At 47.3% G+C, this 71,848-nt stretch overlaps 2 protein-coding genes across 4 annotated transcripts; both read left to right on the top strand.

The window, feature by feature from the left end:
- The first annotated feature begins 22,897 nt into the window (after positions 1-22,897).
- LOC125525802 (protein ROS1C-like) lies at positions 22,898-37,133 on the top strand. Of its 3 annotated transcripts, XR_007291429.1 has the most exons (21): positions 22,898-23,155; positions 23,268-23,490; positions 23,602-25,599; positions 26,132-26,222; positions 26,337-27,345; positions 27,607-27,686; positions 28,329-28,413; positions 28,488-28,579; positions 28,662-28,730; positions 28,865-28,901; positions 29,002-29,084; positions 29,405-29,836; positions 29,993-30,029; positions 30,104-30,167; positions 30,260-30,399; positions 31,010-31,075; positions 31,180-31,294; positions 31,368-31,406; positions 34,226-34,477; positions 35,060-35,180; positions 37,036-37,133. XR_007291429.1 is itself a non-coding variant. In XM_048690811.1 (19 exons), the coding sequence occupies exons 2-19, from the start codon at positions 23,298-23,300 to the stop codon at positions 34,384-34,386; spliced, it is 4,791 nt and encodes a 1,596-aa protein (XP_048546768.1). In that variant the 5' UTR covers positions 22,898-23,155; positions 23,268-23,297; the 3' UTR covers positions 34,387-34,554. The 3 variants fall into 3 exon arrangements, 1 of the variants encoding a protein (XP_048546768.1); XR_007291428.1 differs by lacking the exon at positions 37,036-37,133 and having other exon boundaries at positions 35,060-35,539; XM_048690811.1 differs by lacking the exons at positions 35,060-35,180; positions 37,036-37,133 and having other exon boundaries at positions 34,226-34,554.
- A 10,664-nt stretch (positions 37,134-47,797) lies between these two features.
- On the top strand, positions 47,798-49,236 carry LOC125537552. Its single transcript, XM_048700873.1, has 2 exons — positions 47,798-47,905; positions 48,443-49,236. The coding sequence occupies exons 1-2, from the start codon at positions 47,813-47,815 to the stop codon at positions 48,800-48,802; spliced, it is 453 nt and encodes a 150-aa protein (XP_048556830.1). The 5' UTR covers positions 47,798-47,812; the 3' UTR covers positions 48,803-49,236.
- The last annotated feature ends 22,612 nt before the right edge of the window (positions 49,237-71,848 follow it).

The following is a 71,848-nucleotide window of genomic DNA, read 5'->3' as shown; positions in this document are numbered from 1 at the left end:
AGCTCCTGGAAAAGAAAACCATTAGAACACTTTAATTTGCGATATTTATTTGGTTAACATTTTCTTTTTCTTTGTAGACCATAGATAGTTATATTTTTTTATGAAATTTTATAAGCGCAAATGTTTAGGAACCCGAGCTCCAGTGAGCCATTTTTTCAACTTTTTTAGGTTCATATTTATAAGTGCAAAAGGTAGAAAAAAACTCCACAAGTATATATAGATGTGTTCTACATATGTGCAAATTTTTATTATGCTAAAATTTTGGGGGTTCAATATTATCATTGTATTTGTATATTTTTTTTTCAAAAAAAACCTGGATCTATTATAAAGGTCCAGAAGTACAAAGCATCCATACATAATAAGAATTACATCGAGGCCCTGGACCAACAACCATGAAGTCTTCATGCACGTACCCGACCATCACATCAGAGATGCAGTCCTCGCCATTGAACCCTTGAGGGTGTAAAGCACATCCACCATTATACTTGAAAAGATAAAAACACTAGCTATTTTACCCTTGAAAATTTTGGTGCAATGAGTAAAGCCGCAACTACTAGTCATACCATCAAATATACCTTTGTCCTCTTTATATGCTAGAGATGTGCGTGGTGAGTGGTGACATGACCCACATAAACAAATATGCAGACTATCACTCTGTTTGCCCAAGCTTCATATCTTGATGTGAAGAAAAACCTTGTTGCAGTTGCTGTTTTGACATGACCATGCCTTAGGTATGAGCGGCACCGGGAAAAACAATTCAACTTCCATGACTTGTTCACCGTAAGTGTCTACCATGTTACCAGGATATGCTACACGCCTTGGTGCATGCTAGCACTAACCAGTTTGACTGGTGATGGAATGCCACAACAGTCCTCAATCAACGATGAATTGTCCGGAGATGCACAGTAGGAAACACCATCCTGGATTTCTTAAAAGGATTCATATGTAGGAACGGTGATCGACCTGAGGTTAGTCCGAGAGTCGAAAAACATCTCACTAGAAACGCCACTGGAAAGCTAAGAAAACATGTAGTATTAGATAATAGTGGCATAGAAAAATAGCATGATAGCTCATTATATTTGTACTCAAATGATATATTTTTTGTTACATGGCTCAAATAGAGTAGGGCATTTTGGAGACCGAGCTCCATGGAGCCCTTTATTTAAAAAAAAATCAAAATTACATAAATTTCAATTTCAAAAAATTCTGAAAATAAATGCGCATGTATGCAAGGATGTAAAGTGTATGTGTGAAAATTTTCAGGATGAAATACCTTAAACTGCAAGCTGCACAAAAAAACACAAAATCATGGACTTTAAAGATGAATAGGGCATATGCTAAAAAGCCTCAGATTTGTCTTTTTTGTGCAGCTCACATTATAATGTATTTCGACATGAAAATTTGCACACATGTACATTATGTATCTAGGTATATGTGTATTTATTTGCAGTTTTTTCGAAACTGAAAAGTTTGAATTTTAAAGTTTTCAAATAAAGGCCTCCATGGAGCTCGGTCTCCGTTTGGCATTTTCGGCTCAAATATTATTAGTCTAATTGCTTGCTAACTTCGATTTCTTAGATCCTTGGGTGACATATATTTTTCAACAAGAATGAAAGTCGGGCCGATCGTGTGTCTTCATTCAAGCGAGGGTACAGAGGAAGAATGAAACGAAGTGAGAGGCCGGGGAGGGGGGGGGGGGGGGGGGGGGGGGGGGGGGGGAGGGAAAAGAGTCGAGTCGATCGACCGGGAGAAGCAAAACGAAATCCGGATTTGACCAAAAAAGATGCAACGTTATGGGTACCATGACCGATCACCATCAAGAAAGAAGAATTTTTATAAATCACTTCGGGTGAGCGGAGCCTTCAAGCGGCCTCAATACGCGAGCCTCTACTTGCCTCCTAAGAGGTAAGAGGATAATTCAATCTCAATTCTCGGCCTGTCAAGGATAAACTGGGGTATACAAATATAGTATGTATGACAAGATTAAAAGTAAATAGTTGTGATAGATCTAATGCTCTCTTATAAATACCTCCATATATACTGCATGTCCGGACAAAATAAAATATTACCCTACACGTATTTTATTTATTTAGAAATGGAGGAGGACCCCGGCCTCTGCATCTGGACGATGCATGCAACAACTTTATTAATTATTCACACAAGACCTTACAAAGGCATACAATAGTAAGACTGAAGCCACCGTCTAGGCAACAAAAGTGTCGTTACTCCTATCCAATTGATGAAGGGATGCTGATAGTCTGGGCCTAATACCAAACAGACCTCGCAGCCAAACCTAACATCTAAGACCTGAGGTCTCAACCAGGACGCCTGCCGGGTATGGGCACCCACCAGTCTGGCGTGCTCCTCAACCAGGACGCCTGCCAGGTATGAGGCCGCCGCAGCCACCTGCCACCAATCCATCTTAGAGTTGTACTGCTGCATGAACGTTGCCCGGTCTAGCTGCCGCCGACGCCACCACGACGCCAAACAGCGACGACCTCCTGCGCGAGTCCATCATCGCACATCAGACGCCTAATCTCCAGAGCGCCATGCCATCGAGATCCGACACCATCAATGTGTGTGATGAAGCTCCGCTCCTCCTCTTGTCACTTGTCTCACAAGCCTGCTCAAGCATAGGAAGTCATATGCAACCTGTACACAAGTCTGTGGATCTAATAAGCTGCAACGTAGCCGCCGTCGACTAGGAGTTGTCTTTCAGTGTAGCCGCCGTCGACGAGGAGTCCGCCCAGCCAGCAACACCAGTGGTGAGGTCTTCCAGCACGGCCATTGACAAGAAGCCGCCACTGGTTCATCTCGTGCGGATGCCGGTGACGAGATCATTCGACGCGGCAACGGACGACAAGTCGTTAATGCGTCATTCTGAGCGGCCGCCAGCGACGAGGTTGGCTTGGCCGTCATGAACGTACGAGAGCGAACAACCAAATCCTAAATCTTTGTGTATCGTACATGTTCAAGCATACGTAGGAATTGCAACCGGGAATAACAGTCCGGAATGAAAATTAATGGACGAACTCGGAGTAGCTGCTTTGAGATTGTGAAATGCCACATGTCATCCATTAAAGCGGGTCTCACGTGATGGCTTGTGAGACCTGGTCTCATATAATTTTTTTCCCAAACACGGAACAACTTTGAACCACTCATTTTTCTCCTTCGTCCTTATCTGTTTCTCCCCTTGTTGTCCTGCTCCAGCCACCCGACACCACAGCTACACCAGCGAAACACCGGCGATGGCCGCCAACACCACCTGGGCGGCAGAGAACCCTCCTCCTTGTGCTTTTCTCCATGGCTGGAAAATCCGCAACGGCGAGAGGTCGGGGAGCTGCGTAGTCAAGGCAAGGGGGCAGGGGGTGCTTTGCATCGAGTCATGACGGCCGGTGCTGTGACAGGAGGCCACCTCCCTGGCCATGGATATTTGTTGATGGACGAGATGCTGGATCCTGCCTCGACAGGAGCTGCAATTTGGCGAGATTTCTTGCTACAACGAGTTTGTTGTTTTGCTGGAATCAAAATCATTTTTGCTACGATCCTACAATTGGGGTACTTTTTTGTTGGATCCAGTCTAAATGTTTGCTACCACTGTCTCTTGTTTTTGCTACCAGCGTCCTTCTGATTTTTTGCACCACCTGCCCTTGAATTTTTTGTTGGAATCACTACAAATGTTTGCTACAACCATCTTCGTTGTTGCTACTGTCCCCGTCTTTGAATTTTTTTTTTGCTTCGATCCATCTTTTTGTTGGAACCACTCAAAAATTTGTTACCAATGTCTTTGATTTTTGTTACCACCCACGTCTTTTGATTTTTTTGCTGGATCCATATTTTTGCTGGAACCAGCCACGACATTGGTGGAGAGCGGCTGCTCTGTTGCCGCCGTTTTTGCTGGAAGGGGCAGCACAAAAGGTTTCAACCGGCAAGTAGAATTGCTGGAATCAGCATCTAGAGAAGCTGGAACCTGTGATTTTTTTGCTACATCTAAGGGAGTGATGCTGGACGACGTGTTGGCGCTTGTTTTTTTTTTGCTACATCGGGGATTTTGAAAAGCTACAAACGCCGGGCAGTTTTGCTACAATGGCGGCATGTAGAATTGGGTTACCCAGGGAAGAAGACGCCGGCGGTGCCTGCAACATGCACCCTGCAGCGAGCTCGAGGGCCAGGATGGAGGGGGGTGGCACACCAAGTGCTGCAACCACGGGGGCAAGGGGCTTCAACTGCTGCTGACGGCGGCTCTGTGTGGGACATGGCCAAGTTTGGTGGGGAGCTGACCATGATGGATCTCCGAACGAGTGAGATGGTTGGCAGGCACAGCAACGCAAGGCGGGGGACCAGCCAAGCTGGGGCGTTGGTGCTCTCTGCTACAGCCGTGCGAGGGATCCAACTAGCTCGAGGGCGGTGCTCCGGCTGCAGCGCTCGGAGGGGGGGGGGGGTCCTGTGTGCCTTAGAGAAGAAAGGGGACGAGATCAGACGGTTCGCAGCGCTCGAATCTGAGGGCTGTCACGTGACCGGCCGAACTATTGGGCCGACACGCCGGTGTATAGTGCTTGCCAAAAGTTAGCCGGTCGTCCGGCTGCAAGCCGGTTTGAACAAAACGTCTATCTCTTCTGTTCTTTGATGGCTCTGTGTGCAGACGATCGTTAGTACCTCAAGTTAGAGCATCTACAGCCAGACTCAAATCCGGCCTTTCAAACGTCACGCCTCATATTTGGTGCTACGCCTCGGAATGAAATGTCTTGCTCTTCTGTTCGATGACTCGACGTTGCACAGCCAATCGTTGGTATGTTCTGTTTGGATCCGGCAACCGGCTGGCCGGGCTCGCTTGTTGTCCATCCCTGCTCAATCGACCTGCATGCACATGTTAGTGAACTTGTGATCGATCGCAGATCTTGGATATGCTCTACGCCCACTAGCATATGCTGAAGAAAGCAACTCCCAAATTAAGGCTGATGCATGTGACGGGCAGTCTGAATTTGCCGGTGGGTGTTGAGTTTTACCCTCCCTCCCTGGTATGAGCGGTATGCATGCCAACCACATCAATGGCTATTGTACGTCTGATAATGATTTTGTAAAGCCGACACCTCTACTAGCCCACCATCATATATGTCGTTGCCCTCTTTACATGCTAGACTAGAGATGTGAAGGGTGACCTGACCAATACACCCGAGCAAACAAATAAACAGACTATCCCAGTCGCTATTTTTGCATGACCTTTGACATAGGGATGAGCGGCACCGGGAAAAATGATTCAACTGTGCGGAAAGATGAGATTGCTTCCGGGTTTACCTACATCCCCTATCTACGCCATTGATTCCCATAGAGATACGTGCAAGATACCAACAGGGACACATTCCTTATCTGACGTAGGGATGAGTGGCAGTATGAAAAATGATGATTTAACTGAGCGGAAGGATTAGGCTGCTTCCGGGCTTACCCACACCCCCTATCTGCGTCATTGACTCCCATCGAGATACGTGCAAGATACTGCCAGGCCACATTGCATCTGCAAGATGGGTCCTCTCAAATCGGGTACTTGTCTCTCACGAATTACTTGGGGCCTAGTACACGGTATTTCCTACACTACCCTTTTTAACTAAGGGGTAGGTTCTGTCCTAGAAATTGTAGATTTTTCAAAGGGGTGTCTAGTGAAGCACAACTTCAGAATTTAACTAGCTAGAGGGACACTTCAGATAACAATGCAAAGCAGTTGAAACAAGGTCCAGAGAACATTGTGAAGCTTGAGTCTACGACTTGATATAAAACCTGGACGTCTCAAATACAAGATTTCCAAATAAAACCGATGTCAAACTATGAAAAGATTAATATAGATCTCATTTGCTAGCAAATTCCATCTTCATCTACAAGGACAAACCTGGCTGATCCATGCACCAAGAGCTATGTACCCGGTGTTGGTCCTGCAAAGCTTTGCCCCCTTTATGCCTGTGTTTCAGTCAGGAAAAGCTACCTCGATTCCTCAAAACAGGGATAACTGCCAGCTACATGGGTTTGATTGCATAGAGATTATCCAATTGAGTGTACCATCTCGGACCGTTGGAAAGAACATTTGCGTTTGTGGCTTGCCAAGAGAATAGCATAAATCAGTTTATTCTCTTGATCCATGTGGAATGCCACGGTGAGTAGTTCGACAACAACAACTCAGTTAAAAAACCAGTTACGTAGGTCGCCAATCAAAGAAGAAAATCTCTTGATATCTAGCATCGAATGCGTTGACGTTTTGCTGCCGCACCAGCAAAAGGTACTCGCACTGGAGATCGGCAAGGCAAGGTTTTGAGCAATTTTTTTTTCCGAAAAGGGGGTCATCCCCCGGCCTCTGCATCAGAACGATGCATACGGTCATATTATTTATAAGCAAAGGGTCCAACAAAAGTCTTCAGGTCTAAAAAAAATAAAGAGGCTCACAAAGAGCAAAAACAAAATACCAGGATAGCCACAACCGGGAGGCAAAAAGATAAGATGGGAAGCTAAACACCTATCCTATTACATGACCGCCATCCAAACCGGTTGAAGATATCCCGTGCTACCGTCTCTCATCGGATAGATCCAGTAACCAAACGCTCCCTGGCCTCCGTCGGAGTGAGTAGCGACCACATATGGATCAGTGTAGTGGCCCGGAAGATAACCCGTAAGAAATGAATATTTGTTGTTCTGAGCAATGAGAAGGAAAATTATTCCTGGCGCACATTCCAAAGGAAGAACCATGGAGAGACCACTGGCAAGGAAAGCAGCTCTTTCTCTAGAATAGTTGATCATTCTTGGCGCATATGCCACCTGAAGATCCATATCCGAGGCCAACCCCGCGGTACATAACTGAGGCCGAGGCACAGCGACAAGCGCAAGAACTTCAGAACATCTAGCATGCCTTAGCAAATACAATATTTGAAAAAAGGCAAAGAGCTTTGTTTAGCAAGGCATGACAAGTTTGACCGATCGTGTGTGAATCACAGGGCGCTTCTCCCTTGGCACGGTGGCATGCATGTACATATGATGGTGGTAGCCTGGTGAGCGTGCGGTGCAGCTTGCTAGCAAGCCGTGCGTGCCAAAGGAGAATTGCCCTGCCATTTGCCTCAGCTGCTCTCTCAATTCCGATCCAAATAGGTGAGCTATATATCTGTCCATACTAAACGTAGGATGCGTCTCACAGTCACAGGGAAGCCCCTGATATGCAAGTGCGTTCATATGTTTCTGAGACTAATCATGCTTACATTTGATGATTAACTGATGTACTCTACATAGATCAATGTTGTGTAGCATGATGATAACAGCGCCTTCCAGGTGTAGGTGATTGCTCCGTGTTCGATCTGGACACGGTAACTACGTAGGGTTTATTTCCAACAGCAGGTGCGTCTTGCATCTTAGCTCTACGCATCCAACCCAATCAATGGCCCAGTGGTTCAGCAGTGGAACTACTCACGCGAATTTATTTATATATTTTCAAATTTTGCCTATTTTCCTATGCCATATATATAGGATACCGGGAAATTTCAGGGTGGTCCAAGGAACACCTATGCGTAGAAAATGTTGGGTGGCATGTATGTGGCTCCGGAAAGATCAAATCGGCATTCTTCGTAGCAAAAAAGCTAGATATGCGAAGATCTCCCATGAAATATTTGCAGGCTTTGAACAACTTGTCTCTTTGGATCTTGTGCGCCGATGACTGCACAGCCTGTAATCGCTTCGGTAAGTTACATACCTAACCTCGGGAACTCAGGATTCGCTGACCGGCCGGCCGTAGTCGCTCGATGATTGGCTTTATCAACGTTCCTTTTTTTGACACAGAATTCTTCAGGCAACATCGGCAGCGCGCAACTGGTCACTGATGATTCTCATGAGGGGGCGCTCTCTCGGCGATGCCGAGGTGACGGTTCACGGCGCGCTGCGAGTCGACGATGATGGGCATGCAATCGTGGAGGCAGAACATTTTCCTTCCTTCGCGTACGTGTTCTACACCGGCGTGGTCTCTGTCATGCTTGCTTTCCACACTAGTGTCACTCTCAACTTCTCAAGTGCTTTGGCCTGTACTATTTATAGTTTCTTGAGGTGAGTTATTACTTTGGGTTCTTGATCATAGATACCATAGATTTTGTGTATCCTTTTATATGGCTCTTGCATGTTTTATTTCTGTTTTTGGTACTGAGTTCTAGAATTCATGTTCTTGCAGGTATCTGGGGATCAATCTGTTGAGTACCTCGTCTTCCAGAAAAATTCATTTGGGATGAAAAAATTCCATAGAAGATGAACCAGATATAATATTTTTTTTGCGGGGAGATGAACCAGATATTTGTGGTGAACGAAATGAACTCGTTTAACGTTGAACCATTCTATTTAGTACATAATTGCATTTATTATGAATGAATACTTTATATCAACTTTAAATGTTGTATCTTTTAATTTTCTCATGTACTACCTCTTATAAAAGTTTATACAGTGAGTAACTTTTATGTTTCACATTGCTATATACTCCCTCCGTTCCTAAATATAAGTCTTTTTAGAGATTTCAATATAGAATACATACAAAGCAAAATGAGTAAATCTGCATTCTAAAATATATCTATATACATTTATATGTAGTCCATATTGAAATCCCTAAAAAAAACTATATTTAGAAACAGAGAAAGTATTTTGTAGAATCACCTACCATTTTATCAATAAAATAGGCAAGCAAGGCAACGCGTGTCCATCATGATCTAGTAAGAATCTAATATGAATCCAACAACAACACGTGCTATATGTAATTGATGCACGCCAAGGGCATCTCCAACGTCGACTCTCAAACTGGACACTGCATCTGTCCGAATATGGGGGACTAGTCTACAGACACTGATGCGGGAGCCGACACGGCTATCCAAAGCTATTCGCATATGTCTAGTTACATTTTAGAAATAATTTAACAAAAGTGAACAAATTTGATGTATATTTAAACAAACCAGGCGTTATTCATTCATACTTGGATAATTTTATATAAACCGGATGCTTTTTATCTAAACGGAGCAAACTAATTACATTTTGACATATTTCAACTAAATTATACTCTAAACTTAGTCTAAATGCCTGCCGGCACCCGTTCCACATGTCTGAGCGACCATGAGCTCCGTAAAATGAAGCTCCTCCTCCGCAACCTGTAAGCGACAAATCAACCGACGATCATGAGCCCGCCAAGCTTGGCTTCAGCGGGAGCAAAAGAGTGGTGGCCTTCCTGGGACCCGAGCGCCGGTGACCTCCCATGCTCTACTCATCCTCGTTGTCAGTGCTGCCCGTGGACGGGCCGACTTCATGGTCGTGGTGCCAGGCACGACCATGGTGGAGCTGGCGACGTCCTCCTCCTCCTCCTCGCTCTTGTCTGTAATGCCCCGAGCCCGATGTGCCAGATGTCCGCCAGTTTTTCGCTATTGTTGCCTTGTCATTGCTTGCGTGTCATGCATCTCATATCATGTCATCATGTGCATTTCTTTTGCATACATGTTCGTCTCATGCATCCGAACATTTTCCCCGTTGTCCGTTTTGCAATGCGGCGCTCCTATGTCACCCGGTGTCCCTTTCTACCTCTTTTCATGTGCGGGTATTAAACATTTTCGGATTGGACCGAGACTTGTCATGCGGCCTTGGTTTACTACCGGTAGACCGCCTGTCAAGTTTCGTGCCATTGCGACTTCGTTTGATACTCCAACGGTTAACCGAGGAACCGAAAAGGGCTCGTGTGTGTTGCAGCCCAACACCCCTCCAAAGTGGCCCGAAACCCACCTAACCCCCTCCATCATTTAGAGCGTTCGATCACGATCGCGTGGCCGCAAACCGCACCTCATTTGGAGCTTCCTAGCTCCCTCTACCTATAAATATGTGTCCCTCCCGAAATTTTCGCGCAGATGAACCCTAACCTCCTCCTCCGCGCGCCGCCAGACATTTCGTCCCGCGCCGCCGGACATGTCCACATCGCCTTCCACCTCACTCCGCCCAATGAGGGCTTGCCACGTCATCTCCGCCGCCGCTCCAGACCAACCGACGCCCGCCACCTGGCCTCCCCGCGTCCTTCCACCGCACGGCCCGGCGGAGCCCATCGCGGGCCCGCCCGGCCCAAACCGCCGCCGCCCCGCGCCTGTGCGTTCCGCCGCCCGAGCACCCTAGATCTCCGCCGCCTAGCGCCGCCCGTCCGCGCCCGCCGGCCGCCGCCTCCGCCCAGCTCCGCCACTGCGCCGCCATCGCCGGCGAGCTGCCGAGCTCCGGCGACCACGCCCGCCTTGGCGCCCGAGCCCACGCCGCTCGTCCCCGCACTGCTGGCCGCCGGATCTGGCGATCCCCGCTCCGGATCCGGCCAGATCCAGGTCGTCCTGGCCTCCGGCGTCGAGTTCGCCGCCGACGTCCTCGGCCCGCCACGGCACCGCGTCGTCCCGGAGTTGCCTCGACCCTCGATCCAAATGCCACCCCCCAGATCTGCACCGCGCCGTCCCGTACCACGAGATCCCGTTGACTTTCTCCGGAGGTTGAATTTCGTCTAAGTCCCAGTAATTTTGTGCATTTTTCATCGCATCATAACTTCATCACCGTGGCTTCAATTCGTGCGTGTAGCATATCAAAATGTTCGTCTCGACGAGTACATCATTTTATCTTACTGCATCATTTTCATTTAAGCTTATCTTGATGCCCGAAATGCTGGTGGAAGAGGGCTATATGATGATAGTTTCAGATCTGTTTCAGCAAATGCACTTGTCATTTTGCCATGATTAATGTGTGCATGCTATGATCCTGAGCTCTACATGTGTTTTGAAGAATGTCATGCCATCTTTACAGGGGTGTATGCCATGTATTTTTGTGATCTATGTGATGACTAGCACAAGCATGCAAAGTAGCTTACTCAATGATGCTGATTTCAGGGACTTAGAATTTCACAGTCCTTGCCCTGTCTTTATTTTTATGCCATATGTTCATGTTGTTTCCTAGTGATCCGTGCCTCTTTTGAGCATGATCAGTAAGGATGTTTTGTAGATAATGTTGTGCTCTATCCATCCATGTCTTTGTTTGCATTTATGGAGCACCCTAGCTTGAGTCAATCGAGCTCTACTTTTGCTATAAAATGTTCCTGGCAGATTGTTAACATGTTTAGCGATTTTGCCGAGCTTGTTGTTGTTGATCCGTGCATGCTATGTTGTTGTTCTTGCCATGTCTAGCTTCTGTGCCATGTCTATTTGTTGGGTGTATGCTTAGTTTGTCATGCAATGCCTCGTAGTGAGTGCATCGAGCTCGTAAACATGCCTACTCGTTATCTGTTTTGCATGCTCCAGTTTTTCACTAAGTCTGAATCTGTTTATGTTTTTGCTATGTTCACATGCTTGCAATTGTATTTTCCGATCCCTTTTGGCTCATGGTCACTAAGGGACTTTTGTTATGTGCTTTGAGTAGCCTCATGCCATGCCTTGATTTGCCATGATATATTCCTGTAGCATGTAGTTATCGTGCTCTAAACATTGCTTCCTGATGATAAATTCCTGACATGCTGTTAATTTCATCAAGTCTGAAACCTGTTATCTTTTGCACTTTTGCTATGCTTGTTTGAACCTGTTAATGAGCGAATTAGTCGTAGCTCAGTGTTCATATTTTGTCAAGCATCATAAGTGGATCCCTACCATGTATTTTGTTGCCATGTTTGAGTGCAGTAGCTTATTTATGTTGATGCATTTAGAAGGTTACTTGCTGTTTATCGCAGACCGGTGCCCTATTTGTTTTGCTTGCCATTTCCAAACCGTGCATCCGATTCCGGTGATCTTTATATCGATTTCAACCGAAATCAACTCACCTTTCCAGTGGCACTCTTGGTTTTCCAAGTTGAGTCCAGGTTCAATCATTCCTTTCCAAATCTTGCATGTGCATCGCATACCGCATCCCGCATATCATACCATGTTTGCATCATGTTGTTTGAGCATTGCACATGGTTGATTGTGTTCCTTTTGCGTGTTGTTCTTGTTTGGGTAGAGCCGGGAGACGAGTACGTGAACGAGGAGCCCGTTGAGTTCGCTTACGAGGATCAAGGCAACTCTCAGAACTTTGCAGGCAAGATGACCATACCCTCGAAATCACTTCTATCTTTGCTTGCTAGTTGCTCGCTCTTTTGCTATGCCTATGCTGCGATACCTACCACTTGCTTATCATGCCTCCCATATTGTTAAGCCAAGCCTCTAACCCACCTTGTCCTAGCAAACCGTTGTTTGGCTATGTTACCGCTTTGCTCAGCCCCTCTTATAGCGTTGTTAGTTGCAGGTGAAGATTGGAGTTTGTTCCTTGTTGGAACATGGATTTTTTGTTGGGATATCACAATATCTCTTATTTAAATGAATGCATCTATATACTTGGTAAAGGGTGGAAGGCTCGGCCTTATGCCTGGTGTTTTGTTCCACTCTTGCCGCCCTAATTTCCGTCATATCGGTGTTATGTTCCCGGATTTTGCGTTCCTTACACGGTTGGGTTATAATGGGAACCCCTTGACAGTTCACCTTGAATAAAACTCCTCCAGCAATGCCCAACATTGGTTTTACCATTCGCCACCTAGCCTCTTTTTCCCTTGGGTTCCGCGGACTCAAGGGTCATCTTTATTTAAACCCCCGGGCCAATGCTCCTCTGGGTGTTGATCCACCTTGTCAGCCGTCGGTGGCCACCAGGGGCAACTCTGGGCTGGCCTACCGGAAGTTTGGACAATCTGAGTGTGCCCTGAGAACGAGATATGTGCAGCTCCTATCGGGATTTGTCGGCACATTCGGGCGGTGTTGCTGGACTTGTTTTACCATTGTCGAGAATGTCTTGTAACCGGGATGCCGAGTCTGATCGGATTGTCTTGGGAGAAAGAATATCCTTCATTGACCGTGAGAGCTTATCATGGGCTAAGTTGGGACTCCCCTGCAGGGATTTGAACTTTCGAAAGCCGTGCCCGCGGTTATGGGCAGATGGGAATTTGTTAATGTCCGGTTGTAGATAACCTCAAACTTAACTTAATTAAAATGCACCAACCGTGTGTGTAACCGTGATGGTCTCTTCTCAGCGGAGTCCGGGAAGTGAACACGGTGTTGGAGTAATTCTTGACGTAGGTTGTTCTAGGATCACTTCTTGATCATAGTTTGTCGCTCGTGCCTTTGCCTCCTCTTCTCGCTCTCTTTTGCGAATATGTTAGCCACCATATATGCTAGTCGCTTGCTGCAGCTCCACATCATACCTTTACCTTTCCTAAGCTTAAATAGTCTTGATCGCGAGGGTGTGAGATTGTTGAGTCCCCATGACTCACAGATACTTCCAAAACCAGCTTGCAGGTGCCGATGATATCGTGCAGGTGACGCAACCAAGCTCAAGGAGGAGCTCGTTGAAGATCTTGTCCTTTGTGTTGTTTCGTTCTAGTTGATCAGTAGTGGAGCCCAGTTGGGGTCGATCGGGGATCTGTGTAGCATTTGGGGTAGTCTTCTTTTATTTTGGTTCCGTAGTCGGACCTTGATTGTATCTGGATGATGTAATGCTTTATTCATGTAATTGTGTGAAGTGGCGATTGTAAGCCAACTATGTATCTCTTTCCCTTATGTATTACATGGGTTGTGTGAAGATTACCTCACTTGCGACATTGCTTTCAATGCGGTTATGCCTCTAAGTCGTGCTTTGACACGTGGGAGATATAGCCGCATCGAGGGTGTTACATTGTCGTAGACTTCATATGTCACCCCGTTAATCTTCTAGAAGGCGGCTTTTAACTCCACCTGGAGGAGGCGGTACCACCAGCGGTTGCGGCGGATGTCATGGGTGGAGCAATAGGAGTTGAGCAGTATCTCCTGCTCGGCCACGTCCGCGTCCGGTGCAATAGCGGTGCCTAAGGTGAGTTACTCCTCTGCGCGCTGGTGCTCATCGAGGAGGCGGAGGTTGTACTCCTAGTCGGTCTGCGCCGGCCGGAACGCGGTCTCCCGCTCGGCCAACACCATCTCGGTGTAGTGAGCACGGGCTTCGCCCATGGTGATGCCGGCATGGACCGGCGAGGAGGGTGGCTTCAACTCGTTGTCGGCCGCCTCCTTCATTGGGGCGTCCGCAGTGCTGGCCTCTGTCTGCCTGTCGATCAGCCTACCAACTGGTAGCAATGGCGGCGATCTCTCTCTTCTGCTCAAATGAGAGGTTGTCCAAAATGGATTTGGATCTCGAGGAGGCCATGCTGGCAGGCATGGTGCGGAGAGGAGAATGGAAGCGGATGGCAAGGCAAGCAGCGGGGTGTTTAATGGTTGGCGGCAGGCGGACGGATGGCGCCGAAGTAGGTTCCTCGGCAACCACACATGTTCAATGTAGGGATGCAGAACGACGGGCTGTCGTTTGAACACAGAGCAGTCATGTACATCGGGAAGCGGCGCTCCCGGTGCTCTCGACCGACGCACCGCTTCAATGTCGAAGCAACATAAGAGATCGCGTCCGCTCTGGGCGAGGCATGAATGCGGTACTGACGCTCTGGGGTAGGGCTAGCTGCTTCGAGCAGGAAAGGGTGCATGTAACACCCCGGATGTGATTTACCCAATATGTACTCCAACTCTTGCCGTTTCCGGCTAAAGTTATTTTATTTTCTCGGGTTCGGGTTTTTGTCTCCGTGTGTTGTTATTGTTGTCATGCATCTCATATCATGTCATCATGTGCATTGCATTTGCATACGTGTTCATCTCATGCATTCGAGCATTTTCCCCGTTGTCCGTTTTGCATTCCTGCGCTTCGTTCTCCTCCGGTGGTCATTTCTACCTTTCTTTCATGTGTGGGGATTAAACATTTCCGGATTAGACCGAGACTTGCCAAGCGGCCTTGGTTTACTACCGGTAGACCGCCTGTCAAGTTTCGTACCATTTGGACTTCGTTTGATGCTCCAACGGTTAACCGAGGGACCGAAAAGGCCTCGTGTGTGTTGCAGCCCAACACCCTTCCAATTTGGCCCAAAACCCACCAAAACCCTCTCCATCATCTAGAGCGTTCGATCACGATCGCGTGGCCGAAAACCGCACCTCATTTGGACTCTCCTAACTCCCTCTATGCCTATAAATAGAACCCCATTTCCAATTCCCGGATCTTCTCCTTCCCTAACCCTAAAAATCCGCTCCGCCGCTGGCCGGACAAGTCCGTCGTCCGCCCGACGAACCCCGCCGTCGCTCCGCACCAATAGGAGGGCGCCAAGTGTCCCCGCCGGCCCTCTCTCTCCTCCGGCCCAGAGAGCCCGGATCGGGCCCTCCCGGCCCGCGCGCCTCGCACGCCCGGCTGCTGCTTCCCCGCCGCCTACGTTCGCCGCGCCGCCGCCTGCCTTCCTCGCCGGCGGGCGCCGCCACCTCGCCGCCGCGGTCTGCCGCTCCACCGCTCCACCGCGCCGGCCGAGCTCCGGCGCCGCGCCTCCGCCGCCCGGCCACACCGGCCGCCTCCACCGCCCTGCCCTACCTCGTCGTCGGCGCGCCCTCAAGCTCCAAGTCCGGCGACCCGAGCCCTCCGGTGAACAGTACTTCCGGCCGTCCTCGGGAAGCGTGCCGCCGGATCTCAGATCTAGAAATTGCTCGGTTGACTTTTGCCCCGAAACCCTAATAATTTGCTCCTGTTCATCGTGCTATAACTCCGCATCCGTAGCTCCGTTTTGGACATATAGCATATCAAAATGTCCATCTCAGAGAGTACATCATTTCATCTCATTGCATCATTTTCATTTGAGTGCATCTTGATGTCCGAAATGCTGTTAGAAGAATGCTATTTGAGATAATTGTCAGATCTGCTGCTCCATTTAGCTATTTGTCATTTTTGCCATGATTATTGTGTGCATGATATGCCCCTGAGCTCTACATATGTTTTGTTAAGGGTTTTGCCATCTTTCCAGAGGTGCAACCCATTTATTTTTGTGATGTGTGTGGTGACTAGCACAAGCTTGCAAAGTGGTGCATTCATTAATGCTGATTTCAGGGACTTAGCATTTCCACTAAGTCCTTGATCTGTTCATCTCATATTGCCATATGTTCATGTTGTTTCCTAGTGATCCGTGCCTCTTTTGAGGATGTTCAGTAAGGATATTTTGTTAATCTTGTAGTGCTCTATCCATCCATGTCTTTGTTTGCAATTATGGAGCACCCTAGCTTGAGTCAATCGAGCTCTACTTTTGTCATTTCGTGAATCTGGGCAGATTGTCTACTTGTTAGCGATTTTGCCGATGATGTTGTAGTTGATCCGTGCATGCTATGCTATTGTTCTTGCCATGTCCAGCTTGCATTTTGTGTATTCTTGATGGCTGTATGCTTAGATTGCCATGACTTGCTCTGTAGTGAGTGCATCGAGCTCGTAAACATGCCTACTTGATATCTGTTTCAGCATGCTCCAGTTTTTACTAAGTCTGTGATCTGATTATGTTTTTGCCATGTTCACATGCTTGCAAATGTATTTTCTGATCCCTTTTGGCTCAAGGTCACTAAGGGACTTTTGTTAAGCTCTTTGAGTAGCTCCATGCCATGCTTTACTTTGCCATGTTCAGGTCCTGTAGCATATTGTTTTCATGCTCCAAAAAGTGCTATCTGATCTGAAATTCCAGACAAGTGTTAATTTCACTAAGTCTGAGATCTGTTTACCAAATGCATTTTTGCCATGCTTGTTTGAACATGTTAATGGATGAATTGGCCATAGCTCAGTGCTAGACTTTTGTTAAGATTCATGAATGGATCCCTGCCATGTATTTTGATGCCATGTTTGGGTGCTGTAGCATGTTCATCTTGTGGCATTTAGATGGCTACTTGCTGTAAATCGCAGAACATGGCCATATTTGAATTGTTTGCCACTTCCAAACCGTAACTCCGATTCCGGCGTTCTTTATATTGTTTTCAAGCGATTTCATCTCTTCTTTCCAGTGGCACACTTGGATTTCCAAGTTGAGGCTAGGTTCATTCATACCTTGCCAAATCTTGCATATGCATCCCGCATCGCATCCCGCATCGCATACCATCTTTGCATCATATTGTTTGAGCTTTGCACGTGGTTGATTGTGTTCCGTTTGCTTGTTTGTCTTGTTTGGGTAGAGCCGGGAGACGAGTTCGCTAACGAGGAGCCCATTGAGTTTGCTTTCGAGGATCTAGTCAACTCTGACAACTTTGCAGGCAAGATGATCATACCCTCGAAATCACTACTATCTTTGCTTTGCTAGATTGCTCGCTCTTTTGCTATGCCTATGCTACGATGCCTACCACTTGCTTTCAAGCCTCCCAAATTGCCATGTCGAACCTCTAACCCACCATGTCCTAGCAAACCGTTGATTGGCTACGTTACCGTTTTGCTCAGCCCCTCTTATAGCGTTGCTAGTTGCAGGTGAAGATTGGAGACCGTTCCTTGTTGGAACATTTATTTACTTGTTGGGATACCATTATATTGCCATGTCATATTAATGCATCTATATATTTGGTAAAGGGTGGAAGGCTCGGCCTCTCGCCTAGTGTTTTGTTCCACTCTTGCCGCCCTAGTTTTCCGTCATATCGGTGTTATGTTCCCGGATTTTGCGTTCCTTACGCGGTTGGGTTATAATGGGAACCCCTTGATAGTTCGCCTTGATTAAAGCTTTTCTAGCAATGCCCAACCTTGGTTTTACCATTTGCCACCTAGCCTCTTTTCCCTTGGGTTTCCGGAGCCCGAGGGTCATCTTATTTTAAACCCCCCCGGGCCAGTGCTCCTCTGAGTGTTGATCCACCTCGTCAGCCGCCGGTGGCCACCAGGGGCAACTCTGGGCTGGCCTACCGGAAGTTTGGACAATCTGAGTGTGCCCTGAGAACGAGATATGTGCAGCTCCTATCGGGATTTGTCGGCACATTCGGGCGGTGTTGCTGGATTTGTTTTAACCTGTCGAAGTGTCTTGAAGAACCGAGATACCGAGTCTGATCAAAACGTCTCGGGAGGAGGTTTATTTCTTCGTTGACCGTGAGAGCTTATCATGGGCTAAGTTGGGACTCCCCTGCAGGGATTTGAACTTTCGAAAGCCGTGCCCGCGGTTATGGGCAGATGGGAATTTGTTAATGTCCGGTTGTAGATAACTTGAACCTTAATTTAATTAAAATGAATCAACAGTGTGAGTTACCGTGATGGTCTCTTCTCGGCGGAGTCCGGGAAGTGAACACGGTGTTGGAGTAATGTTTGTCGCAGGTTGCCCCCTAGTTATTCGACCGTGCTTTGCCTTCTCTTCTCGCTCTCTTTTGCGAATAGGTTAGCCACCATATATGCTAGTCGCTTGCTGTAGCTCCACATATTTTACCCTGTCCTACCGATAAGCTTAAATAGTCTTGATCGCGAGGGTGCGAGATTGCTGAGTCCCTATGGCTCACAGATTACTTCCAAACCAGATGCAGGGCCTGATGATTCCGCTCCAGGTGACGCGCTTGAACTCAAGTGGGAGTTCGACGAGGACTCTCAACGATACTACGTGTCTTTCCTTGATGATCAGTAGTGGTGCCCAGTTGGGGGTGATCGGGACCGTGTCGCATGTTGGGTTATCTTTTATTTTGGCGCCGTAGTCGGGTCATGAGTGTTTGAATGTTGTAATGCTATTTATGTACTTTGTGTGACGTGGCGAGTGTAAGCCAACTATGTATCTCCTCTTTTATTATCTATATTACATGGGATGTTGTGATGATTGCCTAACTTGCGACATTGCTTTCAATGCGGTTATGCCTCTAAGTCGTGACTCGACACGTGGGAGATATAGCCGCATCGAGGGCGTTACAGTGCAGGCGAAGGAGAGGGTTTTGGGTGGGTTAGGGTTGTCGGACGTTTGCGTGAAAGTGCTGCAGATGCCCCGCAAAGCCCTCCCCCCGGTTTGTTTCCGGAATGCAGGAAAAAACACATCTAGACTAGTCGGCAGACCGATACAAGACCATGTTGGATGGCAAAACAGGTTCGAACCACGCGGTCTAGAAGGTTGCTGGTGGTTTGAGCGTCTGCGTCGAAGATGCCCTAAGGATACCATTTTTCTTTATTTGGAGATCGTGTTGAAATGCATCTTCAACACAAGAATGGGAGATGCATTTTTCATATTGAAATGCATCTTAAGGGCATCTCCAACACGGGTCACCAAACAGATGACATCAAATGTCCATAGACATGTTGAAATGTGTGTGCAGGCAGAGTGCAGCCCCGGCCATCCAATCAGAGTCAGCCAAATAAAGCAGACACCATGTAATTTTTATTATGTTTGACGTGTTTTGTACTTTCGTTGAATCTTTATAAAGCTTTGATACTTTTCGTAAAAAAACATACACTGAATTTTTGTTGATTTTCAAAATAATTTGACATAGAAAAAGAACACTAAAAGAACAAAAAAAATTCCACTCTACCGCTCTCCGTCAAAAGTGAGGCTGACAGGCCTGGCGCCGGACAGTCCAGTCTCGTCGTCGCTCGTGGCCGGCGCGAACTAGGCGGGGCCGATGATAGAGGCCTCATTCGCATCATTGTCATGTTGTGTCAGTGCCCTCTACCACCAATCCCTCCAAGTGCCGTCTATGCTTCGCCTCGTTGACGCGGACCTACCAACGCTCACGGCAGATGGTGTGGGTGTTGTCCACAGAAGCTAACCACCCGGTTAGCCTGCTAGTGCACACAACTTAGTTATAGCACTTTCAAAGTAAAAGTATCAATTCCACAGGAAACACAAAAAATAATCTTGGTTTCTTGTGGAGAATTATTAAGATTTGCATGCAAGTTAATGATGGTCCAAAGCAAAGCGAATACAGAGTTTAAAATATTGCAGGTGAAAAGCAACTGAAAATAGAAGTGCAAGAATAAATTAAAAGAGAAAGAGAGTAATGAAGATTTTTGGAATAGTTAGAGTGAAGGCGTTCCAGGGTGTCTGTATTCTCCACTAGTATGTATCTAATGTAACGTATGCTAAAACTTATCTAGGTTATGATCTCTAATCCACTTTGTATGCTTCTACAATTGGGTGGAGCCAATTACATACGCGTGCATATATGCAGCAGCCATGTATCACATATGCGACTACCATTCCTCCTCACATTCCGTTTTCAACAACGGTGATTAATGGTCTCCTCATGAATGTAGCTAAAAGCAGTCTTCGTTAATCCCGTATCGAATGGTCAAGAAAGGAGGAAGATAAGTTCTGTCACCAGAGTACCTCCGCAGACCCACCATCAAACTGTTAGTAATAACCTTTCATCCATGAACGCAAATGTTGAATGGTCAACTTCACTCAACATCGAGAAGATTATTATCATAAACATACGAAGAGAATGTAACATCCTATCGATGTTTAACTCCTAAGCGTACTAGGGACATGAGTGATACTCTGCAACCAAGTCCCTCGATCCAAATGACTCTGTATCATGGCAACTCATATTTCTGTAACGTAACGTATGCTAAAGCATACTTCTCGGGGGTTTTGCATGTATTATTTGGAGGTGGAGGATTTTTGTGCAACACTCCTGATCTCGCCGGACTCAAGCGATACCCCGCAACCATGTTCGTCCGTCCAAATAACCTTGGATCATGGTAACTAGCATTTGTTCCATAGACAACCACGATCGCGACACCGCCAGGATATACTTAGCGTCCCGAAGAACCTTATTCTTAATCAATCAATCGTTTTTTTATCATCGGCAACTCTTGTCAACAATGGTTTATGATAACCGGGGTATGCGGCAGTGATCACGGACGAGGAGGGATATGCGCCATCTCGCACCCTCTCACGGTCGATTTCGTGAAATCCCTTGCCACCAGCGAGATTTCACGCCTAAGAGACATGCTCGAGGTGTGGGGCGGTGCAAGTTTCATTCTTAGGCGGCCAGTGGATGTGGTGGTAACCTGCGGGGGCGGAGGCAGAAGGAGGAATCGCCGTTCATGGGATTGGAGAAGCAAAATTTATGTCAAAAAAATGAGAGAGCTGGGTTGGACCTTTGATTTGACTTCCTATAATTTCGTTCTTCCAAACGTTGAGGGTTCGATTAGGAGTCGTTAGAGCATCTCCACTCCCCCCCCAACCCCCAACAGGCCCCAAGGTCCTTTTTTATCGCCGGCGCTAAAAACGGCACAGTCGCGTCCTCAGAAACTCATTTTTTGCCGGTTAGTCCCGAATTTAGCGCCGGCGGCCCCGGGGGAAGCGTTTTGGCGCGAAAGCCTGGTGAGGCCGCCGAGTCAGCGACCAGCCTCGTCTCGTCTTCCTCATCGCCTTGGTTTCATGCGGGGAATCAATGCCAAGGCTGTCGCCGGTCAGCCTTCCATTGATTCCTCACGGGAGGCACAGTGCGGCGATGCGCCCCCTCCCGCCACGCGTACACACGTTTGCCGTCCGCCGGCCGCTATAAAAGCCGCCCCCTCCCTCATCGGTGGACGCACTCTCCCGCAGCCCCTCTCTCGTTGCCGACGCCCCCCATCCTGTCTCCCTCTCTCCCGGTCTAAAGCCACCACATGTACGCCCCACCGATGGGAGAGCGGTTCCCCGACGATGGAAGAGACATGCACGAGTGGGAAGCCCACCTCCTCCACGAGGCGAACTACCCGGCGCCGCCTGACATGCATGTGCCGGGGCGGTGGAGGCTCAGCGCCGGAGGCGTCCCGCCTCCCCGCAGCCGATCGAGGCCAGCCCCTTCCACGCGCGAGATCGAGCGTGTTCGGGCCTCTCTGCAGGAGGAGGAGCGGGACCTCCCAGAGTACGCCACCAGCAACCACGCACACTGGGCGGCGTACTTTCAACGCCGCCACGAGGAGCAGCTCGCATCCACCAACAACGCGCTAGTGATAAGGGGTCGCAACAACAGTGACGGGCGCCGCCTGTGGTGGGGCGGCCCCGGCCGCACGCTACACACCGTCCTCGAGTACCTCGAGGGTGGCAATGACCCACCGTTCGAGTACCCGGCGGCCCCGGCCCCAGCCCCCCCGCCGGAGTGGCGGCCCGTGGCTGCCAAGGCGCATGGTGGGCAGGTCCTCCTCCTCCTCCTCCTCCTCCCGTTTCTCCTCCCACTCCTCTGGGTCGTTGGCGCTCGTCAGCGTCAAGGCCGAGCCCGTGGAGATGCCGTTCGGCCAGTGCACCCGTGGCGCCGCCCCCGTCATCAGCGAGGCGGCCGTGCCTCCTCTGCTCCTACCTCCTGCCTCGTCAAGCCGAAGACGGAGCCGGGGCTCATCGCCGTGAAGAGCGAGCACGATGACAAGGCCGCCGCCGACGAGGCCACCATCAAGTGGGCACGTGAGGACTGGGCCCGGCTGGAGATGGAGCGCCAGCGCCGCACCCTAGAGGAGATCGCCACTCGGCGCCGTGGCTGCGACGAGGGAGGCGTCATCGTCCTTGAGGACAGCAACGACGAGGCGCCGCCGCCAGCCAAACCCGTCCGCCAGTGCGACCCCGGGCAGAGGTCCAGCAGGGACGGCCGTAGTGTGAAGGAGGAGGAGGACAATGACGACGGCGGCTACTACGACGCCTTCAGCAAGCTCTTCGGCCCGTAGGCGTGCGCAGGCGGCAGCGGCGCGGCAGCAGTAGTCTTTTCTCTTTTAGATTAAATTTTCAATATGTAAAAAGATGGTGGAATGTCTAAATATCGCCGAATCTATGTCGTGTTTGGCCAAATTTTGACCGAGTATGTTTTTAAAAACCTTTAGAAAACGTTGTCTAGAGGCGGCGGCTGGGAACCTAATCACCCCACGCCGAAATTATCGCCGGTTTACTTTTAGGGCGACGCTATTTCTAGTTCTGAGGGGCCGAACGGCTGAAGACGCTCTTATAACTCCTAAAGATAAGAAGTTTAGGGCTCGACTAGTTGCCGTTAACTTCTTGAGATAATAAGAAGTTAAAAGAAGGCTCGACTAGGTGCCGTTAACTCCTCAAGATAAGAAAGAAGTTAAAATCTTGTAGGATCGGTTATAGATGCTTTAATTAAGTAGAGAGATCGCAAGAGACACATCCTTCTCCCTTTACCTCTGGCCGCCGCCGCTCTCGTTCATCAACAAACTCGCCGCCGCTTTGCTCCGCGCCTCCGCCGCTCCGCCCCTCCCTCCCCTCCTGCAGCTCTGCCTCTTCCGCATCCTGTTCTGGCGCCCTCCCCTCTCTCAGCCGGATCAATCTTTCTCCGGCAGATTGGACGGCACGGCGCCACCCCCAAATCCGCCGCTCCGTTTCCAGGGGTTTGCGGAGGTTTCTCTCTTTTTCGCCTCTTGCTATTTGGTCCTTTTTTTATCAGATTCGATCATCCACTTGCTATTCAGTCCTTTTTTTACCAGATTCGATTATCCACTTCTCTGCTCAGGTTGCGGAGAAGAAGCAGTCAAATCCTGCAATGAACCAAGAGAACGTTCCTGGTAACACGTGGCAAAATCTTGCTGCCACAGCCGTAGCGATGAGCGGCGCCGCCGAGCAAGGCAGTGGCAACTCCGTCTGGCCGCCCCATAACCTGCCTGCACCAATGCTGACCGGAAGGCCACTACCTCATACGCCCACTCTAGTTCCTGCCCTGCCCGGCATCGCAGGAGGTGAGCATTTTCTCTTCACGGCAACATTGCATCTTCAGTTTTATGATATAGCTTCGTCCAAGCTTAATTTGGGCTGAAAAAAAAAAGAATCATTCTGTTTTTCCTCTGCAGATTCTGAAGATGATGTTTCTATTGAGCTTGCTCCAAGGGATTTCTTGTCACTTGGAAGGGACTCGGATGTTGCTGCCAATGACAGGGCCATAGATCCTTCGACAGTACTAGCAGTTTCAGTTAATTGCAGTTCTGAACATACACCAATACATCTTCAGCCAAATGGTTTAGATGCAGAAGCACTATTCCAAGTACATGATAGCCAACAATCATCATCATCAGCAGCAGATCTCTCTGATAGGCACAGTAAATTACAATCAGCTATTCCTTCAAATACTAATAATGAATTGGCTTCACTGCTTGCTGAAGGTGTAACTGATCAGAACATGCAAACGTATCAGCAGACACGAGAAAAGCTCAAGACCCAAAGCCAACTGAACGATCACACACCTCTGTCAGCAGCAGCAGCTGCTGCATTCAAGGAAAATGAGGAGGCCCCTGCAGGAAAACTGAAGCCCCGGAGGAAGAAACATAGAGCCAAGGTAATACGCGAAGACAAGCAAATCAAGAAGCAAAAGCCTGCTGTTACAACACCAGAAGGAAAACCACCAAATCAGAAAGCCAAGAGAAGTTATGTTCGGAAGAAAAGGAATCTCAGCTCTCTGGAGAATTGCTCGGGACCTGTTAGCGACCAATCAGTCTCTAGGGAAGCAGAAGATGCTGCTAGAAGCAGAGCTGCATCAGTCCGAAGAAGGTTGCAGTCCGAACTTTGTGAACAGGGAGTGCTGAGAGGCAAATCATTAGCTGGCAACTCATGCCACCACGTTGAGGAAATACTCATTCATGCTAAAAGCTCTTTCTGTTCAACCGCCACTGTATCAACTGCGCAGGGTGCACATGGACTGCATCTGGACATGGAAAATTCACCAGGAGGATTAGCTTTTGGCATGATTTGCGAGATGAACAAATTGTTAGATGAGTACATACATTTGCCAGAGATGGCAATAAACTGTACACAAGAAGTTTCACCTGCAACTTCTGGATGTTTTAGCAGAGAGCCACCAAGAAAACAAGACAGTGTAGGAAGCACTCATAGTCTTGATGCCACAAGGATTGGGGTTACCATACTGGAAGGGAACAACAAGGACTTGGAGGTGAACGACTCTAACAAAGCTGGTTTTTCTATGCGTCGCTCAGCTACGTCTGTACGTGAAACAACATCCACAGAATTTCAGATGACTAAGGTGTCGAGAGTGGAGAAAAAGAAGGATCAACAACGTAGAGAGAGCAAGTCCTCTCTAGCCGGCTCACGGGACTCGATCATCTTAAGGACTGCCGCTCAGATGCTAGGATTTTGTCAAGCTGGTGGGATAAAAAAGAAGCGAACGGTCCGAGTCCGCAGGATTTCGTATGTTCCTATAATGAATGTTGAGATGAATAGGGCAAAAGTATCGCCACGATTATCATCTCAGTCATGCCTGGAGGCCCTGTATGGAAGACCCAGTTTTAAACCTTTTACCAAGAAACGTTCACGAAGGGTACGATGTCATTACCGCAGATCAGAGGGAAATTTTCAGCCTCCGAATAATAAAAATTTCTACCATGATATTTATTATGAAGCAACAGGAAAAAGGTCACACAACTCACGATATACATCAACTACATATATGGATTTCCTTCAAGGAGTTGCATCAGGGCTGAATTATCTTGATTTGAACACCGAGCCTGTACATACAAATGAGATGTATCCATCCCTGACCACATCCGCTGTTGTCCCTTATGGAGAAACAGGTAGTCTATCAAATTCTCTTGTACCATTTGATAGTCAGATGATCTTCCCATATGAGTGGCCGTTGGATTTAGTCAAGAAGCAGCGCCCTCGAGCTAAAGTTGACTTGGATTTTGAGACAACTAGAGTTTGGAACCTCTTGATGGGGAAAGCAACTGATGAGCCTGTAGATGGGAATGATGTTGAGAAAGAGAGATGGTGGCAACAAGAAAGAAAAGTTTTTCAAGGCCGTGCTAATTCATTTGTAGAACGCATGCGACTAGTTCAAGGTACTTTGTTGGAGGTGTAAATTCATTAAGATTTCAAATCAATTTTAACATCCATGATATGCTGAATTCAATTTTCCTTGAACATTCTTCATAGCCCTTTCTACCACATGACACCTATCTCAAAGGTTTGCCAACCAAAGAGACTTGGTTGATATAGTTGTTGAAATATCCACATTAACAACTATCAGACATCCTAGTTTGAAAATCTTTAACGCTGAAGTAACCCCACTGCTCAATGTGGTGGATGATGTTGTCATAATGAACTTTTGGGAAGCTGGCATTTTGCTTCCAAACCTGGATTTTGGCTTAATTTCATAAAGGGTAAATGTGGAAACCTTCATGTTCCATTAACACCGGTGGTAGAATATTATAGTAATCTTTAGACTCGTAGTATATGATTTCTGAATACAGCAAATTGCAGTATACGTGAAAGATAGGTGTGAAAGTGTTATATTGTTTTTAAATTTAAATTCAAATTTCCATGAGCCGATGGTTGAGATATATAGCTTATGTTGACTTGCATGTTTATTAGGCGACAGGCACTTTTCTCCATGGAAAGGATCAGTAGTTGACTCCGTAGTAGGGGTTTTCCTCACTCAGAATGTGTCTGACCATCTTTCCAGGTATGATAGTCACATCCAATACTCTGATACTCTCTGTTCTTTAAAACAAATGAATAATTATTCTTGTTTACAAACTCTGGTTATGGTTGCTATTTCTTTCTCTTCAAAATACAGCTCTGCGTATATGTCACTTGCTGCAAATTTTCCTCCAAGGACAGTTAATAGAAATTGTAAGGATGATATTATCAGTCAAGACGATGAGGAAATAGTTAGCACGGTTGCAGTAGGAGGGGTAAGAATCTTTGACTTTTTTGACAACGGTGCAAGACCAGATCTACGAGAGAACTTTGAGGAGCTGTCAATAACCAATGAGAAGATACATGTAGAAACAAAGAACAATGCTAGTGCTTATGAGTTGACTAAAGGTGAAAATTATTCCTTCAACTCCAAAGAAGCAAATGCAGATTTATGCGACCACCAAGAGGCAGAAGTTGACCCCAAAGCACAACAATTTCCAGATTTCTCCATCGAATTAATAACATCAGAAAAAAGCTCACGAGCGATACAGTTCCAGAAGGATATGTCATCTTCTAAAAGTGTTATAATTTCGGAAACTATTCTTCAGTCAGAATTATCGAGTTCTGGGGATAATCCTTCACATAACAGTTCTGTTGGTAGTGTCGGTGGTGCAGCTTCTCAGCAGCTGGGAAGCAATTTCGATTCATTAGCAGGAAATGATGCCTCAACCAAGGAACTTGAATGCCAAAGAATCAAAACAACAACAGTAAATGATGATGGTGCAAGTCAGCATGGAATTCCCTCTACTTTTGAAGCATCAGATTTCCAGGAGCATGAATCACTCTCTATCACTGGTGGAACGATAGCAGAAACAGCAAACACGGTGGATGAATCTACTGTCAAATCTGGTTTTCCTTTCTATAATGGAGGACCAGATAAAGAAGCAAGACCAAAGAAAACAAGAACCACAAGGAAAGAAAAAACTGAAAACTTCGATTGGGATAAACTTCGAAGACAGGCTTGTGCTGATGGCCACATGAAAGAAAGAAAGTCTGAAAGAAGAGACTCTGTTGATTGGGAAGCAGTACGGTGTGCAGATGTACGAGCAATTTCTAGCGCCATCCGGGGACGAGGAATAAACAATGTTTTGGCAGAGCGAATCCAGGTACAAACTGAACAGTAGGATTTAATAAGTTATGTTTGGACTGGTTGATGCTTTGTTGATAGTTATATGGCTATTCTCTTTCTTAGAATTAAGGCCACAGTAACCTTAGGGTTTAATTGTAAGCACTAACTAGGACTAGGAGACAATGATTTACTAGTTCTGTATGCAGTATTTGATGTTTTGTTGAAATAGCAAGCACAGGACTGAATTCTTTTGTAGGACTGAGATATCAGTTATGCTCACAAAAATTATTGTTTTCAGGAGTTCCTGAATCGAATGGTCAGAGATCATGGAACCATTGATCTGGAGTGGTTAAGAGATACCCCCCCTGACTCAGCAAAGTAAGATAATGAGTATATCTCTTTACTTTCTGTGGGTGACACTTTCTAGTGCTTGAAATACTATAACCTAGTGTGAAAGAATGAGATGGAGCAAGAAGTACAACAAGTTGGATGTTGCATTTAATATCTAAAACTGAGCACTATGTGCTAAACTGCTAATGTAGAAGTTGCGTGAATAGAACAAAAGTTTGTCAAATGTGGTGCAGTTGACTAAAGTAGTGAAAGATTTGTTCAGTTTTAGCATGGAAAACAAGCACCGAGTACCGACTTGACCAGAGCAAGTGCTTGTTTTCCATGCTGCCTTGCTTGTTCCCTGGATGCTCTGGAAGCACAGGAACGCCTGCGTCTTCGACAATGCGACACCCTCGATTGATGTCCTAGTGGATAGGATTAAAGAAGAGGCCCGCTGCTGGGTTAGAGCCGGTGCCCAGGGGCTTAGGGTTGTTCTGCCCACATCCTGGGATGTACACTAACTGGCCAATGCTGTTGTAAACTCACCTCCTAGGAGGCTTTTTTCACCCCCCCCCCTTTCAATGAAATGAAACGCAAAAGCCCTTTGCGTTTTCTCAAAAAAGCATGGAAAACAAGCTCCATCCAGCATGACAAGATTTCCTATTAAAAACGATTTGGTGCACTTTTCAGGGATTATTTGCTTAGCATACGTGGACTGGGGCTCAAAAGTGTTGAATGTGTTCGTCTACTGACATTACATCAACTCGCATTCCCTGTAAGTTATTTCTAAACTTTTAAATCACCTTCAATCACTTTCATATTTACACAACAATGCTTTGGCCACTGAAGGTTGACACCAATGTTGGCCGCATATGTGTAAGACTGGGATGGGTTCCTATTCAACCCCTTCCTGAATCTCTACAACTACATCTCCTCGAGCTGTAAGCGTCCTCCATTGTCTAAGGATTTATTTCATCTTGTATATTCAATTAAAATTTGCTCATATTGATTTTCTTGTCAAAGATATCCTGTCTTGGAGACTGTACAAAAGTACCTTTGGCCTCGTCTATGTAAACTTGATCAAAAAACACTGTGAGTATAGTAATATTAGCTTAAATTCTGCACTTGTTTTTTTTACTGGCACATTATATGTTATTCTTTCCATGTAAATTTCAATCTCTGTAAATAATAACTAAAGTAGTTAACAGAGTCAACATTTTTCACAGGTACGAGCTACATTATCATATGATCACTTTTGGAAAGGTACTTTATTAGGATCTAGAGATGAATTGGTTCTCCTTCCGAAGTACTAGATAAATATTCCCTAAAAAGGTAAATAAATATTTTCACACAATCAATGCAGGTGTTCTGTACTAAAACAAAGCCAAATTGCAATGCTTGTCCAATGAGAGGTGATTGTAGGCATTTCGCAAGTGCCTTCGCGAGGTATTATCACATTTTATCCTCTTTCAGAAATAGTAACTTATATTCGATCCTTGTACCAAATTGCCTTCTGTTGGTTGAGATTTGTGAGACACATATTAGTTTCCACTCAGAATATAACCTGTTTCTGAACAGATGCTTCTGTTAGTTTCGATACATGCATCATGCATCATTTTTCTTTTCTTTTGTGCAACCAAAAGTTATGTGGCACTTATCTTGGATTCTTGGTCTTAACTGGGAGCTCTTTTGTGTACTTATTATTGATTTGTGAATTTCTTGTCCTTCTGAATCTTCTTATGTTTTCCTGATTCCTTTTAATGAAGTGCACGGCTTGCACTTCCTGCACCTCAGGAGAAAAGCTTGGTGAATCCGAGCAATCAATTCAGTTTTCAGAGCGGTAGCATGCCTACTCCGAACTCAACTGTGCTTCCTCAGCTTGAGGAAAGTACCCGTGGAAAGGTTTTTCACACTAACAATTCAGAGCCGATTATTGAGGAGCCAACAAGTCCAGCACGGGAAGAACTTCCAGAAACTTGGGAAAATGACATTGAAGATTATGATCCAGATGAAATCCCACTAATTAAGCTTAACATGGAAGCTTTTGCTCACAACTTGGAAAATTGTATTAAAGAAAGCAATATGGATCTCCAGTCTGATGATATCGAGAAAGCACTTGTTGCTATTAGCACTGAAGCAGCTTCAATTCCTGTCCCTAAACTAAAGAACGTGAGCAGGCTTCGGACAGAACACTATGTGTAAGCACTAAGCAGTGAACTGATTTTGCTTTGGCTTAAACTTGCATTACTTTACACTTACTATATAGCTATTATTTTCCCATGCAAATTATTTTATTTATCTAGAAAATGCTCAGTTCTGTAACTTTCATTACTGAAGTAAGATTTTGCCTGCAGTTACGAGATTCCAGATTCACACTCCCTTGTGCAACAGGTTTTGATTCTGCCACTTTCATTTAAGCATTTCAAAACATTGTTCCTGTTCCTGATCTAGAAACTGATTTACAGCTTGGACTCCATCAACGGGAAGACGGCGATCCAAGCCCTTACCTATTGACCATATGGATGCAAGGCAAGTATATTTTATTTGAGAATGCATGCCCGCACATGTAATTTGACTGCACTTGTAAGTTGATCTTTATTGGATATTCTGGCTCAATGCAGATGACATAAATGCAATGATCAAGGCCCCCAAACCATGTTCTGACTTTCGAAGGGAAGATGGATTTTGTAATAATGAGAAGTGTCAGCACTGTGTGCTTGAGCGGGAAAACCAATCTAGATATGTCAAAGCCACGATTCTGGTAAAGCAATAAATTACCTGGCAATCATGAACACTGATTTAGAGTAGATATGTTAGTTTGCCATCCTAAAAGCAGAAGGCTACATCTAAATTACTGAATTGACAAAATAAATAAATAAAACAGAGTTGTTTTTCAACCTCTTAACTCATAAAGCATTTTTAATCTATAGTGTTTGCTCAAACACACATTTGTGTTGGCCTGTGTTTGTTGCATGATCATAATCTATAATCTTTGCTCCAAAGAAGAACATCTATGTATCTTTTGGCCTTTTGGGCCAATTCAGACATACTAAAAATATATTGGTAAGCTACATAATACCTACTCTACTAACATTTTAAGAAATATGAATAACTGATTGCTGTTCGATCAAATGCACTTGTGTTCTTTATGTAACTTGTATTTATCGTATGAGAATAATCTATAGTACTGGCCCTGAAAAAGGGTTGCATAAATTTGAGTTTCTTAGCTATTACATCTATGCAAAAGAATATTGTTAGTGAGGTACTTTAAATACTAAAGCTTTAGTAATAATATTAACAACTCACTGTTGTCTAAAAAATTGCATGCGCTTCTCCAGTCTACTAATGACGAGTTACTGGAACATGAACAGGTTCCATGTCGAACAGGTACGAAGGGTACTTTCCCACTGAACGGCACTTATTTTCAAGTTAATGAGGTATGTCGCAGACTCAGATATTTCTTTTTCCTCAAGAATAGGGTAGATATTTCTACAGAGTCGACTTACAAAGTTACAATGCTTTTGTGAATTTATTGACGCAGGTATTTGCTGACCATAAATCTAGCTATGATCCCATATACGTTGTAAGGAAGGACTTATGGCCCTTGGAAAGACGTATGGTCTACTTTGGGACTTCGGTGTCTTCTATATTCAAAGGTTGTGACCAACATACATCACCAATTCGGACAAATCTATCTGTTTACCAACAGCTCTTATTTTACTTCTGTAGGTCTAACAACTGAAGAAATACAGCAGTGCTTCTGGAAAGGTAAGAACAATATATTTCAGTAGGTTGCCAAATGTATTTTACCGTGGGGGAAGATCTTGCTGCCTCTTCTCATCAAAGAACAATTTATGAGTATAGGGTATAAATTAATGGTTGAACACACATCCCGTCCCATGCACCCATGTACACTGATAACTTCTAGATGTCCAACTAAAAAAAAAGAACTGCTAGATCATCAGTATGAAATGGAGCACTGAACTAACTATAGTGGAATTTATCTTCAAAATGCACTGTGGAGCAAATTAATTTCCAGGTTCCAAATTAAAAATAGTAGCCTTCTTAGATTTAAAAGGTGGAAGGCTCTTGTTCTCCCCAAACAATTTAGCAGAGACTCCTGCATGCGATCGTTGGTAAAACAGAAAAACTCTTGCAATCCACCGTCACCTATCCTCCCCTCTACCCCCATCCTTCTGCTGGCTACAAGTCGGTGAGGATCCCATTCTATACAGCTACTAAATACTCTTAAGGCCTGGCTTACTTTTTTAGTTTAGATCTCAGGAGTGACTCCGTTCTCCTCTGTTTTTCACTCTTGTGGTTGAAGAACGTTTGCCGCAATTATTGGACCTTCTGATCTCTAGTTGGTAGTGTCCGTTTCCTTCGGGTTCCTTACGATTGGTGGTTTGTATGTGGTATCCACGCCCTCCCTCCTTATATGTTGATAGCTTGTGGAGCTAGTCAGAGGACATGCTTTTCTGGGAGAATTGTGCCCTCAAGAAACATGCAACAACTCAATCACACGATGCTTAAAAAAAAGCAACTCAATCACACGGAAGTATGGACACCGTCAATAAATTACAACTTAAATACATTACCAAGCTTTTCTTCAAGGCCAGCATCATCGATCTCCAAGGGAAGCATCCGGATCTGGAACAGGAGCTGAAGCCCAAACCACTGCCCTCGAAGAGAATCACAGATTGAAGCGCCTCCCATGTCTCTCCCGTGGGCAACACAGCTGTGCTTCCCATGCCTCTTCCGTTTGCTGCAATTGGAGGGGCAACTAAATTCTTGCTGACACCAATCTATCTTCTTCCTCTCCTACCGCTCACATGGTCAGGTCTTTGTATGTCCGCTCCTGGTGGAGCGGGACCTTTTGGATAGTGGTGGCGATGGGACTACTTTCGGCACGTCCATTTTGGTCAGCCATCGAGTCCTCTAAATTAGACCAAAAAGGACCAGTGCAAGGGTGGTGCGTCGGTGTCACGCCCAGCCAGCCGGTGTGCTCCTGTTGCCAGGTCAGGCGTTTGTGGTGGCAAAGCATACGCCAGCGGCATGGCTTCTCTATGGCTCTTTTTTTTGCTCGCCAAGTGGTAATGGAACACAATGACTTGATCTCGGACATAGGGATTACAACCGACCGCAGCCTCCCTATATAGGCATTTCCCTCTTGGTGCGACGGGGATTCGCTTATGGTGACAGGAGAGAAACCAACAATATGACATCCTCCCGGCCTCCTCGGCGCGGTCGTAGAGGGAGCATTGTGGACGGTTTCACATCGCGAACGTCTTGGACCAAGACAATATGTCGATGATGTTGCAGGCCGCCGGTCTCACACCGCAACGGTGCCAAGGCCCAGAAGCAGCCAAACGCCAATTACGTCGTGAACACTCCTCCACCGCACATCGCCACATACATGGTCTATCGCAACGCACTCCTGGAACCATCAGTCGGTACTCATGGAGTAACCCTATGCTTCCAAAACGTCGCCACGCCGGGATCCTTCATGGTCTGCTACCCATGCCATCAAGTAGTCTTTTTAGAGATTTCAAATGGACTACCACATACGGATGTATATAGACATATTTTTAGAGTGTAGATTCACTCATTTTGCTCCGTATGTAGTCACTTGTTGAAATCTCTAGAAAGACAAATATTTAGCAACGGAGAGAGTACTAGCTAGAGCAAAGGTGAGTGCCACCGGCTCACGCCCCAACCTTGGGTCAGACCTCCAAGAACAACGCCTCCACAAGGGAGCATCGTCGTCGACGCTGATGTCATGCAAGCTAGATCCTGGTTTCACCCGGGGTACTAGACCCTGAAGGATGGGTTGAATCGAGGGTCCTCGATGGTTCCACCAAGATAGGAACAACACACATCGTCGTCGGCATGGACAAGTATCAAGCAGGGCTTTCGCCCGAAGCACCACGACCACACACATGCATCGGTGCGACTCCATGGAAACTCGGCAGCACAATCCTAGCACCTCCTACAACTGCGCCGGCCCGGGAAACTGGTTGCCCCACTGTCCCCGCTAAAGAGGCCACCACACGCCATGCATCATGACTAGCATGAGCCGGCCATGGCAGCAGCCCCAGAGGTATTGGCCGTGGCCCAAACGGCCCGTGCACTGATATATACAACACATGAAAGATATCATTTTTACTATTAAAGCTGAACTAAAACTATGACAAGTACTCCCTCGGTTCCAAATTACTCCTCGCAGAAATGGATGTATCTAGAACTAAAATACATCTAGATACATCCATACCTGCGACAAGTAATTCGGAACGGAGGGAGTAATATGGACCGGAGGGACTAATAACTTCTTTTTAATTTTTTTTAGTTTTCTTTAATTTATTTTTCTTTCTCTTTCCTTTTTTTAATTTTTTTATCAATATTACTAAGCTCTCAATATTCCTCTTCTCCCACACTCCCAATGATACAAAGCAAGGGACCTCATCGTTTTTTGCATTTATGTGCAAATGATTGCTTCCAAACTTATTTGGGTGGAAGATGTTATTGCACATGATCTTTCTCCATGATTTATCTCGAGTTTCCCTGACAAAGAGTGTGATGCGATGCAGGATTTGTGTGCGTGCGGGGATTCGAGAGGGAAACCGGGGCACCAAGGCCCCTATGCCAACATCTGCACGTCGTGGCAAGCAAAGTGCCCAGACGACGCAACACAACAGCAGCAGCAGCAGCAGAGCAGAAGTCGGATTCAGCAAAGGCATCAGCTTCATAAGTATCATAACCCCGGTAGTTCTCGATCTGCGCATGGGCCGTATTAGTTAATTCCTGTCGGATGAACCATGCTGGACATGCTGGACGGTCAGGTAGGGTAGCGCGCTCCGCCGCTTGTGGTTATAGACGTGTTGTTTGGGGCTGATTTTAGATGGACTGGGTTGATGAAGATTTTTTTTCATTTCGTTTATGGTTTGGCCATCGGGTTTCTTCTGGTTTTTAGGGGTTTCCTTTACCCCTTTTTTCTGTTTTATCATTTTCTTTCCTTTTTATGCTAATTTTTAGTTTTCATTTTTAAAAATTCATGATCATTTTTAATTCATGAATATTTTAAGAAATTCACTAATAAATTTGTGAACAATTTTGTTAGCCCATGTACATTTTTTAAGATGGGATTTCTTAAAAGGCGCGACCATCTTTAAGAATTCCTGAATACATATTTAAATCCATGAATATTTTTAAAAATAAAGATTTTTTAGGAAAAAATGATGAACTTTCTAAAATTATGAATATTTTTTAAAACATGCAGTAATATTTTTTGAAATTCACAATCATTTCTAAATTCATTAAAAAATTGTGCAATAATTCATTTATAATCTATAAAGACAATTCCTTTCTTAGAGTTTTGACTCAGGAGCGAACACTACCACTAACTGTAAGATACCATTGGGCAGGTGATGGGTGTGACACCCATGCCGAATCTTCAACAATGTCATCAAGCTACTGGAAGGTATTAGCCTATGCGAAGTAGTAGATCATAACCCGAAAAGCTCCTTTGGTGCACGGCGTCCATTGGTATGCATATCCTCACCAGTCGGTTGCATGTGAATCATCGTCTTGCATTAACTGTGCAATGTATAGTAGTGATGCGTTTGTTTTTCACCGGGCTGTATTGCCCGCGTAATCCAGCCGGTTTGGTCCTAGATCCTTCCGCATGCGCAGCAGATGTCCCGCGACCCAGCACCATGAGAGGCCGCAATTTAGAACAGGTTGCATATTGGACCAACCGGCCCCGAGCACAAGTTAGGCCACTGTAAAATTATGCCAGCTCGCTCGGCTGGATTGCTTGTCAGGTTTAGCAAAATAAGTCTTCAACGCACAATTAGTCGGCCATGTTGACATTTGTTTATAGATGTTAATGCAACAATTAGTTGTTAATTATTCCCGCTTTATTTATCTAATCAAGTGCGTTTAACCGAGGATCGCGTGCAGTGCTGTACGAGCCTCACAGACACATTCATGCAGCGTCAACCTGGTTTACGCTGACAGTTCTTATTTATTAAACTTAATATCTTCCAATATGAACCATTAGAGATTCTAATTGCCAAGACAAATCGCCCGATACGTACGACTGTAACCATTTGTTTTGGTCAGACCAGCCAGCCCTTATCGTCTTAGCCCCACGCACAGGCAAAACATTTACTGCTCTTCTCCCCCTCCCCATCTTTCACCTACCAAAGTCGCTAACGGCGGCGGCGGAGATCAAACTCTCAAGTGTTTCCGACCGGCCCCCGTCGCCGTCACGGATTCTACCCTTGGCCCCCAGCGCCCCAATTTCTTCGATGCTTCCAGCCCCACTCGTCCCACACCAGGTATGGATTTTAAGCATATCAAGTGCAGCATCGACCGTGAATTTCTCTTGGATCGACAAATCCATCTCCATTTATATTTCAGTAGGCATTGCAATCATAGTTCCCCATAGCTAGTGCGGCTCTGCAATCCAGTTTTTTTGGTTGTGTTGCCTTATCGAGTCTGCTGTATTTGCCCTATCTAAGATGTAGTCTCTCATCGCCAGATTGTCAAGTATTAGAACGATGTCCAGCCACGGCAACGCAGACGGAGAGCCACCCCCCAAGATGTAACGAGCCCAATATCTGGCAGAGAAGAAGAATCTGTCAGGATCACGCTAGCAGATGCAACTCTTACTTCTCACATATCTATTCAGAAGTTTTGTTGTGTGGTATCCCAGTTTAGTAACTTCAAGCGCCGTCTTGTTTCTGAAACAGGTTTCGGAGGGCTGATGCATTTAAAAATTACACACAAACTGAATTTGAAATTCAGCTCTTCATTGATTGTCAGAGTAGATCCAGAACAATGCTTATTAGAATTGGATCAATCAAAGAAAATTCCAATCACAGACCAAGAAGTAAACGATGCATTTAAAAATTCAGCTCTTCATTGATGGTTTCGGAGGGCTGATGCATTTAAAAATTACACACAAACTGAATTTGAAATTCAGCTCTTCATTGATGGTCAGAGTAGATCCAGAACAATGCTTATTAGAATTGGATCAATCAAAGAAAATTCCAATCACAGACCAAGAAGTAAACGATGCATTTGGTTTGCCCCAAGGAAGTAGGGTCATTCCTCCAGGACATTCAGATCTTTCTGAAGTTTGCATAGAGTTCAGCAGATTGGCTTCAAGCATTAGTATCAAAGGCGTGCATAGTTTGAAGGCCGCTGAATTTATTTTATCAAAGAATCTAGATGAGAATTCAAGCAAAGTGGAATGTGACTGCTTTAAGATAGCATTTGTAATCTTCTCATTTGGCCATGTCCTGAACCCATGCGCCAAGCACAATTATACTAGTGTTGATTACAGGGCAGCACTTGTTGTCCCGTCAGAGATTAATTCGTACAACTGGTGTAGGTTAGTCACGGAAAGTTTGATGAAAGGCGTCAGAAAGATCAAATCCGATATCGCCAATGGCAACATCACAATTCACATAGTTGGATGTCACCTTCTCCTCCAGGTATTCATGCTCAACAATCTTGTAAATATTTTTTTGTAGGACATTTTTTTATCATGTTGACCTCACATTATTTGTCCATGCAGTAATTGCTTTGGCAAGATCGAGAAGATCAGACGGGACATGCACGATATCCTCTCCCCATGTCTAAGTTTTCGATCAGAATCGTAAAGAAGGCAATGTCATTACTCCACGAAGGACAAGTAGTTTTTTGTGCACGATGTAATCTCAAAAGCATTTTATTCAACACCTTATTCTTCCTTTTGCTGCAGTCTTTTTTTGTTCACACATGTTACGGTTGTTGTTTTGTGTGATCTGAAGGGGTTGTTCTTCAGGATATTATATCGATTAACGTTCACATCAACATTTCAAAAGCAGATATGTGACCCTTATTTCAAAGGTCCTTCGTGTGCTAGTAAGATTAATTAGGCCGACGAGCACTATTGGCCTGTAGGTTTGCCTAACATATGAGACGCAGATACCCAAACATGGTACCACACCAGTTGAAACTTATATCTTAGATTTAGGCCAGAGTTATTTTATTCTATGTGCAAAGTTTTAATTGTTGTCATGAGGCAAATGACCTCGTTGGAATCATTCTCAAGGAGCACAATACCAGGCTTATGGCAAACATCTCCGAGATACGGCACACCACCCAAATTGGGATGCTAAAATTTCTCGACGAGCTAGGGGCATGTTTGTCGCAGATGCATATGTTGCCAACTTGCCGGTCTTACGACATGCCGTTTGGTAGATACCAACACAGCAGGTACTGTCACCAAATCAATTATTGTCGTACGGGTAGATCCTTTTCTGTCTAGATGTTTTCGTTTAAGTCATCATCGGCATGGAACACAGGACAAATAATTGTCAATGACGGCTGGGACAACAGCCATCTTTCCGATCACGAGGTTGTTTCGTCGTCACATATAAAGCTAATTCACACCTCAGCGATTATGCACCTTTGATTGAATCTTATGATCTTCCTTCATCAACTTACACAGGCGTCCATGGGCATGTACATCAATCGGAAAAGGGTATATGTACAGAGCAGTGTAACATTATGGACGACACGCACATCGTATTTTTAATCAATTTGTTTTTATATATAATTAATTATAGCATGCACCATTTTGCCCAACTGAATCTATTTTCTGCCCAATCTCAGGCCAAAACAGCACTATTATAACCAACAAGGCACTTATGTTCATGACGGCAACCACGACAATCCATCCACTCCAGAAAGGGGCATCGACTCATCCGCTGACCTAACGAGCCTTGTTTTCTATCATGATGGTCTTTTTTCCAGTATCGTACTCGCTTCAAGATTGCACGGGAGTTTCTTTCTCACAGTTAACAGACACGACCCCGCAGACTTTATCTTGAAAATCATTTGTGTCAGACCCTGTCTTCGACTCCAGTCACACACCCCATGGCTGATTCAAGCAAAATCTTGCATTCTGCATCTCTAATGATCAGCCTGACAGCATGTCTAGGTAATATCCCATCAGTAAACAAAACTGTATTATGATCAACATACTGTTCTAACTCATGTTCCCTCTACTTGCCTTTTTATGTACCAGGACATGGATCGAGCACCCCACGCCCAGGCTGTTGTTAGTGCAGGGGTATATTTTACGTGACTAGATCATCAGAAAAGATGCAATAGCCATGAATGCTTGACTCATTGTTCGTCGATTAGCACAAATCCGAACACACCAATTGATAAGATGGAGATTTTGCAATTTGGTGAAGTTCGTCGAGCCAGACTTTACGGTACATTACTATGTGGTTATTTTTCCTATGAACTAATTTTTTTTGGATGACCAGTTCTGTATAATACCAAATGTTTTGCAGACACTTGCCATCGCAACATAGACCCAACGTTCGCCGTCTTAGTCCAAACAGAATCCTAATGGAGAAACACATCGACCAGTGCCGAATGGTATCACATATATGTTTCCCCTGCCCTGCTCTATTATATTTTACTGATATTCATTTCTGTCTACATTGCATGCAGTTCATTTTCCACCCCTCTGCTTATGGATGGTGCTGTTATATTTTAGATATGCTGAGGAAGAGGATTGTTGTTCTAGATCCGCAAGCAGGCCCATTTGGATTTACATCCGACAGAGTCAAATTCCATGAACAAATCAGTCATGCTATCCGTGGGGCATTCTTCAAATGTGTGCAAACTTTATTCTCCAGTTGGCCAGGCACTTGTGATGGATGGACCCAGAGAGTTTCCTACTTTGATGATAGAAAAAATTGCAAGGTATTTTTAAACGTTAACATATGTTCATTGATGCCATCAAACGTTAATATGTATTGCTATCATCTTCAGTGAGGAGTCCACCATCTATTCGTTATTCATGGCAAGGCACTATGAGGCGAGACACTACGGAACCCGACCACGAAGGTTTGTCTGCTAGAACAACTCTCCAACCATATTTATAATACACATATAATCATTCCAGTATGTTTTTATCTGCCAGGAAAACATATGTGCCTATCGCCGAGCCATCCTCCAAGACGTTCTGAAGCTTGAGGACAGCAAATCGGACACATCGTACAAGGCAATGCAGCACATCAGAGCAACTGTAAACAATTTGTAGTTTGGTAGACATCTTCAGAAACCAGATGAGAAATGTACCCCCCTAGTCGGCTCAATAGTTTATCAAGTCAGATAGCAGGAGTTTGGTTTGCACAAACATCCTTATGTACTGTACCGTAGCAATTAGTATCCAGACCAATATAATCTACAGTTTTGCTAAAGCACATCTGTCAAGGACCTCGGTGCCCAAGACAGCAGGACCTCGACTACGTAGTTCGTAGTCTCGGTTGATAGGAGCGCTAGGGTTTTTGCCTAACTGCTCAATGGTGCAGGAGAAGAGATTAGGAGTAGAGGAGGAGGTAGGAGATAATGATTTATTGCCTGCGTCCAAGGGTGCAGATTACAGGATATATAAAGGCCTTATGGGCTTCTAACAAACTAGGAAACTAACTACTCCTGGACTCCTAACAAACTAGGAAACTAACTACTCCTGGACTCTAGGAACCAACGTAGGATCAGGACTCCTTGTCATGCCTCGCCAGCTGTGGCCGTCGGCTGCTGCCCCTGGGCGCACGACCCGCGCCTGTACGCAGCGCCCCACATGACATCTCTCCCCCCCTCGACGAGCAGCTCGTCCTCGAGCTGAAAAGCGGGGTAGCGCTCGACGAAACTGTCAAGATCCTCCCATGTAGCTGATGATGCTGCTTCACCCTTCCAGTGGACGAGCAGCTGGCGAATGCCGCGTGCTAGTCGTGCACGAGTCACGCGCTCCGGTTCTGGAACAGCCGCCCCGTTGTGGATCGGAGGCAATCCCGGTGGTGCAGTTGGAGGCGTGCCGAAGAACTTCTTGAGGAGGCCCACGTGGAACACGTCATGGAGGCGCGAGCGTGCCGGAAGCTCAAGGCGGTAGGCCACGTCGTTGACGACCTCTGAAATGCGGTACGGCCCGTAGAAGCGTGGCTTGAGCTTGCCCCTGGTTGGCAGGTTGAGAGAGGACGCGGCGCGCTGGCGAAGACGAAGCCAGACCCAATCGCCCACGTCATGCCGAATGTCCCGATGGCATCTGTCGTAGTAGGACTTGTAGACCGCTTGTGCCTGCTGTAGACGATAGCGGACGTCTGCGAGTAACTCGTCGCGCTCCGCCATGCTCCTGGCCACTGCGGCCACCCGTGTATCGCCCGGCTCGTAAGAGCGAATAGTGGGAGGGTCACGGCCATACACAAGCTTGAACGGAGTTTCTTGGGTTGATGTCTGGTAGGCGGTGTTGCATATGTACTCGGCCCAGGGAAGCCATCGGAGCCACTGCCTGGGACGATCCCCGGTGAGACAACGGAGGTACATCACAATGATCTTGTTAGCAGCCTCCGTTTGGCCATCCGACTGTGGATGAAACGCCGTCGTCATGTGCAGCTTGGTCCCGGTGAGGCGCATGAGCTCCCGCCAAAAAGCCGAGGTGAAGACGGGGTCGCGGTCAGAGACCATGGACTGCGGGACGCCATGGAGACGCACAATCTCAGCGAAGAACACCTGCGCCACTGATTCCGCCGTGTACGGGTGGGCCAGCGCCACAAAGTGGCAGTACTTGCTGAAGCGATCCACCACGGTGAGGATAACAGACTTCCCGCCCACACGAGGGAGCGCTTCTACGAAATCGATGCCGACGTCAGTCCACACGGCCGTGGGCACCGGCAGTGGCAGCAGCAGACCGGCGGGGTGCAAGTGCTCGGACTTGTACCGCTGGCAAGTACCACAGGCGCGGACATACTCCTGCACCGTCTTGCGAAGGTTAGGTGCGTGGAAGTCGTGGCGGAGACGATGCAGCGTGCGCAGGACGCCTTCGTGTCCGTCATCGTGCATTGCGGTGAGAAGCTCCTGGAGTAGTGGAGACGTTGGCGGGATGTAGAGGCGGCCGTTAAAAGTGACGAGGCCGTCGGAGAGCGCCCACGGCAGCTGCCGAGCGCCTACCGTGATATCCTCGCGCAACGCGACGAGTGCTAGGTCGGTGGACGAAGCGTGCCGTAGGCGGTCGATGAAGTCGAAGTGAGGACCAGATATAACCATGACCCCCGTCTCTTCCGTGTCGCGGCGGGAAAGGGCATCCGCCACCGTGTTTGTACTACCGGCCTTATACTCCACAGTGAAATCGAACCCCAGTAGTTTGCCGACCCAGTGGTGCTGCGGAATGGTTGCCAAGCGTTGGTCAAGGAGGAATTTGAGACTGTAGTGGTCAGTTTTTACCACAAATTGGCGCCCCCAGAGGTACGGTCGCCAATGGCGAATAGCGAGCACCAGGCCAATGAGTTCCCGTTCATATGCCGCCAGAGAACGGTGACGAGGCGCGGCCGGCCGGCTGAAGAAAGCCACCGGGTGCTGATCCTGGAGAAGGACGGCCCCGAAACCGTATGTAGACGCGTCACACTCGACGATGAACGGCCGTGTGAAATCGGGCAATGCGAGCACGGGAGCCGTGGTGACCGCCGTCTTGAGGGCGGTAAAAGCTGCTGCCGCCTCCGGCGACCATGAGAAGCCGTCCTTGCGAAGCAGGGCCGTCAGGGGCGCGGCGACCACGCCAAACTCCTTGACAAACTTGCGGTAGTACCCTGCAAGACCGAGAAACCCCCGGACCGTGCGCGCCGAGCGAGGCTGCGGCCAGTCGGCCACGGCCTGCACTTTTTCCGGATCCATGGCCACTCCGGCCGCGGAGATGGTGTGACCCAGGTAGGAGATCGACTCGACGGCGAACGAGCATTTGGACCTCTTGACGAAGAGCCGGTGCTGGCGCAGTACGGTAAAGATGGTGCGCACATGGCGAAGATGATCGGCCCACGACTCGCTGAATATGAGGATGTCGTCGAAGAAGACGAGAACGAAACGGCGCAGGTACGGCCGCAGCAGATCGTTCATGAGTGCCTGGAACGTCGCCGGCGCGTTGCAGAGGCCGAACGGCATCACCAGGAACTCGTAGAGGCCGTCGTGGGTACGGAAGGCAGTCTTTGGGATGTCCTCCGCACGCATCCGCACCTGGTGTTAGCCGGAGCGTAAGTCGAGCTTGGTGAAGAAACGAGCGCGCCGGAGTTCATCGAGGAGTTCGTCCACCACCGGAATTGGAAACGCATCCTTGATGGTGATGGCATTCAGGGCGCGGTAGTCGATGCAGAAGCGCCAGGACCCGTCGGGCTTGCGGACTAGCAGTACCGGCAATGAGAATGCGGAACGACTTGCTCGGATGATGCCCTGGGCGAGCATGGCGGCGCACTGATGCTCCAGCTCGTCCTTGTGCGCGGCCGGGTAGCGATACGGACGGACGGCCACCGGGGCGGAGCCGGGCAGCAGGGTGATGCCGTGGTTGCGGCTGCGGAGTGGTGGTACGCCGAAGGGTTCGGCGAAGATGCCGTCAAACTCGGTGAGGATGGCGTCGAGGAAATCGCGGCCATTGCATGATTGCAGGGCTGGCCCGTCCGGTCCGGCAAGGCCGCGCCAGCAGACCCGATGGCCCCTCCGCCAGAACGTCATGGAGAGGGCGCGGAAATCCCACAGGATCGGTCCAAGCGTCGCCAGCCATTGCGTGCCCAAGACGACGTCGTAGCCTGCGAGCGGCAAGGCGAGGAAATCCTCCGAGAACGCCTCCTGGTCGATGCAGAAGGAGACGGCGCGGTATGCGCCCTGGCACGAAACACGCTCGCCGTTGGCCACCGTGACATGCATCTTCTCGGTGGTGGGGGATGGCAGTGTAGCACGAGCGGCCGCCTCCTCGGCGATGAAGTTGTGGGTGGAGCCTGAGTCGATCAGGGCGAGGAGGGAGACACCCCCGAGGGTGACATGCATCTGCATGGTCTCGCTCATGCGCACGCCGGAGATCGCGTGGAGCGAGATCCGAGGGTCGAACGGCGAGGCATCAGCGGCGGCGGAGGTCGTGTCGTCGTCGTCGTCCGGCGCCAGGTCGAGGAGGAAGATGCGCTGGCAGACGCGGTTGTGGCCCCTGCCAAACTTCTCATTACAATTGAAGCATAGGCCCAGGCGACGGCGTTCCTCCATCTCTGTCTGTGACAGGCGTTTGATTGGGCGCCCTTCTGGCAGACTAGGAGCAGGGGGTGCGGCTGGTAGAGCCGGTGCGGGGGGCGCGAGGCGTGGTACGGGCGCCGGCAGGATGCCCTTCTGCTGAAAACGCACCGGTGGCGCGGAGGTGAGCGCGCACTGGTCGCGCAGCTCCAACTTGCGGGCGAGGCTCATGGCGACGGCGAGGGACTGCGGGTTGTGGATTTCCACGTCGAGGCTGAGGGGTGGCTGGAGTCCCGCGGTGAAGATCTGAACCTTCTGTGTCTCTGATAAGATGCCTGCCCGGGGGAGGAGCGCCTCAAGCCGCTCCTGGAAGTCGACTACGGACGTTGTGCGCTTGCACGCCATTAGTTCGCCCAGCGGGTTAGCGCGTAGAGGTGGCCCGAAGCGGAGGTTGAGCAGCTCGGAGAAGCGGCGCCACGGCGGAGTGCCCTCGTCACGCTGGACCTGCATGTACCACAGCTGGGCAGAACCCTCAAGGTTGTAGGACGCCATCCAGACTTTTTCCTCCTCGGCGATCCGTTGTTGATGGAAGAAGGACTCGCATCTATTGAGGAAAGCGAGCGGATCTGACTTGCCGTCGAACTTGGGGAAGTCCATCTTCTGAAACCGGGGCGGGCGATCATTGTGGTGCTGCCCATCGTGGGCGCCGGTAGCGCTCGATGAGGAGGTGAACTTGTCCTTCTGGAGCGCGGCGACGGACGTCTGCAGGGACGCCACCGTTGCAGTCAAGGCCTCGATCATCGTGGCCAGATCAGCGGTGGTTGGTTCTGCCATGCCGGAAGTGACCGAGGCGGCGGCGGATGGTGGCGATGGAGGTGTGCTTGGCGCGGACGCAGGGGTGGCGGCGGGCTGCGGATGGAGCGCGGACGAGGAAGAGGATCGCCTGGAACCTGATACCAAGTTGTCAAGGACCTCGGTGCCCAACACAACAGGACCTCGACTACGTAGTTCGTAGTCTCGGTTGATAGGAGCGCTAGGGTTTTTGCCTAACTGCTCAATGGTGCAGGAGAAGAGATTAGGAATAGAGGAGGAGGTAGGAGATAATGATTTATTGCCTGCGTCCAAGGGTGCAGATTACAGGATATATAAAGGCCTTATGGGCTTCTAACAAATTAGGAAACTAACTACTCCTGGACTCCTAACAAACTAGGAAACTAACTACTCCTGGACTCCTAACAAACTAGGAAACTAACTACTCCTGGACTCTAGGAACCAACGTAGGATCAGGACTCCTTGTCATGCCTCGCCAGCTGTGGCCGTCGGCTGCTGCCCCTGGGCGCGCGACCCGCGCCTGTACGCAGCGCTCCACATGACAACATCTAGATGTGCCATAAGTATTGCACATCTAAGTTCTATGTCATTGATCTTACGTTGAGATCCGTGTGGATATTTTCTTTTTCTTTTTTCTTTTCCTCTTTATGTTTGATTCACTCATTTAGATGTGCAATAACTAGAGCACATCTAGATGTGCCCTAAACACACCCATATAATCTATGCCAGTCAGACATATTTTTTGATTGCCTAGAGCCCATGCAGGAGGTTAAAAACAGATTGTTTACACGAGCACAACATCATACATAGGGAACCAAGTACGGTTACCACACGCAGTGCTCTTCATCGTTTGAAATTTTTTGAACTTCAGAATAACGGCCAAGATACATGCTAGACCAGATCCAGCACACACTTAAGGCACGTTCAGTGGATGCATGCAACACTTGACCCCGTGAGCTGGCCCTCTGTTTGAGCGTCGGCACTATATTTTTGCTAAAAGAGACGATATATAGTAAGCCACAGCCCGGCTCGAGCAGTCACGTCCGTTGCGGTATTGTGCAAGCACGCCACATAGACGGAAACCGAGTGCCTGGGGTTTAGCATATGCATGCCATGGAGCTAGAGAAATCATAGCCCAGTACAGAGGCCAGCACGCTGCATGCAATGCGGCCGAACCGCTGAGGTCCACTATCACGGCCTGGCTGGTCCTACCCGGAACTTTCATGCACTCCACTTGCTCGGCCACAACTAGGAAGTGTTTGTTTTCCGAGACTTTTTTTTATGTAGGGATTAGAAAAAGTCGGAAAAGACTTTTTAGGGACTAAATTAGTCATTTGGGACTAAATGAAAAAGACTGTCAATGAGAGTCTTTTTTGGGACTTTTCCAACAATGCCCCTCCATGTATTCAATGGCCCGCCACCCCATGGTGTTGTTTGATTGTTATTTTTCTATATACTAGAGGCAACATGGTCATTTAATAACCTCTAGAAAGGGACTAGGGACTTTTTAGTCTCTGGAAACAAACAGGAAGAGACTTTTTAGGAACTAAAGACTTTTTAGTTGAGACTAGAAAAAGTCCTAGGACTTATGAACCAAACAGGGCCCTAGTTGTGCCATACAACGTAGTGCACGCAAAGGGACCTGTTCTGAGTTCGGCCCCGTACTAAAAAATCTGGAACGGGTGCTAGAGGATTCGGTGGCGTAGGACACGAGATACTGGACCGTAACCCCAGTTAATAGCTACCGCATGCGAGTAGTATATGTTCCACGTATTACACACTGTCGCTCTTTAGCTCCATCATGATGCATGCAGCGCACGGCGTTGATAAAGTGCGCCAGTGCCGCCGTGCACTGAAAGTGCGCTCCGATCATAACCACACTTTGAACTGTGCTCTGGAGGCTGTCGTTCATTGCCGCTATCAAGAATCAGGCGGATGGAGGTCATGGCAGCAGCAAGGCAGGGGCCGTGTGAGAGTAGCGGGAGATGTGATTGGAAGTGGTTGGAAGAAAAGGGGCTCTACTTGCGAAAATTTAGAAACATGCGACTCTCGAGTGCCGCTCATGGTCCCAACGCGCAGATGAAGGCTCAATCGAATCTCCTTTTTTTTTGACTGGCCAACTAAGTCTCCTCGTCTGGCCTAGTGGATGAAAGCCCTTTTTTGAGACACGATGGATGAAGGTTCAACCGAATCTCCTATTGACGTGACGAAGTGGTGGGTCCTAAATTGAAGTGAACGACGTGAAAGAGATGGCAGGTTAATGCCAACTGGTGGAGACAACACGCAGGGTTATGTTGCCAATTTTTACGCAAGCGTTGGTGGCACAGATTGAACTAGAGTGGCACCCTTCGCATATCCAAGTTTAGTAGTGGCACTGACCAATATTCACAAAATATATTGGTCCAGTTTGTTAGACTAGTGATCGTGACTCTATGGTGTCGTTGCCAAATGGAGGCACCATAATAGGAGTCTTTGGTTTCTTCCAAATAGTGGTCAATTGGTAGGCGACGGTGACCCTCGGTGTGGTCTCGGCTCATGGTGGTAGTTGTGCTCACAGTCGCTTTTCCATTGACAACGTAGTCGTCAATTCCTATATGAATTCTTGAAATCTTGAACGAGCTTCTCTAATATCTAACGGGTTAATGCCCTTCAAGCGGGTCATGAAGGCCCTCTCTGGTGGTGAATGGATGAGTTAATTACAAGAAACCATCACATTTGTGGCTAGGTTTGTAGGAAATTATCAAATCGTTAATCTGTTGTAAAAAACACCGTAAAATCTCTTAACCCGTTGCAAAAAGCATTGAACAGCCGTTTAGCCTTGTTTGATCTCTTTTCCGACAGGTGGGCTCCGAAAACGCTGACGTGGCATGACGGACAGGCAAACGGCGCCGTTAGGAACAAAACGCTCAAGACGCCGCGCCGGTTGGTCCTTGTCAGACAGTCCCCCCCGCGCCCCCCCTCTCTCTCTCTCTCTCTCGCGCGCCCCTCTCCTCTGTCTCCTCTCTCTGGCTCTGGTCGCCGTCGGTGAGAAGCCAGCTCGCCGCTGTCCGCCATGGTTTCGTGGAGCGACGACAGCGAGGAATAGGGCTACGAGTACTCTTCAGGTGGCTCCCTTATCAAGGTCAGTGATGTGTACTCGTAGCTAGTGATCTCTGAGCTAGGGTTTCGGTTTGGGGATTTTGTTTTTCCTGCTCATTTTGAACCCGTGAGATGGATTTTGTGCGTTTCTTTTGTTGATGTAGATCCCGGCTACAATCGAGGACCCGAACTACTCTGGTGTTGACGATGAGGTGATGGTGATATGTGAGCATGGCCAGCCGGCAGAGAGGCATGTTTGCTTCTCAGGCATTAGCACTGGGAGGAGGTTCCTTGCCTATGGACTTGATGTGAGTGCTAGCAAAAATCTGTAGTTTGCTTATTTTGTGAAAAAACTACAAATTGTTCATATGCACTGTTCACTGTTCACTGTTCATGTTCACTGTTCACCTAGTAGTTTAGTTAAAGGTACTGTCATGTACCATACCATAGTGAGTGAGTGAAGTAAATGAATTGTTCATACATATAAATGAACAACACCACAGTGATATAAATGAAGTAAATGAATTAAATTGCGATTTTAAAAATTAAGTACATAGATATAAATTAAGGTGTCCATAGTGACTGAGTGAGTAAATTGTGTTGTTAAAAAGTATCACAGTGCATTGTTCATAGATATAAATGAAGTAAATGAATTGAAGTGAATTGTATTGTGCTGTTAAATGAATTAAGGTATAAATGAAGTAAATTCAGTGTAGTATGCTGTTAAAAATTCAGATATAAATGCAGAATTGTGCATGTGCAGTATACAATAGTTGTTTTGAATTGGACTGAATAGAAGTGAAGTGAAAAAGGAAGTAAATGCATTTGTACTTGTTCTTTTGCAGGAAGCAAGCAGCTGTGGTGTTGTTCAGTGGGTAGATGAGGAGTGGCCAGAGCATCTGCAGAATGCTCTTCACAAACTATGGCTTTTGTATGAGGATTGCCAGCGTGCTAATAGGATGGCATGTCTGGAACATGCATCACTTGTCCACAATCTCACATCACAGAAGAACAAGCTACAGGAGACTTATGAGAAGCTTGTTGAGGATGTGAACAACCTACTTGATACCCAGGACAATATTCCCAAGGAAAATGAGGTCCAACAAGGTGAACATGAGGAGATCACTCCTCCTTTGGACAACAATATTTCAGCTTTGAAGGAACAGCTGGGTGCAATGGATGCTGAGAACAAAGAACTGAAGTAAAAGGTTGACCAGTTGAGGAGCATTCAGGTTGCCCAAGGTAATGTGATTAGGAATCTGAAGTTTGCTCATTTGAAGGAGAAGGAAAAGTTGAGCACTGAGAGGAGGAATTTGGAGTTTCACATTGCTGATCTTGTCAAAGCTAGTGACAAGAACAAGAGAAAGCTGAAGGACATCAAGGATATTTGTGATGAAGAGTGATTCGTAATCTGACCATGTGGGTCATTATCTTAAGTTTCAAGCATTGAACTATGGCTTGTCATGTGTGAACTAGTGGAAGTTTGCAGTATTTGAAGTAGGGTGTAGCCTTGAACTATGTCTTGTAAGCTTTGAACTATGGTGTCATGATGTTAACTATGTTGTTGACTAGAGTTGTTAAGTATGATGTTAACTATGGTGTCATGATGTTAACTATGTTAGTGACTAGAGTTGTTAAGTATGATGTTAACTATGTTAGTGACTAGAGTTGTTAAGTATGATGTTAACTATGTCATTGATATTAACTATGGCACCGTAGATGATCAAATTAGGATATGTTGGATATCGTCGACGCCGAGGCACCGTAGATGATCAAATTAGGTTATCTTGGATGCCATCGACGCCGAGGCACCCTAGATGATCAAATTAGGTTATCTTGGATGGCGTCGATGCCGAGGCACCCTAGATGATCAAATTAGGTTATCTTGGATGCCGTCGACGCCGAGGCACCCTAGATGATCAAATTAGGTTATCTTGGATGCCGTCGACGCCGAGGCACCCTAGATGATCAAATTAGGTTATCTTGGATGCCGTCGACGCCGAGGCACCCTAGATGATCAAATTAGGTTATCTTGGACGCCGTCGACGCCGAGGCACCCTAGATGATCAAATTAGTTTATCTTGGATGCCGTCGACGCCGAGGCACCCTAGATGATCAAATTAGCTTATCTTGGATGTCGTCGACGCCGAGGCACCCTAGATGATCAAATTAGGTTATCTTGGATGCCGTCGACGCCGAGGCACCCTAGATGATCAAATTAGGTTATCTTGGATGCCGTCGACGCCGAGGCACCCTAGATGATCAAATTAGGTTATCTTGGATGCCGTCGACGCCGAGGCACCCTAGATGATCAAATTAGGTTATCTTGGATGCCGTCGACGCCGAGGCACCCTAGATGATCAAATTAGGTTATCTTGGATGCCGTCGACGCCGAGGCACCCTAGATGATTAAATTAGGTTATCTTGGATGCCGTCGACGTCGAGGCACCCTAGATGATCAAATTAGGTTATCTTGGATCATAGTAGTAGCCACATTCATCACACTTATTAGCAAACAATAAGAAAATTAGGAGCCACAACTAACCAGAAAGTACTCAACCAAAATTAAGCCATAGCTAACCAGAAGCAACACCAAGTTTTCATCACAGCCCAACAATTCCACTAGGTACCTTACATGAAAGTACTCATGACAACCAGAATAAAGATGTTTAGAACATCAACAGCTAACCAGAAGCAACACAAGTTTTCTTCGCAGCCCAATAAGTCCACTAGGTACCTTACATGAAAGGTGTCATCACAACCAAAATGCAAATGTTTTGAACATCATCAGCTCAACACAACTTCACCTGCTCCCTTGAGAACAGTTGAACCACTCAGACATCTTAAAGGATGGCTTCCTCACTCTTCCACTACCTGCAACTCTTGGGGGGATGAACTTGTTTCTTCCTCTTGGCCCAGCAGCAGTAGAGGAACTTGGACCAGCACCAGCAGTAGAAGAACTTGGACCAGCACCAGCAGTAGAAGTTGCAGTCCTTGTAGTTTTAGCTTTCTTTGTTGCCCTTGTAGCAGGAGGAGCAGCAGCTGCACTAGGAGCAGAAGGAGCTCTCCTTGGTGCACTGGGAGCTGAAGCAGGAGCAGAAGGAGCTCTCCTTGCTACCCTTGGAGCCCTTGGAGCTGGTGGTGCTGGAGCTGCAGTTTGAGCAGCAGCAGGAGCAGAAGGAGCACTTCTCCTTGGTGGCATGGGAGCAGGAGCAGATACAGTTCTGGGTGTATCATCTCTCCTGTTTTCCTGAAATTACAGCATACAAATGTTAGAAACTGGTATGTGAAATTGTACAAAAACCTACTACAATAGTTACCTGGTGCCGGTTCATTCTCATAGCTAGGGCTGGTTTCAGAGCCTGCTTGCAACTAGTGTATCTATGCCTAGTCCTATTGCAATTGCTACAAGTGATAGTTGCCATCCTAGATGTATCCTTTGGAGCTGGCTTTTCAAACTTGCTCTTTCTCCTCTTTGTCTCTTTGTTTCCTGGCTTTTCTTTGAACACCGGTGGTTCAATGTCAGGGGTTCTAGTATTTGGCCACAAATCAGGCCCAGGCACAGGGAAAACTATTGGACTATAAGCTGCCTTATACATTGGTTTCTTGAAGAAATCATGAATAAAATCTTCTGGCACAAGTTTTGCCTTGTTGATTGCAGAAACACTATGATTGCAAGGTACTCCACACATGTCCCACTTCCTACAACCACATGTATGATGCAACAAGTTAACTGCATATGTGCTTTCTCCACTTGTCACCTGGAAGAGATCAGGTCCAACTTTGATAGACTGACAAAACCTAGAATGATGTTTTGCTTCCTCTAGCTTTTCAGCATATGTTGGGCATATCTGCCACTTAGCAGTCTTAGTCTTTGTCCTATTTGCATTGAACTTCACTAACAACTTTGTCCTGATCCCATCTACCATGGTTCTAATGGGTTTGGCTCTGACATCAAGTATCATCTTGTTAAAAACTTCACTTATATCCTGTTTGAATGAACTATAGTTTGAGAATACTACAACAATGCCATGTATGAAATTAATAAACAAAGACAATTAATAAGCAATGCAAGCAATGATTGGAGTAGAGATAGTAGTACCTTTTGCCTGTCAGATAAAATAGTGTAGTAGCCAAACTTGCCTGACTCACCACCAATGGCATATTTTAATTGAGTAAGAAACCAAGACCAGCTTGCTGTGTTTTCCTTGTCCACTATTGCAAAAGCAATGGGAAATATGTTATTGTTTCCATCTCTTCCAGTGGCAGCCAAGATTTGCTACCCTGTGGTCAACTTTATGAAGCAACCATCCACACCTATCATACAAGATCACAAGTAGATTACCAACAAATTATTGGGTGTGCACATATAAATGTAGAGTCACTAGTTAATTAGTAGGTGTGCACATACCTATGAATGGTCTGCAACCATTAAGGAAACCCTCTTTGCAAGCATTGAGGCAGATGAACAAGCCATGGAATCTTGGGTTTTTGCTTGGATGTAGTTTCAGGTGCTTTATTGTGACAATGCATCTACTTCCTGGATTGGTTTCTAGCACAGCTTCTAGGTAATCCCTTATCCTATGATATTGTGCCTTCTGATCTCCTAGGACTACATTTGTGGCTAGCTTTCTTGCCCTATAGGCCATATGTATAGATACCTCTATTCCATGCTTTTGCTTCAAGTTTGAAATTATAGTCTGGACAGGTGTGTTGGGGTCTGTCCTCAACTGTTGCTCACATTCATGTGCCAACCACTTAGCAGTAACTTTTGTGCTCTCTTGTACTACTGGGCAGCTGTGAAGCAAGTTCAGTTTCTTTATACAGAATGTCTTCTCATGTGCTATCTGAGAAGCTGCAATGAAAAATGGACAATTCTCAAATTTGCAGACAGCTATAATCCTGTCTGGACAGTTCCTGTGGAAGGCATGGTTCCTATTTTGTGAGATGTGAAAATTAAGAAGTGCCCTCCTGAACTGGGTCACATCTAGGAAACAAAGCTTCTTCATAAATTGCTCTTCCGGGTTCTCCCTTTGCTCATCATACCAAACTCTAGGCTTCTTCTTTTTAGCCCTGCTCTTCCTATCAGTTGGAAGCTTCACACAAGGTATTTGAGCCCCATCATTATCCTCCTGACTTAGGTCACCAGGATTGCTCTCCTCATCAGATGAAGGAAACCAATCTTCCTCAATAATCTCATCCAAACTAGCATGAGATCTTGTAGTTGGCCCCTTTCTTTTACTTCCTCTGCTACTTCCTCCTATGCTGCTCCCTTCCTCCTCCTCCTCCTCTGGTGCCTTCACCTCCTCCTCCTCATATGCTTCATATGGCTCATCCACATCAGTGTCCCCTTCAATATGATGAAGTGGATCATCTCTATGCTTCTTCATTGCCTCAAGCCTATCAATTATATCCTCATCTGCTAGTAAATCTGTGTCACTGTCACTATCAGTGAAATCTTCAGCCATTAGCTCTGGAAGTTTTCTTTTAGCTGCCTTGTATTTCTCTTTTTCTTTCCCCTTTTTCCTGAACTTCTCAATCTCTTCATTCCTCTTCTGCTCCATCAGTTGCTCAATTTGCTCTTGATCTTGGTCTTGCTCCATGAAATACTCATGCCTCTCTTCACCAATCTCCATTGCAAATTCTGGTACCGGTGCACACTTCTGCTTCAAAAATGAACTCTCCTGTGTGTTAATGACCCGCACTGGCACTGGTTATGGCTTTGTTGGGCTAGGAAACAGTACTCCTACTGTATCTATCTCATACAGCATTGGCACACCTATTTCAGATAATGGAACTTGCTCCTCACAAACTGGTCCAATATTCAAATCACTAGGTCTTGGAGCATTGATTCTGATGACTGTTATGTTCACCACCTTCTGGCCTTTGATAACTAGGTCATCCAACATTTCCTCCACCTTATCATTATCTGTCAGTTCTTCCATACCTGAAACCCCAACACCTGGATCTCTGACATAATACATAAAGTCTGTCATCCCATAACCTTCAAGCTCTATTAGTGCAATCAGATTGTAAAATGTGATATCATCCACATTTAGGCTTCTTTCAAGATTATCTCTGTCATGGAAATGGAATCTGACTTCCCACACTTCATCATTCAATCTACAGTTCAAGTAAAGCAATTCAGTTCAAGTAAACAATTCAGTTAAAAGTTAAAGATTCAGTTAAAAATATAGTTTCAGTTAAAAATTCAGTTAAAAGTTAAAGATTCAGTTAATAGAAACAATTCAGTTAATGTTTCACTTAAAGATTTAACTAAAGTTTCAGTTAGAAATACAGTTTAAGTTAAAATTACAGTTTCAGTTAAAATTCAGTTAAAAGTTAAAGACTCGGTTATATATTCAGTTAGTATAAACAATTCGGTTAATGTTTCACTTAAAGATTTAACTAAAGTTTCAGTTAAAAATACAGTTTAAGTTAAAATTACAGTTTCAGTTAAAAATTCAGTTAAAGTTTCAGTCCAAAATACAATTAAAGTAATTTGTTCACTTAACAATTCAGTACAGGATTCAATTATAAATTCAGTAACATTTTCATTTAAATATTCAGTTGTAAATTCAGTAATTGAGTAGGTTGAAATTGAGTTTAACATTCAGTAATTTCATGTAATTGAGTAGGTTCAAATTGAGTTTAACATTCAGTAATTTCAGTTAATGTTTAGGTGCCTACTACATACACTTAGAACCCTAGAACTACATAAACACTTCACTTACATGTCTGACCACATAAACAACCTACAATAATAATCGTATAACACTTAGAGCCCTAACCCTAGAACCCTAACCCTAGAAACTAAATCCGGGTACGGAAAGAGAAAACTTACGAGACACCGCCGAAGGAGGATGCGTAGTGATGGCTCCCCTCTGGATCTTCCTTCACGGCCTTGGCGAACGCCCTCGCCGCCGCGTACTCAACACAGTAAGACGGCGACGGTGGCTGTGGAAGAGGCGGAGCCTGAGATGGGTTTGAACTGCCGCAAACCTCTGTTGGATCTGCAGGAGCACCACTGCCACCAGATGCATCGCCAGCACCACTGCCACCGCCATCATCACCGCCACGCGAGGTGGCCATCACTGGCAGTGAGCAAGGGCGAGAGAGGAGAGGGGAGCGGGGCGAGAGAGGAGAGGCGAGCGGGGCGAGAGAGAGGGGGCGCGGGGGGACTGTCTGACAAGGACCGACCGGCGTGGCGTCTTGAGCATTTTGTTCCTAACGGCGCCGTTTGCCTGTCCGTCATGCCACGTCAGCGTTTTTGGGGCCCACCTGTCGGAAAAGAGATCAAACGAGGCTAAACGGCTGTTCAGTGCTTTTTGCAATGGGTTAAGAGATTTTACAGTGTTTTTTGCAACAGATTAACGACTTGGTAGTTTCCTGCAAACCTAGCCACAAATGTGGTGGTTTCTTGCAATTGACTCTTACGATTATATTCAACCTTTCTAAAGTAGGCAAGGTCTTCTTCCTCTGATGGAGTGCATGTTTCCACGTCAATATTGCATTCACCTAAACTTGGCCATCGTATTTGGTGGATGCTTTTCTCTAATATAACGAATAGTGAGAAATACCTACTTCGCCTCCAAGATACATTGTGACCTTTTGTATGACCATTCGAAGAGTTCGCTTTTGTCAAACAGTCTCTACAATCAAAACTTAGAATCCATTTTGTTCTTTCACCCTATGTATGCATCCCTCTTCAAGAGTGCTTTGTCTTGTAGTGGAGTACATTGTCTTCATGAATGTACATTTTGCTTAGTGAAATGGAATCAGTATTATGTGTGGCTGTTTAACGAGCAATTATGTTGCTCATTGTGAGTCATCTGTCATCCTTAATTATCATTATTGTATTGTAATTGCTAATTATAAAGTAACTATGGTGCATCTTAACTTGTTATGAAATTTAGCATTTTGATATTGTCCAAGCGATATCTCTTTCGTATTTATGATGTCATGACAATTAATTGATTTGCATACATGTGTTGGTGAACAAGTGATCGATCACTATAACACCCCGGTAGCTCATCTACAGTAATCACACACTAATGGTGCCATGTCATCGCTATTAATTTACTAAACCTCACTTTGGTCCAAACCAAGTTCAAATTCAAAATTTAAAATAAAGTCAAAATAAAACTTCTTCAAATAAATAAATAAAAATGTTCATTTTATTGCAAATATTCACTAACTGTTTGATATGAAGAAACCAACATTTTTGAAGTTGTTAAAATGCCCCTGGAAGTTAAACAGTGGACCAGCAGCCATTTTAACCAACCTTTTCAATTTCTAAAAATGCTTAAACAACTCCAAATGCTTGGAGACTTTTTGTACAACACCAAAATACTGCAATGGAATTATGTGTCAAGTTCCACCCCTGGAAAAATTCATTTAGTACTCCAACTAAATGCAAAACAGAGGCTAGAAAATAAAATAGAAAAGAAAAGTGAAAATACTAAATCCTACTGGGCGTGTGGGCTGAGAGTGCTATAGTACATGGGCCAGCCCACCTTGAGGCCTTCCCCTTCCTGTACAGTACAGAGGAGGAGACAGGGGCGTGTCGTGGCGCACATCCACGCCTCCATGGCCGCGGATGTCGCCGTGTCGATCATCCGCCGACACCCCTGAGTAGGATAAGAGCCCCCCGTCGCTGTAGACAAACCCTAGCAGGCCATATCCCTGTTGCTCGCCCTCCTCTTCTCTGTTTAGATCATGTCTGAGCCGTTGTTGCCGCGCCATCATCGTCCTCGCGGCCACTGGCCTCCTCGTCGCCCGGGAGGATGTCCAGGAGCTTCAACATGGACGACTCCTTCGTTTGCTTGCTTCGATTCGAGTAGGGGCGCACCGGAAGCTCGCCATCGCCCGTCTTCTTCGCCACGGCCGCCGACGTTCGTTGTTAGATGTGCCGCCTCCCGAGCTCCCCCGACCTCCTGACCACGTCCACGAGCTCCATGGTGAGCCCCTCCTCCAATTCCCCTACTTCCCCCTTCGATCCATAGCCATTTTTCCATTTAAATTCGAATTAAAAATATTCTATAGAATATCAAAAAATTAATTAAACTCTGAAAAATCATATAAAATAATCCGTAACTCGGATGAAAATATTTTATATATGAAAGTTGATCATCAAAATGAGACGAATCTGAATACGCAATCCATTCGTTCGCCACGAGTCCCTAGCATAGCGAACCTGCAACCTTCCCCCTCTGGTCCGTTTGTCCGAAAACGCGAAACACCGGGAATAGTTTCCCGGATGTTTCCCCCCTTAGCCGGTATCGCCTACTACTGCGATAGGTCACCCCTAGCACCGCGTATTGCCATGTTATGCTTTGTGTTGCTTTGATTGCTCTATTATTTATTTGGGTTCCACCTCCGTTACTTCTCTTCGGTAGACCTCGAGACCGCCGCCGATACCCCGTGATCGACTACATCGACAACGACCCATCCTTCTTGCCTAAGCAACCAGGCAAGCCCCCCCTTTGATCAACCCGATATCGCCTATTCCTTCTCTCTACTGCTTGCATTAGAGTAGTCTAGCATGTTACTGCTTTCGGTTAATCCTATTCTGCTGCATAGTCTGTCATTATTGCTACAATTGTTACCCTTACATGCAATCCTAAATGCTTAGTATAGGATGCTAGTATTTCATCAGTGGCCCTACATTCTTGTCCGTCTGCCATGCTATACTACCGAGCCGTGATCACTCGGGAGGTGATGACGGGTATATATTTACATACATATTATATGATACATGTGGTGACTAAAGTCGGGTCGGCTCGTAGAGTATCCGCAAGTGATTCTGATATGAGGGCTGAAAGGACAGGTGGCTCCATCCAGATAGTGGTGGGCCTGAGTTCCCGATGGCCCCTGACTGTTACTTTGTGGCGGAGCGAAAGGGCAGGTTGAGACCACCTAGGAGAGAGGTGAGCCTGGCCCTGGTCGGCGTCCGCGGTTACGTCAAAATAACACGCTTAACAAGATCTTGGTATTTGATCTGAGTCTGGCCACTGGCCTATATGCACTAACCAACTACGCGGGAACAGTTATGGGCACTTGACGTCATGGTATTAGCCGAAGCCTTCTTGACGTCAGCGGCTGAGCGGCGCGCACTACTAGGAAAAGGCCTACTAATGACGCACCAGTTTTGCCTACTAATGGCGCATCACTGAGGCGCCATTAGTATCACACTACTAGTATTTTTTATTAATGGCGCACCACTGGTGCGCCATTAGTATCTGGTATACTAATGGCGCATCACCCAGTGCGCCATTAGTATATAACACCATGCGCCATTAGTATGCCTCCCAGGGACCATATTTAACCATGTGCTTTGGCACACTAATGGCACACTGCGGATAGATGCGCAATTAGTATACTTGGCATACTAATGGCGCACTCTGTCTTGATGCGCCATTAGTATCCTTTGGCATACTAATGGCGCACCTTGTGGTGATGCGCCATTAGTATGAATATTTGGTTTTTTTTACTTTTCTGATTTTTGCACAGGTTACAAAATATATTATTTGACAGAATATAGACAGTAGCACACAACAACAACAGATTCATCAAATACAATAGAAGATTAGTCTCCGAATACAATTCATCATATTAGTCTCCAAATTCAAAAGACCGAACAAAGATAAAACATTATAAGTCTCGAGACCGCGAGTATCGAGTTTGTCTTCACATTACAAGTCGATATCAATCATCTAAACTACCATCACATAGAAGAGAGCTGCGGTCATCACGATGAGCATCATCGCGATCAAACTGGTCTTCATCCGGTTCCTCCAACGCTCCCTCCTCTCTCCCGCTAGATAGCGGGCGTATCTAGATTCGGCCTCCGCCCTAGTGGTTTACCCTTTGTAACTGTTACCGCTGAAACGGTGAACCTGTCTCCGACACTCCTCCCAGTCGTCGTAGATTCCGAGAACCTTACCCTTGTACACGACATACGACGGCATCTCTATGCACAAGCCAAACAACTGACAATACATACATAAGCAATATATAAGTATGCAACAAAAGGATCGGAAGAGAAAAGCAAGACATTAATAGCACGATTCATGGTCCTACTAATAAATAGAATCGATTACATCTAAGTTGAATGACTGTCCAAACCAAAGAGACATACAATTCATTAAAGTTTAATTACAACATGAGCCAATCAATGTTTCAGAAGTACACATCACTACTTTCGACTCAACTCATGGACAGGAGCGCGGATGAAGCCGCCGTCTGTCGTGATGGTCATGAAATCGCGGGCGTTGTCAGCCTGTATTTGTAGCATTCCGTCTATCTCAATGTTGGACGGTTGATATCTAAGGAAGAACTACCCCGTGGTATGAAGGACATCTTGATGGATGATGTCCGCAAACTCTGACTGGATGCGAAAGAATTCTTGTCTGATGTCCGCGTCCTGGATTGCCGACAAGCTCGTGGCCCAATCTTTGAGATTATTTGGTAGCAGAAGGTGATGATGGTCCCTTACGATCGCCCGCATGTGATGGAGGGCGTAGTAGGCATCCTTCTGACCGCCAGGCGGCTGCTTGACGCAGCAGAGCGTCGTATTGTGGGCGAACACGTGCTTGCCGTACTTACGAACTGCCCTGATGAAGGTGCCTCCAGATTTGGCGTAGCCAGGGAGAACATCATCAAGAACTTTCTTGATATTTGTGTAGTCTATCTTGGAGTTACGGTTCGGGTCGAAATACGTGGCCATGGAATATTTCGGGCTTAAGAGGATGAGTGTGCAATGTGTGTCACTGCACAGAACACGGAATGTTAGAAAAAAAAGAACGATCGAAATCTAAGAAATCATATGTTACGGGGCGGTTAAGGGATGACTTACTCAGGAAAGTAAGGCACAAGGAAGTTATCCTTATCTGGGTTTGCTAGAATGACGTCTTCGAGGTGTGACCTCGCGACTTGGCGGTCCCCAGCGTTGCTCAAGAGCTTGGCACGCATGTAGAAGGGGTCGACGATCACGATGTCCGGGGTCTTGTCTCTAATGATCAGCATCTCCATACTCAGCGAAAATAGCCGAACGAAGGTGTAGTGTAGCGGATGAAAGTTGAACATAGCAAAGATGTCATCAAACCGCAGGACGATCGTACCCCCGATGGCGCCATCCACAAAGCCCTTGCCCTGTGGCACCTTGGCCACGAAAACTGGGTATGCCACATCATTCTCTCTGAGACGCCACTTCTCCAAAGAAAGAACACTGTCGTGCAGACTCCGCATAGCACCGGTTGCAGCATTGAGCATATTTGTCGGTAGCATCGCCCTACCCGCTACATGCACCCTCCTCGAGATATCCTTAGGTGAAGGTGGCCCGTCGTGAGCACGGATCATACTCGGTGCCGGCTGGCTCACACCGGCGGCCTTTTTAGTCGGCCGTTTCCGGCCCTTCTTCTTGATCTGCTGTAATGGGACCGAGTTCTGCTCATAGACCGCCTTCTTGAGCGTGTTGGGGCTGATAATATTTGGCACCTCCGCTATCTGAGGCTCGGTGAAGGCGGCAGCTGGAGGCGTCTCCTGAGAACTGAACGCCAGACGACGCCTGTTGCAATTGGGTTTCTCCGCCGTACCAGCTAGATCACGGTCGTCCTGTTTGGGTTCTTGAGAAGGAGGCCCACAGAACTCGTCACAGTACCCATGTTCGGCAAAGTACTTATCGACGTTGGTAAATGTACCATCGTCGTTGTCGTCGTCGTCCGGATCCTGTGCCATATGCATGTCCGGATCTTGTGCCATAGGGATGTCCGGCATGTCCGGTAGCGTTGCGGCGTTCTGCCATGGCTTGGCGCCGGCACGACTGGCGGTCTTGTCTGTGGGGTGGTGTCCCCTGCCCCCAAATGAATCTGGCTCTTCGACCAAAGCAAGGGCCAGCTTACGCAGGCGCTGAGGGTCATCTCATCTTCTTCGTCGGCCCCAGCGGGTCGAATCGGAGGTTACAGCTCATCGCAGCCTGGCAGCACCCGAACCACTTCAACCCTATACATTGTGGGTGGCATCGGATTACCGTGGAACACGGGGTTGCCCGGTTGAACGATTCTGCCCTTGGCGACATCGACCAACTCGCCGCCCACGAAGTGCAGGAGAGTGCAAGGAACGTTGGCAGCGCCCTGCGAAAACATGTAGGGCGTCAGGGATGCCCAGTCAAAGGCAAGGAGATAAAGTCCTCGGCCGAGAGGCTTAGTTACCGTGATGCCATCGAGCTCGGCTAATGTCGAGGCACCGCCAACGGAGGGCGTGCAACTGACGGAGGGGCCGCTTGTAGACACCAATACCGCCACCGCCGGAGACACCAATGGCGCCGCCTGCGCGTTGTGTGAGTTGCTGGCCGTGAAGCTGGGAATCGGGGGCGGCCCCTGTTGGCCACCCGCAATCCACGTCGTTATCCCATGAATCAAGGTAGGCATAATGCCGGTAAGAGTCGATCCCAGTTGTTGTTGCACTTGCTCTTGGACCATCTCCGGAATCCGCGCCACTTGCGCCTTGAGTGCTTCAACCTCGCGCGACTGGCTTTCCGAGCTGGTCTTTTTCTCCTTTCGCCCACCAGCGCCATAGTATGACGACCATTTTGTGGACAAGCCTTTGCCGGCCACACGACCAGCTGACGTCGGCTTATTGAGCTTATCCCTATTTTTCATTACGTTCAATGCCCTATTCAAAGGGGTGTCGAAAGGGGAGCTCTGGGACGACCCCGCGCTACTACTTTCTTTGTCCTGCGGAAGGAACGTGAACCATTTAGAAATATTGGGGATTAATTAGAATGCAACCATATGGAGCTAATTACGCGGGGGTGTATTCCTTACCAGAACAAGCTCAAGCTCCTTGGTCTTCGGATCCATGGTAAGCTCCTTTGTTACCGGGTCCTCCTTGTACCGGGCCCTGAGAAAGTTCCTGGTCTGCTTGTCACTGTATTTCTCGAAGCGGGGCGGTAGGCCTTGCTCGGCACGCTCCGCGTCCTCCTTGTCCCATACAAGCTCCGCCACTCTGTAACCGCCGGGACCAAGTTGGTGGACCCCTATGTTGAACTGCCGCATTTCTTTCCCCCACTGACTTGATTCGGGGGTTGCGGGGCTCTCGCACTTGATCTTGAACTCCTTGTAGTCATCTTCGCTCATCAAAGGATATTTCGCCTTGATCTTCTCATAACTATCACCTTTGTCAATCATTGCCTTCACCGTGCTTTTCCAAGTAGACAGGGCCGTGCTCATCGTCATGAGGGCGGCACCGTTCACTTTATTACCCGAGAGGAATGTGTTTGCGAACTCAGCGGGGAACTTGTATCGTTCGTGCAGCTTCGTGAAGAGGAGGCTGCGCAAATTCCCTCGGTCCTTATGCCTTAGGTTCTCGGTGTTGATCGAGGCGGTGCTCCGGAGAATGCACCCGAGCTGAATCGAGTACCCCTTGACTACGTGTTTGGGCGTCGTCGGATGCCCGTCGGAGTTCACTTCAGTAAATTCCTCCCTGATGGTTCCGAGCACGTTCGGGCGCCGGTCCTTCCGTTGCCTCTTCGGTTGCCTGCCATCTGTGCGTGCGCCGCCATCATCAGTGGTGGCATCCGCGGCGCCATCATCAGTGGTGTCATCCCCGACACCACTAGGGGTTGTGTAGTCAGGATTTGTGTCTTCCGCGGCATCCTCATAGCGGTGAGGTTCTTCCTCCAACTCCTGGAACAGCTCCCAGAATTGCTTGCCGCCCGAACCGCCGGCCTCATCGTTGTGGGCCATGTTTCGCTCTAAATAGGAAAAAAGTTTGGTCAAAAAGTTGGTTATTGTCAAGGAACAAGATCATGGTCTCATCATTTAGGGTTTATCGACACCGAGGCATCCTAAAAGCTAAGCTTTTATCATTTAGGGTTTGTCGATGCCCAGGCACCCTAAAAGCCTAAGCGTACATCATTTAGGTTCTCATCGACACCGAGGCACCCTAAAAGCCAAGGTTTCATCATTTAGGGTTTGTCGACGCTGAGGCACCCTAAATGCTAAGTTTTCATCATTTAGGGTTTATCGATGCCGAGGCACCCTAGGTTGGGCCTAATCGCTTGGCACTAATCAGTTGGCTCTATTGCCACCTATGTTGGGTTTATCATCTAGGGTTTATCGATGCCGAGGAGAATTTCTAAGTTGGGCCTAATAACTTGGCTCTATTGCCACCTATGGTTTAATGCAGCAAGAATAAAGGGGCAGTTGATCCTACTTAATTAAGTACTAAGATACCCCAGCCCATGCATTAGTAGCAAGTACCTCATATGTCCGATTTTTAGCAAAGTCATGCTAAAATTCACGGAAAATTTCAGCATGACCTTTGCTGAAAATAGGACATATGGAGTACCCGAATTTTCCAGAACGGAAGTTAATCGACATTCCGGCAAACTCAAGGGCCTCTCGGGGTACCTGCAAAATCATCACGACGCGAAGGGCCTCTCAAGGGCCTCAAGCAGCAGCGGCGTCTCCCAGGACCCCATTTTTTTGCTAAATTTCTTTGAGCAACAATCAGAGCAGAAAATTCAGCATATTTCTATATAATTTTTTTGGTATATATCAGGTTTTGGCTGCATTTGCAAATGCATTCCATGTACTGCAACCCTCGAGAATTCCTAGCATGAGGTTTGTCCATCACTTTTGGCTCACTTATTAATCTACTCATCCTATGTCAATATCCACATGCTATGTCATCTGATGTTCCTGAATCATTGTAGTTTAGGCACCATACAAGATTGTTAGTTCAATGTGCTTTATATCCTAGTTATACTACTGCAGGAAAGGAGGATCATCATACACATATATATGTATAGCAATTGACAGGAGCTTCATCATTTTTAGTAACAACAATACATATATAGCAATTGGAAGCAAACAGATGTACACATAAGATAGAAATGTAGTGCTGAAAGTTTAATGCTTACAAAAGACTTGCTGAAATAGTGAAAAATATGGAGTCACCAAGCTGGCTAAGAAACTCCCAAAGTCCACTAGCAAATCCAAGATCTAATCCTATTACACACATCATAACAATTTAAGATAATTAGGAAATGAAAAAGAAAGAGCTCAAAAAACAATCACAACAGAAAAATAATAAAAACCTAGTCCTAGAAGAAAATAAATCCTAAAAGAAAAGAAATCCTAAAATCTGGAGCAAGTCCTAGCAGTAGTAGTCCAACTAGATGGCCACCACTACTACTCCTATCTCTGTTTAGCATCATCAATACAGGCTTTGTACACACACGCAAACAAAGTCCATACGGCTTTGTACACACACGCACACAAAGCACACGGCCATGGCCATGACCGCCAGTAGCTGCAGCGCTAGCAACATTAGCAAGCAGCGGCCGCGGTGCAGCTAGCAACAGGCGGTGGCAATAGAGCAGTGGCGGTGACGGGCGCAGGTGACTGCAGGAGGACGCGGGCGAAGCGGCCAGAGGGCGCGGGGGCGGAGCGAGCTCGGGTCAGGCGGGAAGCAGCATCTACGGCGATGGATCCACGCGAAGGAAGAAGGGGATCGGCGGATGGGCTCACAGGGGGGGGGGCGTAGGCGAACTCGGTGAGGTCGGGGGCGGTCGAGGCGGCGCGGATCGAGGCGAAATCGACGACGGCAGAAGGAAGAAGACGATCTCGATCCCGTCGTTCGGCCGTGCCCTGGCTCGATCTGGACTTGTAGACGACGTGGAAGACGACGGTGAAGCCAGGGGACACACTATCTTGGCGTGGGGACGACGGTGGCCGCGACAATGACGACGGCGAGCGCGGTCACTGCACGAGCTCTCGCGCTCGAGTACGAGCTGAGGAGGAGGCGGCTTGATGGGGAAAGAGGGGGAATCGGGCGAGGGGTGGTCTCTCTGGAGGCGGCGGGGGTGTGGAGTCCGGCGAGGGTCGGGGCGGCAGGGGTGGGGGCGCGGGGGCGGCGGGGGTGGAGTCCGGTGAGGGTCGGGGCGGCGGCGTCGTGGGTCGGGGCAGCGCGCGGGTGGATCTAGCGGCGAGGGAGAGAGGGTCGAAGGGGATATGGCGAGGGAGAGGGAGGATAGCTAGGGGGAAGCTTACTAATGGCGCACCACACCTCGGTGCGCCATTAGAAATCTTTTTTTTAGATAGCAATGGCGCACCCCGCAGCGGTGCGCCATTAGAATGTTTTTTATTACAGTTCGAGCACATGTTATATTGCACCTAACCCAATCCACATCAGAACCCGCCCACTAGCCCGACTGGTCAGCACATAGCACACACCAGGAGGTCTTGGGTTTGATTCCTAGGCTCTGCAATATTTTTTTTGCATTTTAAATGTTGTTTGATATTTATTTGTGTTTAAACATGTTCAAACTTGTTTAAATCATAACAATAATATTTTTTTATAAAAACAGTAATAATTTTTTAAAATATATGTTCAAATTTGTTACTTGAAAATATCATCGGCGGCGGCGGTGGGGAAGCTTACTAATGGCGCACCACACCTCGGTGCGCCATTAGAAATCTTTTTTTAGATAGCAATGGCGCACCCCGTAGCGGTGCGCTATTAGAATGTTTTTTTATTACAGTTCGAGCACAGGTTATATTACACCTAACCCAATCCACATTAGAACCCGCCCACTAGCCCGACTGGTCAGCACGCAGCACACACACCAGGAGGTCTTGGGTTTGATTCCCAGGCTCCGCGATATTTTTTTGCATTTTAAATGTTGTTTGATATTTATTTGTGTTTAAATATGTTCAAACTTGTTTAAATCATAACAGTAATATTTTTTATAAAAATAGTAATAATTTTTTAAAAAATATGTTCAAATTTGTTACTTGAAAATATCATCGGCGGCGGCGGTGGAGCGGGGGAGGGTGCGGGGGGTGCCCGTTGGCGGCGGTGGAGCGGGGGAGGGTGCGGGGGGCCGGGTGCTCGTCGGCGGCGGTGGAGGGGGATCGAGATCGAGTGTCCTCATGAATTCAAAAAGTGCCCGTGAAATTTAAAAATATTCATGATATCAAAAAGTGCCCATGAAATACAATCGAGAAATGAAGACTACGATTTAAATACAATCGATCTTAGCTAGCTATCTGTTCACAATCTTCTTGCCCTTCTTTTTCGCAAATGGAGTTCTTCTGTGGAACGGACGTCCTTTAGGTAGGGTGGTCCTGCTTCTTCTTGTGGTGTGTGCTGCTACTACATCGTCGTCGTCATGTTCGATCTTCGGGTTGCCGTACTTGTCGAAGTCTTGCTTATTGGCTACTCCATCCATTCCGATGATCTTCCTTTTGCCTCTCTTCACGACAACACGACTGAGCTTTGACGGGTCGGTAATGAAGAAGCATTGGTCCACTTGGGAAGCCCGTACCCATGGCTCATTTTTCGCGGTGACGTTTGCGCCTGCGGTCTTGGATTTGGCTTCGGGTATAACCATGGTGGTGAAATACCGGTCTTATTTTAGGACGCTCTTGGCCCATCTGACACGGAACATCGGGACCTTCTCTCCAGCGTAGCTCAGCTCCTAGATCTCCTCGATCCTTCCGTAGTATCTGTCCTTGTCGTTACCGGTGTAGGATTCCATCGTTACCCCGGAGTTCTGATAACCATCGCTCTTCATGTCCTTGTTCTCGGTGTAGAATGTGTAGCCGTTGATATCGTACGCCTCATAGGTCATCAGGTTGTGCTTGGCGCCCTGTGACAAGGCGAATATGAGCTGTTCTTCCGCGGAAGAATCCTCATGTAAAGGGTACGACAGAAGCTTCTGCTTGAACCAACGCGTGAAACATGAGTTGTGCTCTTTGATTATATCTCCGTCCGTCCTCTGTTGGCCTTGGTCATTGTACGTCTTCTCAATAAAGGTTTTGTGCTCTACCACCCAAGGATCGACCACGTCTATGTGTTGTAGCGCGACTAGGTTTGCTCTTTCAAAGTCAGCGAGTCGACCCTCGAAGTCGACATGCATTTCGCGGCGACCCTCATGGTGACCCCATCCAGCGAGCCTGTCGAGGTGCCTGTTGACGGGCAGACCAATGGGGTTCTCGATGCCTAGATAATTCATGCAGTAGGAGATGCACTCTTCGGTCAGAAAGCCCCTGGCTATACTTCCCTCTGGACGTGACATGTTGTGAACGTATCCTTTGATGACACCATTCATCCTTTCGAACGGCATCATGCTGTGCAGGAACGTCGGCCCGAGTTGGATGATATCCTCCATGATATGGACCAGCAGATGCACCATAACGTCGAAGAATGCGGGCGGGAAGTACATCTCAAGATCGCATAGTATCACCACGATCTCTTCCTGTAGCCTTCTGAGTTGCCTCACGCCAATCGACTTCCGAGAGATGACGTCGAAAAAGTTGCATAGGCCAAATAGCGTTTCACGGACGTGGCGTCCATGATCCCACGGATTGCAACTGGAAGTATCTGCGTCATCAGCACATGACAGTCGTGTGACTTCATCCCGCTGAACTTCTGCTTCGCTGGGTCTAGGTATATGCTTATCTTCCCCGCGTAACCGTAAGGAAGTTTTATTCCTACGAGGCAGGTGAAAAACTGCTCGATCTCCTCCTGACTTAAGAGTGAAGCACGCGGGAGGGTAGTCACTTCCGGTCGTCTTGGCCTTTTTGCCTTTGCGACGAGTTTCTGTATCCTGCTTCGCCTCATCATCATCATCATCATCATCATCATCATCATCATCATCATCATTAGCGTGAAGCTCCTGCCTGATGCCCATTGATTTCAAGTCTGCCCTTGCTTTCGGCCCATCTTTGTGTGACGCCCCCGATTTGCCGTACACTAATCATGCAGGCAAATGTGTACGATCAAGATCAAGGACTCACGGGAAGATATCACAACACAAGTCTACAAATAAAAATAAGTCATACAAGCATCATATTACAAGCCAGGGGCCTCGAAGGCTCGAATACAAGAGCTCGATCATAGACGAGTCAGCGGAAGCAACAATATCTGAGTACAGACATAAGTTAAACAAGTTTGCCTTAAGAAGGCTAGCACAAATGGGGATACAAATCGAACGAGGCGCAGGCCTCCTGCCTGGGATCCTCCTAAACTACTCCTGGTCGTCGTCAGCGGGCAGCACGTAGTAGTAGGCACCTCCGGTGTAGTAGGAGTCGTCGTCGAAGGTGGCGTCTGGCTCCTGGGCTCCAACATCTGGTTGCGACAACCAGGTAGAAGGGATAGGGGGAAAAGAGGGAGAAAGCAACCGTGAGTACTCATCCAAAGTACTCGCAAGCAAGGAGCTACACTACATATGTATGCATTGGTATCAACTAGAATAAGGCTATTATATGTGGACTGAACTGCAGAAAGCCGGGATAAGGGGGGACAGCTAGTCCTTTCGAAGACTACGCTTCTGGCAGCCTCATCTTGCAGCATGTAGAAGAGAGTAGACTGAAGACCTCCAAGTAGCATCGTATAGCATAATCCTAACCGATGATCCTCCCCTCGTCGCCCTGTGAGAGAGCGATCACCGGTTGTATCTGGCACTTGGAAGGGTGTGTTTTATTTAGTATCTGGTTCTAGTTGTCATAAGGTCAAGGTACAACTCCAAGTCGTCCCGTTACCGAAGATCACGGCTATTCGAATAGATTAACTTCCCTGCAGGGGTGCACCACATAACCCAACACGCTCGATCCCATTTGGCCGGACACACTTTCCTGGGTCATGCCCGGCCTCGGAAGATCAACACGTCGCAGCCCTACCTAGGCACAACAGAGAGGCCAGCACGCCGGTCTAAACCTAAGCGCACAGGGGTCTGGGCCCATCGCCCATAGCACACCTGCACGTTGCGTACGCGGCCGGAGAGCAGACCTAGCAACCTCCATTACAAAGGAAGTCACGTTACGCGGTCCAACCTGGCGCGCGCCGCTCAGTCGCTGCCGTCACGAAGTGCTTCGGCTGATACCACGACGTTGAGTGCCCATAACTGTCCCCGCGTAGATGGTTAGTGCCTATAGGCCAGTAGCCAGACTCAGATCAAATACCAAGATCTCGTTAAACGTGTTAAGTATCCGCGAACATCGACCAGGGCCAGGCCCACCTCTCTCCTAGGTGGTCTCAACCTGCCCTGTCGCTCCGCCTCAAAGCAACCGTCGGGGGTCGTCGGGAACCCAGGCCCACCTCTACCGGGATGGAGCCACATGCCCCTTCAGCCCCCATCTCCGAATAGTATCACAGGTAATGTAACTGTGTAAAGTATATCGTATATGCCCGTGATCACCTCCCGAAGTGATCACGACCCAGTAGTATAGCATGGCAGATGGACAAGAGTGTAGGGCCACTGATGGAACACTAGCATCCTATACTAAGCAGTAGGATAGCAGGTAATGGTAACAACAGTAGTAGCAAGGACAGGCTATGCATCAGGATAGGAATAACGGAAAGCAGTAACATGCTACACTACTCTAATGCAAGCAGTATAGAGAAAAGAGTAGGCGATATCTGGTGATCAAAGGGGGGGCTTGCCTGGTTGCTCTGGCAAGAGAGAGGGGTCGTCGATGTAGTCGTACTGGGTAGCAGCGGCGTCGGTCTCGGTGTCTAGCGAGAGAAGAGGGGGAAGAAACAATAAATATAATGCAAGCATATGCATAGTGATGCATGACATGACAAGTAACGGCGTTAGAGGTGCCCTAACGCGGTAGTAGGTGATACCGGTGAAGGGGGATGACATCCGGGAAAGTATCCCCGGTGTCTCGCGTTTTCGGACCGGTGAACCGGAGGGGGAAAGTTGCGAGTTCGATAGGTTAGGGATGCGTGGCGGATGAACGGGTCGCGTATTCGAATTCGTCTCGTCGTTCTGAGCAACTTCCATGTACAAAGTTTTTTCATCCGAGCTACGGTTTATTTTATATTAATTTTCAAAGTTTTAATTCATTTTTAGAATTATCATAATTAATTTAATTAGGAAATGCCATTATGAGGTCAGCATGACATCAGGGTGATGTCAGCAGTCAACAGTCAGTTGACTTGGTCAAACTGGCGCGTGGGTCCAGTGGGACCCACCTGTCATACTCTGTTTAGGTTAATTAGGTCTTAGTTAAACTAAGTACTATTTAATTAAACTAACTAGTTAATTAGCTTAATTAAACATGATTAATTAACTTAATTAATTCACTTATTGATTAATTAATTAATGTAATTATTATTTATTTATTTTTAATTCTTCTTTTTTTTAATAAAGTTCTGGGGCGTGGGCCCCACATGTCTGTGGCCCCAAGGGCCTTAACGGGCATGGGCATGCGGGAACTGGGGATACGGGCGTATCCCGGTTGTCCCCGGGCGCTGGCCGGTGCGGCCAAGGGGCGCCGAGCGCGGCCACGGGGAGCAGGGGCAGGGCAGCGCGCCGACATGGAGCTCCGGCGGTTGAGTTCACGCGAAGTAGGGGGGGCACCGCGGCGAGCAGATGCAGCGGGGCACGGCGACAGGCGCCATCCCCAGGCGCCTGAGGAGGTGCGCGTGTGGGGTCGAGCACCGGCGGCCAGCGACGCAGCGCGGTGCGGGAAGGGGGGCGTGGCGAAAGGCGAGCTGGCGCGCGCGTGTGCTGGACGAGGCAGCAGCGGGGGGGAGAGGGCGCGACCACGGCGCGTGCGGAGGCACGCCGGTCACGGCGAGGCCGCGGTGAGCAGAGGCGCGCGAGAGAGAGGAGCGCGGAGACGAGCGCGGCAGCGGGCTCACATTGGGGCGTAGGGAACGGGGCAGTGGGGTTGGGGAGGACGACGGCGACGACGTGCGTGGCGGAGACGAGGTGCAGGCCGACGAGGAGGCACGGGCTCCGGGCGGGGCGTCCTGGCGCGGGACAGCGAGGTCGTCGCGGCGACGGGCGACGGGATCGGGGGTGCAGGGCGACGCGGGATCGGGCCCCTCCCCGATCCAGAACCAGCCGAGCGTGGGGGCGCCGGGAAGGAGGGTTGAGGAGGAGGGCGCTGGGCGGTGGTGGCGATGGTGAACGGCGGCGGGGCGACGGGGACGGCCCGATCCGATCTGGATCGGATGAGAGGGAGAGACGAGGGAGTGGGGAGGAGGTTGCGGTCGTGGGGAGTGGGGGTGTTAGGGTTTCGGGGCAGGGGGGTGGGGGTGGCCTATAGGCCAGGGGATGGCCGGCTGGGCCATGGCCCAGTTGGGCCAAGGGGTCCAGTGGGGCGGGGCGGTCTCCTTTTACCTCTTTTTTTTGGTTAGTTTTCCTTTCTGTTTTTGTGTTTTCTTTTCCTTTTATTTATTCTTTCCTGCTTTATTGTAGTTGCATTCTATTTTAGTAAAACATACACTCAGTATCTAAATTAGTATTACAACCTAGTCCATAGTCACAAAAAGTTTAGACCCCAAATAGCTTAGTTTGACATTTTATTAATTATAGAAGTTATTCAAATAATCATTTTCACTACTATTTTATTCATCTCATAGTATTTAAACATTTTATAAATGTGTGGGTTTTCCCCCATAATTATCTATGCAATATTTGGTTCACTCCGAACATTTTAGTTTTAATATTTGAAAACTTTTATTGTTTGCCTAATTTTGAATTTGAATTTGAATCGGTTTCGAACTAACTGGAGATTAGCAACTATAAACGAGGTCACGTGGCATCATTAGCAGAGGATCACTGTAGCTTAATTACCCGGGCGTCACAATTCTCCTCCACTATAAGAAATCTCGTCCCGAGATTTAAGCGGTGGAGTAAGGGGCGAAGGTGTTGGTAGCGAAAAACCTAACGAGTCTTCTCGGTCTTGGCTGCCCTTTCTAAGAGGTTGATCCCTTTCGTTGATGTCTTCATTTCACTGCTTCAAGTCACCATGATCAATTGTCATCCTTTCTTCGGGATCTACATCGTACTTACGAATAGGTAAGGGGCAGCTCTACAACGATAGGATGTTATAAGGGAAAATCTTCTGGGGGTTTCCCAAGTATGAACATATGAGTATCTCTCGAGTTGAACAAATGAAACACATCGAGAGCAAAGTAAGACGGTGCAATGAGAAGTTTCAAGCGGATAGGCAATCGTTCATTGCCTGAAACAGAGTGTGAATGGGGTTCAGAGCAACGGGAATAAGTATTGTGTCCGATACCAGAATTGATCACTAGGAAGGTGGCTCGCAAATTACATTCGAAGTCAAGCTCTAGGAATAACTTTGGCAACAGGGTGTACAGGAGAGTCAGGTTTCGATCCTGTAGAACTGTGGGTTATGGGCCCACAATGTGGGTTAAAAGTAGGAAAAGCGATGACGTCTTGCACAATCATGCAAGCAAGGCATGTCAGAGGATAGCCT

This window comes from Triticum urartu, chromosome 1 (genome assembly GCF_003073215.2).
Source record: "Triticum urartu cultivar G1812 chromosome 1, Tu2.1, whole genome shotgun sequence".
NCBI lineage: Eukaryota > Viridiplantae > Streptophyta > Magnoliopsida > Poales > Poaceae > Triticum > Triticum urartu.
The sequence above is the reverse complement of the archived record's forward strand: the minus strand, read 5'-3'. Positions and strand labels throughout refer to the sequence as shown.

Coding starts and splice junctions, on each gene's coding strand:
- LOC125525802 (XM_048690811.1), top strand. CDS start 23,298: ATGAACCAAGAGAACGTTCCTGGTAACACGTGGCAAAATCTTGCTGCC. Junction 23,491..23,601: donor CCTGCCCGGCATCGCAGGAG/GTGAGCATTTTC, acceptor TTTCCTCTGCAG/ATTCTGAAGATGATGTTTCT. Junction 27,687..28,328: donor ACCCCCCCTGACTCAGCAAA/GTAAGATAATGA, acceptor TGCACTTTTCAG/GGATTATTTGCTTAGCATAC.
- LOC125537552 (XM_048700873.1), top strand. CDS start 47,813: ATGGTGATATGTGAGCATGGCCAGCCGGCAGAGAGGCATGTTTGCTTC. Junction 47,906..48,442: donor TCCTTGCCTATGGACTTGAT/GTGAGTGCTAGC, acceptor GTTCTTTTGCAG/GAAGCAAGCAGCTGTGGTGT.